Source organism: Erpetoichthys calabaricus, chromosome 5 (assembly GCF_900747795.2).
Source record: "Erpetoichthys calabaricus chromosome 5, fErpCal1.3, whole genome shotgun sequence".
In the NCBI taxonomy this organism is placed as follows: domain Eukaryota; kingdom Metazoa; phylum Chordata; class Cladistia; order Polypteriformes; family Polypteridae; genus Erpetoichthys; species Erpetoichthys calabaricus.
The window spans coordinates 44,548,341-44,620,429 of record NC_041398.2 but is presented as its reverse complement, the minus strand read 5'-3'; the positions used below and the strand labels follow the sequence as shown (position 1 = coordinate 44,620,429).

The following is a 72,089-nucleotide window of genomic DNA, read 5'->3' as shown; positions in this document are numbered from 1 at the left end:
ATCACATGGAATATATTTGAAATCAGCAGTTGGGGATGTTGGACGAAAACACATGTACAAAACAACCAAGTGAGGTATTTATGAATCTGTGAAACAGCGGCATGATGAATTGTGCTACCGTGCCATCCGTAGATGGTAAAGTCTCCTTTAAAATCATCTATTTATGATTATTCTTCATTTTAATGTTGTAATTAAACTTTATAACCGTATATGGACATCGTCCTTGTTTTTGTCCTACATTTAAATTTCTAACAGTAAATTCCTTGTCTTGCTTTTGATCTAGTGACTTTTTAGGCTTGGTAAATATTTTTATTGCAGCTGGTGAAACATGGGCTTGTCGCCCATAGCAGTTATTTGTTTGTACACTGTTTTTTAGGTCATTAAAGGTCCTTTGTAATAATTTATTTCCTCTTTTGGATAACATATTACATATCCTTCATGAGTAGGTAGCCTTCATTGGGTTCTTCACGAATATAATGCAAATTAACTTGCAAGTTGCTCCACCTTTTAATGATCCTGGGATATTTACCAGCAAAGACAGAGATCATTGTATGTACACTGAGGTGATACCTCTGTATTTTTTTTATGATCTTTAACAAACTTGGTATGCAAAGGTTCCATATATTGTTCATGGCATGTGAAAAGAGCCATTTGGCACAGTTACAAAGAAGAACAAATGCTTATTTATCTGATCTGTCAGAAAAGTGGAAGTTTCATGTTTTACCAGCAGTCATAAATAGACAGATTTCACCGAGGTGTTGTGGTATTGATATACTTGTTAGCCAGTGTAAAATCTTATAGAGGCTATACAGGAGCTTCCGTGTTCCATGTCACTGATTTAGCTCCAGAATGATTATGTTCTGCATATTTGTTGAACAATGGTGGATAGAGACTGATGGCACCAGCAGTAGATGAGTGGTTGTGGATCTTTACCATAGTTTAAAGTGTGACTTTCATTGTATTAAATGTTTAATACTAGAATCCCTGAAGCCTACGAAAAAATTTGTAATACCAGGCCACCTTAAATTATTTTTGCACCTTTCCATCAGCGTCTTTCTTTTGCAAATGTATCAAGCAGCAAACAGCCTGCTATCCCATTCCCCCCCCAACCGACGCAGCTGAAGTTCTCCCAGCTCAAGTCTGTTTATCTGGTTGTGAGGTGCCTGGAGTTGTATAGTGTAAATAATATATCAAAATGTTTATTGAAAAACATTGGTGAATTTGCAAATTTGTCTGTCTTAACACAGAGAAAATTCTGTGAAACATCAATTATAGAGTAGTTTACTATTTCAAATTTGCCTTGTGAGAGGTATTTTCTGTTTTTATTTCCTTTATTACTATCTGATAACCAGTGATGACAACAAAACAGAATGTCAGTCCAAGTTAGTGAAAGACAAAAGAGGCATGCTTCCATGCAAGCTGCCTTTACACTAGCTCACTTCTCCTGCTGCTTGAGGTAAGTTAACTATAAAAGTGAAAAAGATCAAGAAATGAATGTAAGTGAAAAGGAATCATGTTAGTGTTAACTCTGTATTCATAAAGTGACAAATACAGTGGTGTGAAAAACTATTTGCCCCCTTCCTGATTTCTTATTCTTTTGCATGTTTGTCACACAAAATGTTTCTGATCATCAAACACATTTAACCATTAGTCAAATATAACACAAGTAAACACAAAATGCAGTTTTTAAATGATGGTGTTTATTATTTAGGGAGAAAAAAAATCCAAACCTACATGGCCCTGTGTGAAAAAGTAATTGCCCCCTGAACCTAATAACTGGTTGGGCCACCCTTAGCAGCAATAACTGCAATCAAGCGTTTGCGATAACTTGCAATGAGTCTTTTACAGCGCTCTGGAGGAATTTTGGCCCACTCATCTTTGCAAAATTGTTGTAATTCAGCTTTATTTGAGGGTTTTCTAGCATGAACCGCCTTTTTAAGGTCATGCCATAGTTTTTCACACCACTGTATGCATATAGTATTTTTGTTACACTAAAAATAACTTCATAACTGCATTATCTGAACTGTTCAACATTTCTCCAAAACTATAATTTACTGGCAACACTCCCATCCTGCTGTCCATCATGGTTCAAAGCAAACAGCAATTTTACCTTGAGATTAAGAAATTTGAACCACAATTAGTTTCAGACACTCCAAAACCAACAACTAACAGCAGCAAATCAATCCCATCCAGTTTTACATCACTTGAACTGGTGCAGTCCATGAAAGCTGTTGAGCCTCCACAAGCCTATTTGTGCCATTGTAGTCCTATGTAGTGCTATGTAGTACTGCTACTAACTACTAACTTCTGGAATTCTATGAGGAAGCAAGAAATATGATCAATGTGGATGGAGCCTATGATATTATTTATCTTGACTTTCAGAATGCATTTGACAAGATGCCACATGAGAGGTTAGGTATCAAACTAAAAGAAGTGGGAATTCAGGGTGATGATTGTAGAAGGGCGCAGAATTAACACAGGAAGTAGAGGGTGATGGTGCAAGGAACCAAATCAGAATTGGCTGATGTTAAGAGTGGTGTTCCACAGGGGTCAGTGTTAAAGCTGCTGCTATTTTTAATTAACCGCCAACTCCCTAAATATTCCCCACGCCAGGCGAAATCTGAACAATTTTCGTTTTTTTACTTTTTTACATTTTTTTTACATTTTTTACATTTATTCAAGCAGTATTGACCACTAAATGTTGTGCAAGTTGCCAGTGTATACACGAAATCTATAAATGTAACCTGAATTCTCAGCTAAGCAAAACATCTTGATACCAAACCGTGCCCTTTTCAATGGTAGATACTGTCGAAACTGTAAGCGGCCCTTCCACGACAATAAACTTTCATCAACTGCAACTGACGGTCCTGGCATGTAGGGCAACTGAAATGCTTCAAATAAATGATCAATCAAAGGACGTAGCTTGAACAAGTGGTCGCGGTTTGGATCTTTCTTATCTGGCTCGTTTCTGTTGTCATTCAAATGAAAGAATTTCAGCAGCAAAGAGAATCGGTTACGTGTCATGACAGCTGCAAAAATAGGTGTTGCATACATAGGATCTGTAGACCAGTACATCTCAATATCTGGTTTTCTGATTATTCCCATCAACATCAAAATCCCAATGAATTTTTTCATTTCGTTTTCATCAGTGTCAAACCAAGCACGAACACGGGAATGTGGAGGTAAATTGGGATTTTTCTCAATAAACTGTGCTGCATACAGATTTGTCTGATGAACAAAATGTCTAATCAAATCAGGTGACACAAACAGCTCATAAAACTGCTCAGCAGTGTAATTGTTTACATCAACAATAAAGCCACACGTTCCCTCAAACGAATGCAGAAAAGGTAGTTCACCACGGGCAGCAGCCCAGCTGAGATGCTGGGGATACACCCACTCAGCGCCGTCATCCGATGCGTCTTCATTCACAATATCATGCAGCGCACGTTGCTGCTCATCACTGTCACTAAAATCTTCTTCAGAACTGCTACAATCATGATCAGAACTGTCCAAAATCGCCTGCAAAGCCTCACTTGAAGTCAGTTTACGTTTCGCCATATTCACAGCTGTTACATGCGAATCACGTCACATGACCGGCCAAAACAACCACAGACTTGTCGAAATACAACGTAGTAATAATACCCACGCCAAACCGTCAGTTATACTACTTGCCAGGCATTCATATAACCACAGGCAAACGTGCCGGACAATTCCGGCAGTATGGCGTTAGCATTAAAACAACGGTGCCGGATATATCCGGCAGAGGGCGGTTAAGGGGTTAATTTATATAAATTATTTGGATAGGAATATAAGTAACAAGATGGTTATGTTTGCAGATGTTACCAGGATAGGTGGATTGGCAGATAATTTGGAATCAGTTAAATCATTACAGAAAGACTTGGACAGCACAGGCTTGGGAAGATATGTGGCAGATGATATTTAATGTCAGTAAATGTAAGGTATTACACATAGGAAGTAAAAATGTTAGGTCTGAAAACACAATGGGAGGTCTGAAATTCAAGAGTACACCTTATGAGAAGGATTTAGGAGTCTTAGTGGACTCTACATTATCAACTTCCAGACAGTGTTCAGAAGCCATTAAGAAGGCAAACAATGTTAGGTTATACAGTGATCCCTCGCTATATCGCGCTTCGCCTTTCGCGGCTTCACTCCATCGCGGATTTTATATGTAAGCATATTTAAATATATATCGCGGATTTTTCGCTGCTTCGCGGGTTTCTGCGGACAATGGGTCTTTTAATTTCTGGTACATGCTTCCTCAGTTGGTTTGCCCAGTTGATTTCATACAAGGGACGCTATTGGCAGATGGCTGAGAAGCTACCCAACTTACTTTCTCTCTCTCTCTCTCTCTCTTGCGCTGACGTAGGGGGGTGTGAGCAGGGGGGCTGTGTGCAGCTGCTTCCTGAAATGACATGCTGCACAGTGCTTCGCATACTTAAAAGCTCAAAGGGCACGTATTGATTTTTGACTTTGTTTTTCTGTGGCTCTTTCTCTGTCTCTTCCTGCTCCTGACAGAGGGGGTGTGAGCTGCCGCCTTCAACAGCTTTGTACCGGCGGTGCTTCGCATACTTAAAAGCCCTATTGATTTTTTTTTTTGACTGCTTGCTTTGCACTCCTTTGAAAAGGAAGATATGTTTGCATTCTTTTAATTGTGAGACAGAACTGTCATCTCTGTCTTGTCATGGAGCACAGTTTAAACTTTTGAAAAAGAGACAAATGTTTGTTTGCAGTGTTTGAATAACGTTCCTGTCTCTCTACAACCTCCTGTGTTTCTGCGCAAATCTGTGACCCAAGCATGACATTCTAAAAATAACCATATAAACATATGGTTTCTACTTCGCGGATTTTCCTATTTCGCGGGTGGCTCTGGAACGCAACCCCCGCGATGGAGGAGGGATTACTGTATAGCACGATGTGTGAAGTGCAAGTCCAAGGAGGTTATGCTGAAGCATTATAATGCACTGGTGAGGCCTCATTTGGAGTACTGTGTGCAGTTTTGGTCTCCAGGCTACAAAAGGACATAGCAGCACTAGAAAAGGTCCAGAGAAGAGCAACTAGGCTGATTCCAGGGCTACAGGGGATGAATTGCAATGATGAGCTATGTTACTCAAACTATAATTAACATTCATACATGTTTCACATGTAATGTTATGTAACATTTCTTAACATATAATATTCATTAAAAAGCGAGAAAAGCGCTATATAAATGTAAGGAATTATTATTATTATTAATGCTGTGAAGGACAGCCGGGTCCCATGCCTGGCAGGGACGCCCCTGCTGCATTTGTTCCGGGGGAGCCACCATGGGCAGCTCAATACCTCCCCCGGGACGCTTGGTGGCAGCCTCCCTGGCGGACGGTGATCCCCCAACCTGTTGCATGGCTCTATGGGAGATGGAGTCCTCCACAGCCTGGTTGGGGGCTTGGGTGGCCGCTAGGGGGAGCTGCATGGAGTCAGCAGCCAGGCTGGACGAATCTTCAGCCTCACTCGGAAGTGCAATTAGGACCAGGTCGTCAAGCACCTGGAATGCTTCCGGGTGGGCTATAAAAAGGGCCAGCCACCACCACTCAAAAAGCCAGGGTTGGGAGGAGGAGGACTAAGCTTGAGGAGGAGTGGTGTGAGAGGAGAAAGGATTGTTGCTGTGTTGGACTTGTGCTTTGTGTGACTGTGTATTGCCTGTGGGTCACGGGGAAGACATGCGCCCACGGGTGAAGAAAAATAAAAAGTCCATTGGTTTATTACATGCCTCTGTGTCCTTCTGTGTCGGGTCAGGCGCCTATATAGTGCCTTGTTACAATGTATACTTCATACTTAGTTATGAATTTAACAGCATTAGGAAATTTCATGTAATCAGTGCCTCTGAATGATAAAATCCAGAGGGCTCAGTATTACTGTGAAAAGGATATAAAGAGTCAATGATACCAGTACATCTTTTTATGTTATTGCTTAATTGCTGGACATAGCCACTACATTCATTTGCCAGCAAAGCCAAACATTTTTGAGCTGTCATGCCCATTTCTGCTTTGACGGTCCCATTTAAATGAAGTCAACCACCTGCAGAAATAAGGTCCTAGACGAATTGTTACTTATGTATTTATCATTCTGTATTTGTGTGACATCAGGTTAGTCCGGTCCAAGCTCCTTTATCTTTTTTTATTTCTTCAAGTGATTAATTTATGAAAGGGTGTTTCATTAAAGAAATAACCAAATTTTCTTTGATTTCTGAAGTTCCACTTGAAGCTGCCATCTCCTTAAACTCATGCTCACTCATCTGTAGTTACGATAATGGTGGGTGTGAACTGTGAACCATTTGCTATACGTGAACATGAAACAGTATGTCGATGTTTGTCCAATCACATTAGATTAAAAGACCTAAAACAATACTAATTCACTGCCAATAAATGTGACAGTGTCTGAAAGCAACTAATTAAAGGCAGCCTCAGGTCACCTGCTTGCCAAATGATCAAAGACTTACATACACTCTCATTTGGCCAGTGCCCTTCACTCTGAAAATATAGATATTCAGACAGAAATTGAACAAATACAAGTCAAAACCAGTTTTTAATGGAGGTTCACATGCACTGACACCAGGCACACTGTGCAAATAAGCACATTTACATTTCATGATTATTTCACATTACCTAATTAATTTAAGTAGAGTTTTTAAAATATTTGGAGGGTTGGCTGTGCCCCAGCATCCCACATTACAAACTGCCACTGCTAAAGACCTGTCCTTTTGTCCAGGTATCTTATCTAGACATGCCTTTGAAAGTTTTGTTCTTAAGTGTTTAACTGATAGAATTTTGTTTCATCACTGAAACCTGGTGGGTTGGTTGTTAGAATTTCTGCCTGGATTTAATTCCCAGTCCATGCATGCACTGTCTAGTCTGGTATACACATTACCCTGTGTTTGAAGTCATTCTTGATAGACACTTAGGTTTCTTACCATTTCCCAAACGTTATTCTGGTATATGTTATTCTTACTTTGTATTATTATTATTATTACTTTGTGAGGGAGTGGTGAATGGCACTGGAGTGGCACCTCTTCTACTTTTGTTTCTTTCCTTGTGCTCAATGATGCCTACCTCCTTACAACCAAGGTTTTGGATTAGTGAATCAATGTAAAGCAGGGGTAGTCAATTATGATTTAAAAAGGTCCGGATAGAGAAAATTTCCTCATGTACAGGTCTGCAGCATCATCATGTTTAAGTTGCATTATAATTTAGTTATACATTACAATTAATTTATATATATTGAAGTAGCATTGCCATTGTATCAGCATCTGCACTGTGTGAAGTTAATGACTCAAATCAAATGAAGAAAGCTATAATTTAATGCCATTTCAACAATATTTATTTTCAGTGCAATTCTGGACTCTGGAGGGCTACATACAATAATAAATAAAATAAATAAGAAAAAATAAATAAAAGTAAAAGCAAGGTAAATTTGACATTCAACTGAGAATTATAAATAATTATTTTCATAATAATAATAAGTTTTAACATTTCAACAAAAAAAAGACTTGGCCTCATATAAAAATAAAATATACAAGAGTTTTTAATATGTGCATAACTGAACAGGCTTAACCAGTTTCACAGTAAATCTGAATATCTTTAAATAACTGAATGTATCTTCTCCTCTTTCTTTCCCTCATATCCCACTGCCTACTTTCTCTTGTTCAGTGAGAGATGTGAACTCTTGTTTGGTCTGCCAGGATTTTAAATCTGGGCTGGAATGGTGTCACTGCCATCCTCATGCATGTGTGAAGATTGTCATCACTAAATGTTTTTTTTGTGATGTCCCAAAATCCACGACACTCTGAGGGAACACTCGTTAGCGACTTGTTGGCCAGTAAATGAATGCGTTAAAATCCTTGTTGACCGTTCGTTAGTTAGCTTTAAGATCGCTTATTTTCTGTAGCCTCACTGGCGGATTTAGTGGGTAAATTTCCTCAAATGTAATTTTGTGCTTAGTTTCAAGTGGCATTTCACATTCCCACTTTTAACCACTGCCACTGTCTCAGAGCAGATGAGACACAGCGGTTGAGCTTCCTAAGGGAAGTATGAACATAAACACCTTGGTCCATTCCAGATTAAAAGCCGGTGTCAAGCTTCTGCCATTTAACAAAAGCCATGGCACATTGATTCACAATTTCGCTGCTTTTCTCTCTCTTGTCTTCTCACTCCTTTATATTTTTCTCTCCCTGTCTCTGCCTCCGACACAAGAGTGCCAGATGTTTTCATCATAGTGCAAAAAAGTAAAAACAAAGTGAAAAACCAGTAAACAAGTGCAAGGCCTCAAACCATACAGACCATATACTCATAGCACATTTAAGGGATAGAAACTTTAAAGAAATATTGCCTGCTGGGGAAAAAAGCAGTCCCAGTAGCACTTCTTAGCACACCGAGGTAGAATGAGCTGATTATTGAAGGTGCTCTAGAGTAGCACTTTGAATGGGCTGCTTGTAGCACAATAGTAAGCCCTTTTGTAACTAGCTGAGATGTCTAAATATGTCTATGAACCAAGAAGGCACTGCTCATAACAGATGGTGTGCCGTGGGAGCTTGAGTTCATCTTAAGAAAACAGAACATATGAAGAAAGAGGAAACAACAGTTCATATTTTCTTTTCTTATTATTCATTTTGTTAACACAAGGGAAGTAAAACGTGTTACAGTACCTATGGTCTGTTGGTGGAGATAAGCTTGGTGGTTTTTGTAGCTAAATATAGAAAGTATACTTTTTTTCATTCAAACTGTGTACTGTAGACGTCACTGTCCACAACAACTTCTCTTTTCTTTTGATATTACTTGATGTAGGCAGTATTTTGTTATCTATGGGGATCTTAGGTTTGATGCAACACCTAATTCCTAACAGTCTTTTCAGGCAGAGTAAGTCTAGAATACTGTATTCCAGTTAATTGTTTAGAGGACTTAATATATTAGTGAACAATAAAATGTATAAATAATGTAATGAAAATTGAAATATAATAATCAGTAAATTATATTATAAAAAATATATATTTTGACTGGTTCAGTTGAGGTTGTGTTTCTGTATAACCTAACATACATAGAAAAGCATTCTACAATCCACTTAATGCAGTACAGGGTTGTAGGGGGCCGAGCATGAACGGCATCCAGTAAAGGGTGACATTCAGACTCCATTCACCCATAAACCTACTACCGTGGAGAAAATTTAGAGTTGACAATCATCCTAACGTGCATTAGAGTATACACAATGAGGGGACATAGCATTCAAACTCAGGACAGAGGATCTTGTGACTGGGCAGCATTGCTAACTACTTTGCAACAGAGCCACCCTGTTTCTGCATAAATGCCTTAAAAAATTAAACATTGGTTTAAACATTTTGTTGTGAAGGTACAGCCTTCAAAGATTTTGAACATCTTGCCATTGCTTAATAATGAAGATGAGTCAAAAGCAACAACTGAATGTCAGCTCAGGCAGTACTGGACATTCTTACTAGTCTGTGTTTACAGGGAGACATGCATAGCATGCTGGGATTAAAGGGATTCTGTTTTGATTTCATCACAATTTACCAAAGCGGTTTTTGAAAATCTAGTTGCAAAGACCTGGACAGCTAGAGCTATTTCACAATTTATTATTATTATTATTATTGACATGCACAGTATTTATGTTGATTTACCTTAGTTTTTCTTTCATTTTTTTGTATTGCAGTTCAGTCAGGTCAAGTGACTTGCTCAGGATCACACAGTAAATTGGAGGCAGGAATTGAACCTGCACCCTTGAGGTTTAGCCACAGAATCACAACTGTCTATCAGAGCATGCCATGTACTGACCCCTTATCCTTCTGGGTTTCATTAGAGTTCACACTGAAAAGTCACAAAAACTGAAAGGGAAACACATTTTTGTAGTGTTTTATGAATAGTATCTTGTATTTGATATTTTTTGTTTTAATTGTAATATGAACCCACCAGAAGAAAAAATGTTACAAATGGATGGATAAGAAATAATCTATTGAATTTGCAGTCAAAGTTTGGTGTTTGTAGGGGAAAATAGTGCTTACAGTGTTTGTAGCGGATAGGCCGGATAACTTGCAGTCAGTTTAAGTAAGTGTAAAACATTCATTTAGTTAATAAGTAAATTAGCACATTTTCTTAACAAAATTTTGTCGCAATAGAAATATCACTCGTTTGCTCTAAATATTCAAACGAACTTGCTAGTATGTCCTTAGATAATTCATTTTGAACCAGTTTCTTTTCCTGTCTGCTTAAACAAATCACTGTCTTTATGTGTATTCATTGTGTAATTAGTAATTTGTGAGGTCTATAATTGTATTTACCTGTGAACTTGTCACAGTGATTTCATCTACACTCAGTGAAGGTCCTACAGATTATCCAGGTTTTTATATGTGGTGATAATTGATATATATTGTATTGTGATGTATATATTTTTATTGTGGAATGTGGGAGGAAAGCCCACAAGTTGAACATGAACAACGGTAGAGTGTGGGATCCTATCCCCACATAAGATCAGTCTATGATACTTTTTTTACATCCCCCATATGTCCATAAGAGATACATTATAGTGTGCTTAAAACTAGGTGGAAATGAAAATACTGAAAGAGCAGAACAAAGCTTCAAGTGTAAAGTGAAATTTGTAGAAAGTAAACTGAATTTAGAGAACAGGCCAACGTGACTGCCTAGCCCATCTCTGGACAATTCAAAATCATGTTTATTGCTATGTACACAAAGCTCAATTAAATTTTTACTTCCAGTCAAAGAGCAGCACAGACAACAAATATAGCACAAGACAATATACCCAAGCAAGCAAACATCAGAAATACTCATCTAGTCATCAGTGGAAATGGCTATCGATAACTTAATGCCCTAAGAACAGAAACTGTCGCTGAATATATGAATACAAGTGCTAAAGGTCCAGTCCCATTTACCATATTGGAATAGGGAGAAATGTACAAGGCTAGGGCATTTCATAAAATGGTTTTGTTTCCTAATGCTGTGTTTGTTAAACATGTCCTGAACAGGTAGGGGCTATTTTATTGTAATATTATGTTCTGAATTCACCACCCTCTTTAGTGCTTTGTTGTTCTAAGGTGAACAAGGATGTTGTGTAGCCAGTGAGGATGAACTCCACTGTGCATCTGTAGAAGCTGCTAAGTATGGATGGAACACCCAGGCTTCCTATAAAAAAAAGTCCATTTGTGGCTGTGTGCTTTTAACTCTGCAGATCTATTACTAGCTGACAGAAGCCATGTGCAAATTCAAATGGCATAAATACTAAAAGGGCATCTTGTGAACGCTCTGGGCCATTTACAAATTAGAAATCAAAGCAGAAGTAGATTTATAAAGTGTGTTGGTATTGTACAATAATTATGCTGGTGACAGCTACTGTCAGTCTTAGCAGTGTCATTAGAGTTATTGTGCTGAATCCTGATTGCTTATCCAAAGCCTCTCTGATTGTGTAGGAAAGAGTAATGGAGAGAGTAAACATGGTAGAGCTGAGGATAAAGCAATATAGGTTACCTCAAGTATTAGTACAAAAAACAAAAACACCTGTTGTTCCCGTAAACCTTTTAAGCTTTGGATATTATTATATTTTTTGTGTTTTGTTATTGGTGAAATACTATTCTCAAGTGGTTTAGACTCTGCTCATGAAAAGGAATAAGGTTCTCCTGAAGCATACATGCTTAACCTGGGGCTTTTAGATACATCTTTTGGCCTTGTGTTTCTGCCTCACTGAAAGCTAAATCTAGATTTACACCACAAAAGTCAACATGACTTCTATTTGAAAAGCATGTCAAATTTAGCTGATGCACTTGGTGAATCTCATTGCATCTGAGGGTGTCAAATTGTAGGACTAGAAATCACATTATAGTTTCAGCCTATAATTTTTCTTCTTCCAGTCTGTTGTGCAGTACAACAAATATTAAAAACCAAGCACATGTCTGTCCTGGATCCAATGTTTGACAAGCCCCACCCCTTTACACACACACCATTGTTTTTCAATGTTTGTGACATTGTCTAATTTGTACCCCTACTACTTGCAACCAGCTGATTTTTGCCAAAGGGAGTTGCTGAGAGTTGTAGAGTGCTATGATTGAGTCACTGAGGGATGACACAACACAGCTGTAAGACTCACTGTGATTTTTTCTTAAGATTATGCAATTGAAAGGTGCAGCTGAAAACTATAGCAGCCAGTCACAGCAGTGTCAGTGTTGCACATGTAATCTTGGGTTAATGGTGTGTACTGACAGGATGGTGAGAGTTGGGGTGAATGTTACCAATTTTCAGAGCCACAGATGAGACAGAGTTTGTGGACAATACTGGAAAAGATATCTTGCTGTCCTAATATGTCAGAACTGAAGTAAAGTAATCTAATTTTAAGTGACATTATTTTTGCTATTGATTTGAGGACATGTAAGCTAGTTCACATTAATTTGTGCACAGTGTAACTTTAGTGACTCTGAGCTAGAATATGTGGTTCAGAAACTGGAGAGAAGGCTGGGTTGGATGGCTTTATGGAAGTATATATTTACTTTCTTAATAAAACTGTTAAAGTTGTTCCTCATGCTATTTATAGGTGGTGCTCATTGCATTATCTTTCTTATACTATAGTTACTCCATCTTCCTGATAATTTACTCTTTTTGGTGTTTTTTCCCTTTTCTCTGAATCTTATTATCTTATAGGAGCAAGAACCTTTCATTTGAAATCCGGCTGTGTGGTGGTCTTCATTCTATGTAGTTTGTCTGTTGTGGAAGATGAATTATTATTCTCAAGTGATTTGGACTATGCCCTAATGAAAAGGCACAATTGTTCTAAAGCCTATCAGCTAGACTTGAGCCCTTTAATTGCATCATCTTTGAGATTGATTTTTGTTGTGCTCTTGATAATTTTTGTGACCTCTGAATTGACTTTTTTCTCTTTTTTTGACTCCAGTTTTCCATCCATGTAGCAAAAGACATGTAGGTCCTGATTCACAGTCCCAGTGTAAGTGTTATTGTGGATGTGTGCATGTGTGAGCTCTGCGATGAATTAGCATCTAGCCCAACCTTGCCAGGATAGGCTCTAGACTCTGCAATGACTGATTTAATTGGCTTAAGAGTGTTAAGTTATGTTTGTGATGCACTGATGCTCCCTGCAGATTAGGTTCTTGCATGGTGACCAATATTGCTGAGGGTGGCTTTTAATTCTGTAATTTGTTTTCTATTCATCCATTAATCCAATTCAGTTATGGTGTCACTTTACGACACTAAATAATCTATTTTGCTTGATGCCTGCCTTCTTTTTTATGAACTTGTATACATTTTTCTTTTTGTTAAATACATCTGCTCCTAGTCTTACAATAGATTACATAGTTTAATGTACAGCAGGGAAATTGTGAGTAATCTCTTTCTTTTTTGTTTTAGTCACGTGTGTTGCTAAAATTTAGCTTGTTTCTTTCAGAGGTAAGTTTACATAAAAGAAACAAATGGGGTCACTGCACTGTTCCATGTAGTATACATCCATAAGTCGTCAGAACTTATGTGTCTTATCTAGGACAAGGTGACTTGCCTCAACTGCGCTCTGTAATTCAGTCAGTCAGTTTTTGTTTTATCTTGTGCCATTCATAAAGTGCATCATCACAAGGAACTTTATGTAGAAAACAATACATTTCCAAATCAACAATAAATACAAAGGCTTTCAAGTTCATGTTAAAGTTAAAGCACTTAAAGTGTAAACGAAGTTAGAAAATGTACTACCAAAGATTTCCAGAGATGTCCTTTTATTTCTTTACAGTCCAAGAACAAAATTTTTACTTTTGTTTGATTAATAGGTAGGTGAACAATGTCCATGTTCATCTTTGCTACAAGGTCTTTATCCATTACTGTCTCTAGTAGAGCTGAACAACTAACTTGATATGTATGGAGTTTTGGGAAAAATTAAAAAATCATATCGGAGTACATGTTCTCTCACACAAGAGAAAGATAAAATCATTGTAGTAGGTGACTCAGTTAAAAGGAGAAACAAATATGTGGATGTGCACCTCTGGCAACAAATTGCACACGGCATGCTGCCTGCCTGGCACACAGGTAGTACTCAACTGTGTGCGTGTGTGCGTGTGTGTGTGTGTATACACACAGGACAGGGTCAGATCCAGTTTCCATTGTTCAAATCATAAAAAACTGCATTTTTAGGAGTATTTCAAAGAACTATATTATGTTAAGAGTGTCTTAGAAGGTGGGTTAGTCCAAGGTGCTCCTTGTGGCTTACACTAGTCCAAAAAAATATACAAAAGGAGATCAGTTCTGTGTCTGAGATCTTTGTGTACCGAAGGAGGACATAGGTTTATTGAAAAATTGGAAATCATTTTGTGACTCTTGTCCCATCAACTTTCATTTGGACTTTAATATTAATGGTTATGGAGAAAAATAATAGTATATGTTTTTAATGGAAATCTTACAATTAAAAAATTGATTGAGCTGGAGGTTACATTCAGCATGTTTCAACAGAAACATTTCAGAATTAAAGAAAATGGTAAGAGTTGCTGGATGGAAAGAAAGAAAGAAAGAAAGAAAGAAAGAAAGAAAGAAAGAAAGAAAGAAAGAAAGAAAGAAAGAAAGAAAGAAAGAAAGAAAGAAAGAAAGAAAGAAAGAAAGAAAGAAAGAAAGAAAGAAAGATTGTATCTTATAAAAACAATCCCAGTGAGACATTATGCATAATGGCACCCAGTTTTGTTTTAATTCTGTGCTTTGCTACTACCTCCAGGGCGTCCAGTGTGCATCCTATAACTGAGCTTGCCCTTTTAATTAGTTTGTTGATTTGGTGGGTGTCTCTTGAAATTATGTTACCAGGCCAGCACACCACAGCATAGAAAATCACACTGGCTGACCATCACTGAGCAGTAGGATGTGAAGGATTGGCATAGAGCAGTAGCTATACAAATAAGAGAAGTAAAACATTAAGTAGCAAAGATAGTTTGGTATGACAGTGGGGTCTGTTATATACCTTCTAGGACAGTCATCAGTTCTAGCAGTGTAATAATAATAAAAATAGTAATAAAAATAATTTTTATGTATATAGCACCTTTCCCATGCACAGGTTGAAGCATTAATTTATACATGTGATGAGTTGTTGTATTCCAGCTCCCTGTGTATCTGGAAGACAGAAGCCCATCTTCACTTGGCGTTCTGAGATAATAAAGCTATCTGCATAACTTCATATTCTCAAACCCACTTAAACCAAAGTCATAAAGGTGAAAGAGCACGACAGGAACCATCCTGGGACTATTTTGAGTTTATATTATATAGAATATTAGGTCACTGTTTGCATTTTTGTGTGGTCCACTATATTGTCAGATCTTGTTTGTTTTCTGGTTACTTTACTGGCTCTGCACTGATTCAAAGAATGAGAAACCTTTGGTCCGCAAGGTTGTCCCTGTAATTATTTCTGTCCTCAGTAATCTTTGTTGCTGCTTTGAACTTCTTGTAGGTTTCCTTGTAGTATTTACAGTAGATTCCTTGGTTCTGCGTGACTATGTTCATCATGTTCTCAGTGACAAAAGAAAAATCAGGAATGGTCTCCCTTGGACTCTCTCGTAGATATGGGGATGGATATTGGAAGAGTAAACCACTAGACAATGATTATATTTTTATATTATGTACATTAAAAACCATCAACAACAAATCAAATATAATATATTGAACAATTATTATAAAAGAAATGATGAATAAATCAGACTCTGCAACTTAATGAATAAAAAAATACCACTTCCAGTTAGTAGAAATAGCTCAAAAGTTGATAGAAATCTATGTTTTGTACCTAATACATGTATGCAAAATTTGGTTGGCCTAACTGAAAATGTACTCAAGTTATCATATTTACATACACACACACACAGGCAGACATAATTCCAAAAATGGTATTTTCCTACTGAGGGAGGTCTAAAACGTTGAGATTTATCAAAATCTCGAAATCGAAAAGTAAATTTTGCATATCGAAAAACAAACATGCACACATTTTTAGATAACACGTCTTTCTCTGTTCCCTTTCTTTTTATTCCCCATTAAGGTAGAAGGGTATTTATATATAACATACAGTATATCATGTCAGTGGAACATAGGGTCCTTAATGCACAAGCAAAAACCAGCCATGTTAGCAAGTCGAACTCTATTAGGTCAAGTGACTGATCAAGGGTGTAGGCTCTGTAAAACACATGCACACACACAGTGGTTCTTTATTTTTTATTTATCTAATCTTCAGAAATGGCTATCATATAAATGCCTTGAGCATGGGAAAGGCACTATATAAAAAAAATGTGTTATTATTATTATTATTATTATTATCACAATAAAGTAGGGGTGTGCGATATTGGGGGAAAAAAAAAATCTCAATATTTTCTGGACTTTGACGATAACGATAATTCCAAGATAATGTAATGTATTATTTTAAATTATATTGAATTATATTTTTGTCATCTATAGCTTTACTTATCAGGTCTTTTTGTATTTTTAAACGTCATAATAAATAAGATCAATTTAACCTAAACTGCATTTTATAGTGGAACCCCAAATTACTCACCAATAGCAATATGAAGCCTATGCCCAAAACAAGGTTTCCTCTTCCAGTTATTAATCTGTAGTGCACTGACAACGTTAGCCCCACTGTCTGTTGTCATGCAAACCATGCGGTCTTCTCGCAGTGACCATGATGCCAGTGCATCTTTCAGACTTTGCGCAATGATGTCGCCAGTGTGATCTTGTGGGAAGTAGGATGTTTGCAAACAGAAGCTTTGCAGTTTCCAGTTTTCGTCGATGAAATGCACCGTCAGGGAGAGGTATGGCTCGGATATTCGGCTTGACCATAAATCCGTTATTGTGGCAAAATGTGAAACCTTTTGCAGTTCATGCGTCAGAGTTTGGCGAAACGAATCATACAACTTAGGCAGAGCTGTTTGACTGAAATATTTTCGGCCAGGCAGTGTGTACCTTGGGTCTAAAGTATTCACAAGTTGTTTAAAACCATCTCTCTCAACGACTTGAATTGGCATCATATCTGTTGCGATGTAATTGGTGACAGCGTTTGTTTTGTCATGCCATCTGTTGCTTTTCTTGTCGTAAGGCACTTTTTGGCAGAATGAGTCCGCTAAAGTTTGCTGAGTGTGTTTTTGTGCTTGTACTTTGGTTACTTTAGACTTGTGCTGGACAGTTGTCTCCTTAAGCTCTTCGTATTCTGTGCGGCGTATTCTTCGTATTCTGTGCGGCGGTTAATTCGCAAATGGTGAAAGAAGTTAGTTGTCGAGCTGTCTTTAACGGCAACCGATTTACCGTTTTATCATCTGGCGCTGTTTGTTCACTCATTTTGAGGCAGGGAGCGACGCTAACTTGCAGCTTGTTGGACGTGCACGCCTACGCAACTCGCTTTGCGCACGCGCAGTGGTCTATACTGTTGCATTAGTGGATGAACTCTGTGTTTCTTTTTTTTTGCAAAGCGAGTTACATACTCGATAATTTAATCTCGCACATCGTTAAAACAGCAATTCAGATATAATCGTAAACGATGTATATCGCACACGCCTAAATAAAGTAAACATGGAGTTGACTAACACACATCCAGTAATACTAAGAGTAAGAAAGCAGCTGCTTTGCGTAAAATTGGGCCTCTTTGAGTGTGGAGAATTGTTCTGATTGGTCTTATTCTCAGGTAGCACACTACTTATGCATTTTTAACTATCTTTAAATTAAATATTCCAAGCAATTTCTTTCTGTCTGTGTGTCTATTATCAGTTCCAGCTTTGGGCATGGACAGGGTCCCTATTTGGTCTTGATTTCCACTTGCACTTGTTGCTTAACCCTGTGGATTAAGAGAGTCTGATGATGAATGGTTGCTTCTTCCATTTCACAACACAGAGGACAAGATCTTATTTGGACAGCTTTAGGCACAAGACAAAACTGAAATGTAGATAGCTATACCACTTAATCAAACACTTAAGACCAAGAAGAGCCACCAGTCAACTTAACTTGTGTATCTTGGCAATGTAAGATGTGGGATTAGACCATAGTACCTGGCGAAAGTTGATATAGGCATGAAGAGAAAGTGCACATGCCATATAGAAAATCAATAGGGTGAAATTTAAACCAAGGTGTCTGGAACTGTGGTGGCAGTGTTAATGCCAGGACATCAGCTCAAGTTTAATTACTAAATATCCTCTGCAGATGTTTCTCTGTCCTCCTGGCCATCTGACCTTCATTTATTCTTTATTACTCACTATTGCCTAAACTTTTTTGTGTTTCATATAAACTTTACTTTCTTCATCTGGTAAAGCACTTTGAGGTATACTATTTGTATGACAATGTGCTATATAAATAAATGTTGTAGATGTTGTACCTGTTCTCGAGCTGGTAGAAAATGCATGTATAATAGCTTCTATTTTAATTAATAACTGTCATGACATTTTATATTTTTCTACTTGTAAAAATTTCTGATCATTCATAAACATTAACAAATCTTTTTTCTGTTATTTTTTCCATGTTATCATTATGATGGAGACTGCCATTTTGTTTTAATGCAATTGCCAATAATTTTTGTTTTGTTATCAGAGGAGCTGCGTTTTGTTTATGGTTTTCAGGACCATTACTAGTCCCACATCATTATGTTGCATCATCGTCATATCATGTGATTTTTGTCTATAATCATGTGATTTTTGTCTATAAAAAAGGTGGCATCCAGGACTCAGTATCCATGCTTTTAGACAATTCTTTCAGTGATTCTTAGCTTGACTATTGACCACAGTTTTTGTGAGTTTTAACATTTTCATTGAACAGTCTTTTACTCTTTTCTTTAATTAGGCACACTTTACCTTCACTGTGCACTTAACAATACCTGGGTCAGGACAACAGAATGATCCACTAATTGGAATTAATGTTGCAACTACTGTGTGTGCTTTGTAGTCTAGCTCCTTACTCTCTGCACAATGTTATCTGTCTCCTTCCTTTTCTAAGGCATAAACGAACACATGAGTTTCCTTTAAAATGTTATGGAAAAGTAGTGTTTGAACCTCCAGACCTCATGATTCCCCATAATTCCATAGTGGAAAAAGTAGGAATGGATGTTTAAAAGATGGTTATGGATAACATGCTAGAAATAACAGGAATCACATATAACATAGCTTAACTGAAAAAAAAAATGCTGAGGCACATTATTGTTTTTTGGTCTTGCTACTATGTTTCTTCAGTCACTTACCTTCTTCTTCAAGCATTTCCTGCTTTTGCTTTCAACAACATCAGAAATAACAGCACAAGCATACAGTAAAAGCCAATGTTCTGTTATCTTTAAAGTTACTTTTCTTAAAAATGATATCACACTAGTCCTGCAACCCAGGTTTTTACTTGCTTATTTTCAGCAATGTTACTTACCCAGGTATGCATTTCATTTCACACTACATTTTACAAAAGAGGGTTGCCTGCTGATAAGTGATAGCAGTGAATGCAAAAACTGCAAAAGATGCATAAGATAGCACAATACTGATATGTAAAAAGTGTCAATTGCCTCATATGACCTAATGTGCTATTCTGAGAAAATCAAGTTACCTGTGCATTCTCAATATATAAAAATAAATGTACACAATTATACTATGTAGATCTAAAATGTCTTGATATGGCAAAAATTGTAGAAATATAGTTTACTAGCCAACCCGCGGCATAGCATCCATCCATCCATTTTCCAACCCGCTGAATCCGAACACAGGGTCACGGGGGTCTGCTGGAGCCAATCCCAGCCAACACAGGGCACAAGGCAGGAAACAATCCTGGGCAGGGTGCCAACCCACCGCAGGACACACACAAACACACCCACGGGCCAATTTAGAATCACCAATCCACCTAACCTGCATGTCTTTGGAATGTGGGAGGAAACCGGAGCGCCCGGAGGAAACCCACGCATACACGGGGAGAACATGCAAACTCCATGCAGGGAGGACCCGGGAATCGAACCCAGGTCCCCAGATCTCCCAACTGCGAGGCAGCAGCGCTACCCACTGCGCCACCGTGCCGCCCGCGGCATAGCATACGCCACATAATTATTTATTGATGGGTGAACACTTCCTGAATGACAGAGTTGTCCAAATGGGGTGGGTTTGAGGATACGACTGTGAGTGAATGAAAAGATGGAACTCTGGAGAGAGCAACATACAATTGTCCATGACTGAAAACTGGTTTTGGCAGATACAGGCATATCTTTTTGAAAGTTTGTCCCTACGCCTTATTAATTGTCATTGCAAAGGCCAATTGTCTGCGTGTAAAAGTAAAAGGCAAATTTGAATCTGATGGGGTCAGGCAAATCCGGGGAATAAGGACAGTTTGTGAGGTAGCAGCTGCGATTGTTTTGCACTCTAGTACATTGTGGTGAATGCTGAGAACAGTCAGTCTAGTGCCATTACAGAGACTTCTTGCTGGCATGAGGTTTCTGAGAAGCATGACGACTGAACCAATTTTAAGTTTGACTTTATGCAGAGGCATGCGAGTGGGAGTAATGGCTGCCCGGCGGGTCATGGGAATAACGCCGCCGGATCGCCAGTCGGCATCATTTATGGTCGGAACTACGACGGTATGTGATCTTCTTTGAACCTCCGACTTTCATTCTTGATTAATGAAAACATTCTTGGCAAATGCTTTCACTCTCGCGAGAATTGTTGGCCCTGTAGTGCGTGTGCCATGGTCGGCTGCTTAGTGAATTGTTGGTGGACGGGGCTCAGTCTTGCATGCGTCTTGCTTGCCATGGACTTAGTGAATTATATATATAGATATAATTAAAGGTTGATATTGAATTGGACTATGCAAATATGAGAATGTATATATAGGTATACCATAACATTCTGAGATCTGTTTAATCCAATGCAGGGTTGAGTAGGAACAAAGCGTATGTTGGCACCACTAGAGTTAAAGTAGGACACACCTCAGAACAGGATATAGGCCTTCGCAAGTCCATTCCTTCACACGCACAAACACGCACACACAGAATTTGTAAATTGGCAGTAATAAAATACATATTGTGATATGTGGCCGGCCGTTCATCCCAGCCAATACCCCCAGGCTGCCAGGTGGAGCCCTCCCTGCAGCATGGAGGTGCCCCGAATGCCAGCAGGGAATTCTGGACAATGCAGTTGTTATCCCCAACCCTGCTGGATGCCGTGGGGGCCGCTAGGGGACGCTGCAGGGAGGAACAAGGATTATTTACCCTACGCCCCCGGGTCAAGGACTATAGAAAGGACTGTGAGAGACCAGAGCGTGGAGCTGAGCTGGGTGGAAGGGTGGCAACGCATCTGGGAGTGGAGGATTGTTTATTGATTATTGTTTAATGATAGTATTGGTTTATTATATGAGTATTGTGGAGTGTAGGTGCTTTGTGCACTTTAATATTGTCCGAATAAATAATTATTGGACTTTTACCTGGTGTCTGAAGAGTGGTCAGAGGATTCAAGGGGTCGAGAGGACCTCAAACTGTCACATCTATACATATAATACACTACTGTGGCTGTTCTTTTGTCTGTCCAGGATTTTAAATCACCTGTAGCTCGCAAACTGTTTGACCTATTGACCTGAAATTTGGTACACATATACTATGTGACATCTGCTATCTGCTTTCAGGATGATGATTGACCTCCAAGGTTATTTCTCTTTTTATTTTTATTTTATTTTATTGTAGAATCAACTCTCAGCAGCAGCCAGCAGGGCGGCCATACGGCGCATGTGTACAGGCGCTGTTCTCATTCACTTCCACCTTCGCCGCCACTTCCCCTACTCTTCATATCTTGAATCATTCTTTAGGCAGATTGAAGACTTAAGTGCCAGCTTAAGTGAAAAATTAAGGAAAACGCACTAAGTAATTGCAACACAAGAACTGACTTAATCAGTTATAATGTGAAAAGATGCCGATGACAAAAGAGAAGAAGCGGGCCAATAGGGTGGAGTAAAGAAGAGCTGCTCAGGAAGCAGCAAGCGCATCAACCTCTGAGCAAACAAATGCTAAACGTACAGAGAAAGAGTAGGAAAACTAGGAATGCTCAAGTCAAGTGTTTTCACTGTACGTTATCGTGCAGTGCACCGTTACTGGTGTGTGTGTGTATATATATATATATATATATATATATATATATATATATATATATATACAGTAGAGTCTTGCTTATCCGACATAAACGGGCAGGCAGAACATCGGATAAGCGAAAATGTTGGATAATGGGAGGTGTTAAGAAAAAGCCTATTAAACGTCAGACTATGTTATACTGTAATTTTACACATTACGAGCCTAATACAGTGGAACCTCAGGAACATCTCTGAACACGTACAAATCAGGTTAAGACCAAAAGTTCGCCAAACTTTTGCCTCTGTGCACAACCACACACTCGGTATAGGAACAAGCCAATTTCCCTTTCGGTTTGTGCGTGCCGATGATTTCCGCACGTGTTCAGTCTCTCCCTGTGCATTCCCTGAGCAGTGTTAGAGAGAGAGCGCGAGAGAGAGACACAGACAGACACATGCACGCGCAAGAGAGAGAGACACACGCACGCGAGAGAGACACATGCACACGCGCAAGAGAGAGAGACACACACACACACACGCGAGAGAGACACACGTGAGAGAGACGCACGCACACACACACACACGCGCGCACGAGAGAGACGCACACACACACACACACACACGCGCGCACACACACGCGTGAGAGACATGCATGCCAGAGAGGGCCAGCCACATAATCTACTGTAATCATGTTTTACAACAAAACAACAGAAAAATTTAACTGAAAAAATGAACTTAGCAACAAAAAATACACTACGCTCACGCTCGCAACTTGCAGTTCTTGTTGACGATTTTTTTTTTTTTTTTTTGCGGTGGGACTTCGGATAATACAGAATGTTGGATAAGCAAAGGTTGGATAAGCAAGATTCTACTATATATATATATATATATATATATATATATATATATATATATATATATATATGTATGTTGTTACTCATAAATAAATGAACATTGTCATTTGTTTGGAAGTTAATAATTTATGCTAATTCACGTTTCTTTTGAACCAATCCAATCTATTAAATGGGTTGACTACATTATCCGTTTTCCAGCCCAAGTCGATACTTTTAGAATACATAGTGTTACAACAGGTTGGAAGTGTAACATGATAAGTGTTTAAGATGATACTTTAATTCAGGATTTTACTTTTGTCATGCCTTATTTATCTATTTACACTGTATACACATTTTCAAATCCTCATCATTCATTTCATGGTTGCAGTGAGCCAGTAGCTACAGTCATATGAAAAAGTTTGGGAATCCCTCTCAGTCTGCATAATAATTTACTCTGCTTTCAACAAAAAAGACAACAGTGGTATGTCTTTCATTTCCTAGGAACATCTGAGTACTGGGGTGTTTTCTGAACAAACATTTTTAGTGAAGCAGTATTTAGTTGTATGAAATTAAATCAAATGTGAAAAACTGGCTGTGCAAAAATTTGGGTCCCCCTTGTAATTTTGCTCATTTGAATGCATGTAACTGCTCAATACTGATTACTTGCAACACCAAATTGGTTGGATTAGCTCGTTAAGCCTTGATCTTCATAGACAGGTGTGTCCAATCATGAGATATAAAGGTATTTAAGGTGGTCAATTGCAAGTTGTGCTTCCCTTTGACTCTCCTCTGAAGAGTGACAGCATGGGATCCTCAAAGCAACTCTCAAAAGATCTGAAAACAAAGATTGTTCAGTATCATGGTGTAGGGGAAGGCTACAAAAAGCTATCTCAGAGGTTTACACTGTCAGTTTCAACTGTAAGGAATGTAATCAGGAAATGGAAGGCCACAGGCACAGTTGCTGTTAAACCCAGATCTGGCAGGCCAAGAAAAATACAGAAGCGGCATATGAACAGGATTGTGAGAATGGTTACAGACAACCCACAGATCACCTCCAAAGACCTGCAAGAACATCTTGCTGCAGATGGTGTATCTGTACATCGTTCTACAATTCAGCGCAATTTGCACAAAGAACATCTGTATGGCAGGGTGATGAGAAACAAGCCCTTTCTGCACTCACGCCACAAACAGAGTTGCTTGTTGTATGCAAATGCTCTTTTAGACCAGCCAGATTCATTTTGGAGCAAAGTGCTTTGGACTGATGAGACAAAAATTGAGTTATTTGGTCATAACAAAAAGCGCTTTGCATGGCTGAAGAAGAACAACACATTCCAAGAAAAACACCTGGTACCTACTGTCAAATTTGGTGGAGGTTCCATCATGCTGTGGAGCTGTGTGGCTAGTTCAGGGACTGGGGCTCTTGTTAAAGTCGAGGGTCGGATGAATTCAACCCAATATCAACAAATTCTTCAGGATAATGTTCAAGCATCAGTCACAAAGTTGAAGTTACGCAGGGGTTGGATATTCCAACAAGACAATGACCCAAAACACAGTTCGAAATCTACAAAGGCATTCATGCAGAGGGAGAAGTACAATGTTCTACAATGGCCGTCACAGTCCCCTGACTTGAATATCATCAAAAAATCTATGGGATGATTTGAAGCGGGCTGTCCTTGCCTGAACTGGAGAGATTTTGTATGGAAGACACTCATCAAAGGCTATAGGAAGCGTCTTGAGGCTGTTGTATTTGCAAAAGGAGGCTCAACTAAACATTGATGTAATAACTCTGTTGAGGTGCCTAAATTTATGCACCTGTCTAATTTTGTTATGATGCATATTGCATATTTTCTGTTAATCCAATAAACTTAATGTCACTGCTGAAATACTACTGTTTCCATAAGTCATGTCATATATTAAAAGGAAATTGCAACTTTGAAAGCTCAGCCAATGATAAACAAAAATCCAAAGAATTAAGAGGGGTTAATTCTCTTACAAACTTAATTCTCATACAAACTTTTTCATATGACTGTATCTTAGGAAAACTGGGTATAAGCCAGGAACCAACCCTAGATGGGGTGCCAGTCTACTGCCGGTACACTCACACTTACAATCAGTATTACTCATGATAAGCAGGTTTAGAGTTGCCTTCAGCAGTAATGTAACCTAATAATAATACCCTAATTTACCTCTCTTTAGGATATGAGATGAAGGTCAGACTGACATGAGAGAATGTGCAAACTCCACAGAGGTGTGCTAAGGCTATGATTTAAACCTAGGACTCTGAAGCTTTGATGCAGCAGTGCTAACTTTTTCAATAGACTAATAGGTAAATAGATAGACAGAACTTTATTTTTCCCAGGGGGAAATTTGGCCTTTTATAGAAGCTGTTTAAGTAAATAAATACATAAATAGGTAGATAAATAAGTAAGTCAATAAATAAATATATACACACACACTTTGGTCTGAACACACAGCCGAATGACTATTAAGCAAGAAAATTAAAAAGAAAGAAAACTTCCGACTTGGCTGTCACAATCCCTGTGAGGCATTATTGCTGTTGGTATAAAGGAGCCCCAGTAGTGTTTCTTGACATACTTTTGCTGAATAATTTGTTGGCTGAAAGTGCTGATGTGGCAGAGAAGATGTTCAGCATTGTTCATAATGACACTCAAGTTTTGTTTTAGCTCTCTGCTTTGCTACTACCTCAAGGTGTCCAGAGTAAGTCCTATAACTGAGTTTGCCCTTTTAATTATCTTGTTGATTCGGTGGACCTCTCTTGACGTGATGTTACCAGCCCAGCAGACAACAGCATAGAAAATTGCATTGGCCACCACAGAGTTATAGAAGGAGTGAATGATGCCACTTCCTACATTAAAGGAACACAGTATCCTTAGGAAAATTAGCCTCCTCTGCCCTTTCTTATATAGTTCCTCTATGTTCCAAGGCCAGTCAACTTGTCATTTATGTGGATCCCCAAGTACTTGTTGGAGTAAACCACCTCTGCATCTACTCCCTGAATTATGACCAGACATAGAGGCTCTTTGGTACAGTGAAAGTCAGTAATCCATTCCCTGGTTTTTCTTATTGTTGAAGTGCAGACAATTCTCTATGCACCAAGAAACAATGTTCTCCACCTGACACCTTTACTCTGTCTCACCCCCTTTATCAATACATCCCATAAGTGCGGAATCATCTGAGAATTTCTGCAAGTGACATGAACTGGTGTTCTATTTGTAGTTGGAGGTGGACAGAGTGAAGATAAAAGGAGACAGAACTATTCCTTGTGGTGCTCCAGTGTTGCTCACATCCATATCAGAAACACAGTCCTTGAGTCTCACAAACTGCAATCTGCATGACAGATAGTCCATTATCTAGGACACCACTGGCAAATCCACCTGCATATCTCTGAGATGGCTGGATAGTATTGAAGGCAAAAACGTAATCCTCACAGTGCTGCAAGCTTTGTCCAGGTAAGAATAAGCCTTGTGGAGCAGATAGATAATTGTATCCTCCACTCCAATCTTTCTCCGACATGCAAATTGCATGGTCTGTGGTCATAAGGTGAAATGAATATACAGTAAATGGTAATATTTGTATGAAAGTGATAAGTAAATTCATACCATGTTAAAGCAATTTTCCAATGCTGCTTTTGTCAATACAAATATACCTCTTTGTGTAACGTGATCTCTCTTAAGAGAGAATGAAATAAAGAATTCTTTCTTACTTGTGGTTACCCGTTCGATTTTTTTTTTTTGCCTTTGTTTGATTATTTTCCACACCCTTTTTATGGCTTTTTCACCTTTTTGCTTCAAGGTACTGGAACTTTTAAGTGTGGCTTTTAAATGCTGCCTTCTGGTTACATTTATTTAAGCTTTGTTATTTGCCATGACATTTCAGTGACTCCAAGGTAGTAGACTACAGTCGAGTTAGATGCAGGATATGCTGTATGCAGATACTTTCACCAGGCATCTCCGTCTACCTTGACTCCTCCTTCCCTTGTCTTGATTTTGTTTACTGCATTTGTAGATTTGAGGGTTTGTATGGTCTTTCCTGTTTTCTCTACCTTAGATTTTCTGATTGTATTTTTTATTTTTTTTTAGTTTGATTTGAATTGCTCTTCTGCACTACTTGCTTTTGCTAAATTCTAATGTGTTGTTCTTCAATTTACCTCATATATTTGATTTTTTTTTCCTCTGTTTTTTTTTTTTTTTTTTGCATCTCATCTGTTACATTCCATGTTTGGGTGTGATTTTATCCAAGTATTCTACATCCCAATGACATTCATGTTTAGTTAATGGGTGATAACTGCAGCTCCTGTGTAAGTGTGACTGTGGGTATATGCGGCAGTTGGACTTGTGATGGACTGGTTCACCATGCAAGGCTTTTTGTCTTGATAGGCTTCTGCAACTCATTATATTTGTATTTAGCAGGTTTAATAATGAGAGGTCACATTATCTCTTATGTTACATTGAGCAACACTGTAGCACAATTTGTTGTACACCCAGGTGCAGTTCCACAAACTTGGGTTTGAATCCTAGCCACTGCTTTCACTGAGTAAGCACTCTCTGGGTTTCAAAGCTTTTTCCCACTTCTGAAAGAAATGGAAATAAGGTTGATTGATGACTACCAATTAACCATGCATGAGAGACTGATTTCTGTCTTGCTCCTTGTGCACAGTTGCTTGTTTGATTTTACTGCTTATGCTGCCAGGATAGGCTACAGCCTCTTGTGACACTTTAAATGGAAAATGGATGGATAGACAAATCTCTAGTGTGTTTTCCTATCTCTTGTGGGATTTACACAAAGAGATAGACATGTGTTTGTTGTCACCACTTTTTATTTTACAGTTTTTTTTGTGCAAATTCCATCAAGGCATTTTGAAACATTGGTTTTAACCTTGCAGAGTTATTTAAAACTATAGACAAATAAAATACTGAAAAGAATATTTTTTGTTTTCCTGAATTGCTTTTTGTGTCTTTAAGAGATTCACATGTTTATTAATATGGTGCTGATAGATAGATAGATAGATAGATAGATAGATAGATAGATAGATAGATAGATAGATAGATAGATAGATAGATAGATAGATAGATAGATAGATAGATAGATAGATAGATAGATAGATAGATAGATAGATAGATTATCACCAACAGTGGGCAGTCGAATGACCCAGAACACCCACAGTTTAGGAAAGGATACATCCCAAGAAATTTGGATATGTTTATTCAGCTGTAAGGCAACAGACAAAGGAAAACCAACAAATCTTTGTCCTGGTTAATAAAGATGGTTCTCTTCTTTAACGCAAGTACATTTTAAATAAATGCTAATTTTATAAAGTAGGAGTAATCATAAAGAAATCTGAAATTTTCTGCTCTCTGTTTCACTGGGCTAGAGGTCCACCATTCATTAGTGACGCCTGTTACAGTTCTTGGTGGAGGTCTTCCACAAAACAGTGCAGAAAGTGAATTACCAATGGCCTGTTCTTTTCATATGTTTTGAGGCATCCAGGGTTCTTCATCATTATCACTGGAGCTTTCCTTTAGCCTCCATCTTGGACATCACATAAATATTGTATTGTATTTAAAATAACAAATATTTTGCATATACTGTTTTATTTTGACCTTTAATATGTGCAGAGCATTCTAATCCCTCTAATTCTACAACCAATTTAGCAAGGTGTCTTTTTTTGAGCAATTCATGGAACTAACAAAATATAAAGCAAGTGCATTTTTTTTCTCTTCCCACTCGGCTAGCATGTTCAGATTGTTAGATGGTTTCAAAGGAAGCCAACAGATGATTCAAAGTAAATACAGGAAGTCTGCAAAGCCAGAACATCTTTTTGTTCTGTGTGCATCCTGGTTGCCATGGTTTACAGAGCTTGCTTTTTTAGTATTGATTCCTCACCAGGATGTATAGATGTGTTTCAGTGGGTTGCCCCATCACATGCTGTCTTTCCTGTGTCATCTGGGTATCAGAAGACAGTTGAAAACATTAACCAGTGTAGATTGGTGACTGCAGAAATATAGGCCTGCCTCTGCAGCAGAGGGATGTGAGGTATATTTACCTGACACAGATCATCATGCCAATATTATGAAATTATTTTTGTTTCTTCACATATTTCTTTGAAAAAAATGTTTTTAATTAAACTGGGATCCATAATGTAAAACTTGCACCTGAGATATAATAGTGGCCATCTATCTTTTAAGATACATATTTAATTCCATAATTATACTATCACATTGTTTCCAGTGGGAGCTTCCGCTAATTTATTTTTCCCCAGTGACCGGATTCTATTCCAGTAATAAGAGAACACTGTTGTACCTTGGTAGTTTTTAATTTAATCTCGCCATATTACAGTTAGTCTAGTTTATCTGATTAGCAAATAGCTACATTATCTCAGTATCTCATCTAGATGGTTGTAAAAGTTTAACAGGGTCATTGATTTAACAATATGACTTTACAGTTTGTTCCAGGTTTTCTCCTTTTATTTGAAAAAGTACAGTGGAACCTCGGTTTGCGAACATAAATCGTTCCGGAAACGTGCTCATAGTCCAAAACACTCGTATATCAAAGTGAATTTCCCCATAAGAAATAGTGGAAACTCAGATGATTTGTTCCACAACCCAAAACTATTTGTATAAAAATGATTAATACAAAATATAAAGTAAAAATACATAAAACAAATTAACCTGCACTTTACCTTTGAAAAGAATCATGGCTGGTGTGAGTGAGTTTCTAAACTCTTGTGGGATTGCACCCAACGGGACGACACGCGGAAGAGCGTCCCAAAGCAATCGCAGGCTCCCAGCGCTGTAGCAGTTCGCCGTAAAAGCGAATCCGAAAAGATCGCGGACATGCTATAAGCACCTACCGTTGATGGGTGATACAAGGAACAAGGAACATTATAGATGTACAGGGCCCTGCCAGACTGCTGTGTCTGTGTATAAATAACCGCACTGTTGCTGTTTCAAGCTGAATAAAGCTGGTGTTGCTAAAGTACTGAGACTCAGCTTCGTGTTTTAGTGTGCAAGACGGGGACTCGCACGTCACAGCTCACATGCGTGCGCACACACACACACACACACACGAGCGCGTGCGTGCGTGCACACATATACACACACACACACACGTGAGCAAGCGAGCGAGCACACACACACGCACGCACACACAGTGACAATGCTAATGCTGCAGTAAACAGTATACGCTCGTACGGATGTTAACTATATGAGTGAGGCACACCGACTCAGACGGAGAATAGGAGACGATTGCCCACAATCCCGCAGCGAGAGAGAGGGAGAAGAACCATCATCTCAGTTGTGATCACATGACGCTCAGCAGACAAAGCGTATGCATACTACTTGTACTGCAAGACCTCGTTCGTTTATCAAGTCAAAATTTATTAAAAATTTTTGCTCGTCTTGCAAAACACTCGTAAACCAAGTTACTCGCAAACCGAGGTTCCACTGTACTTGGTATCCTTGAGTACGTGATGTCATTTTTGACTGAAAGAATTTCTCTCAGTTAAATTTAACAGTGATTTTGAGAATTTTGAACATCTAGTTCAAAAGTCCTCATATAACCTTCTTTGTTTATTTCACTTAACCTATCAAAACAGGGCGTGCAGTTTAGACCAGGGTTGCTTGTCAGTCAGTGCACAGTTTCTAAAGCCGCTATGCACTTCTTGTAGCATGGCTACTAGAACTGCACACAACAGTCCATATGCTATCTCACTTGTGCATCATGAAGTTTCAGCATATTATCCCTTGGTTTATAGCAAAAAAACTTGTATTGCTTTTATTATATAGCCTAATATTTTATTAGCTTTTTAATTGTTTTTTCACATTAATACTGTATGTCAATCTAAACACCTCTAGCTTTTAAGAATTCTTGTATGTCATAGCTTCACTTGTTGTATTTATAAGTGATGTTCCGTTTACCTGTGTGTAGCAGGTAAAACTTGTTGACAGTAATTTTTGCTTGCATATGTTTTAGTAAAAAAATAACTTTCCCAGCACATACAGGCGCCACTGCTATTTGCAACCCTTCCTGGTACATTTACCTTTTATGTATATTCTGTTTTTCCCATTCATTAACAAACTTGAAACCCAGTTTTGTTAGTGTAATATTTCTGCCAATGAATTATAGATTCAGGATTAATCTTATAGTATATACAGTTTTCCATTATTTACATATATGGCTCATTAGCGTATAAGTGCTGTAAAGAAAATACAAGAAACAAGATAAAATGTTGTGGAGTCCACCTCGTATAATGCCAGTAAAGTACACTACATGAATAAAGTGAGTAATACTATAAGACTGAGTCAGATCATGACTGACTAGCAGAGTGAAGAGTTGGATTTTTATAGGTGGAGAACAGGAAGGGGTGGGATCTCAGGCAATAATGAAGTCTGCAGGTGAGCGTGGAGGAACAGCAAAGTGGGTGGCGTCTTAAGTGGTCTTTCCTTCTGGTGGTCTGTGGAAAAGGGAGAAAATGCATTAGTACCGTTCATCAACCCCTGGCTCTGCATCTTACTCCCAGTAAAGCCCTTAAACTGCGTTCCATGCACACTTGTGTGATAGTGCTTGCATTATTTTAGGTTAGATTAGGGTTAGGGATGTCCCCATTGGGGAAATAAAAATTACAGTATGTTTAAAATAGAGATAAATCTTCAGTCCCCCTCCTGCTTGTTCTGCTTCATCTGATGGAACCCGTTCAATAATAAAATAGTGTCTGAAATAAGTGGTGTAAGCCTTTGCAGTGCCTATAATGTCAAATTACCTGAACTGACTATGTCTCACTATGAGATGTAATCATTCATACAACTTATATAAAAGTAATTGAACATTTCTAATTACATGGAGTCAGGCTAAGCCTCTGATAAGGTGCTACCAGGTGAATAGAGGAATATTTAATATATCCCACTTTATATTCCTCAGAGTATCTTTCATTCTCTGATATTCAATATTAGGTAGCCATTAGATCCTTTACGTTTATCCTGTGACATCTCTGAAGTTCACAGCTTGTCCAAAAGGTAGTTGAGACAAGCATGGGTTTGTAACAACAACAGCATCGCTTTTATTTAATTTAAAAACCCAATCTAAAATTAATAGTAACAAGCCAGAGGCCAAATCTTAATGTTAATAATTAATAACATTGCCAACATTAATAATTCTAAAAATAATTGTAAAAAAACAGCACAGTAAGAGAGAGCTTCTGTAAAGGCTCGTGCCTTATTCTGATAATATTTTCAATTTGTATATTACCACATTTCCAGTTAAATTTCTTCTGTCCCCTATGATTGCTGGAATACTCATGACCAAATAATTTTGAAAATACCCAACTTACTGCTGGTCAGCTTGGCAGTTTTCCTGTGTGAATAACTGGCATCTGAAGAGAGTGCAGTTTTTGGCAGTCTCTTATCTAATCTGATTTGTCTAAGTGTGTTGGACCCTTACTATTACATTTAATGCTAACTCCAGTCTAGCAACCCATTGAAACCTAGGGAAAAATATTACAGTAGATAAATGAACTTCTCATTTTCTTATTTAGTGGTGCAGAATGTATCTAGATACTTGCAAGTAAGTTAAATGGAGTCTATATGATTTATTACAATACTGTACTAGATTCAATGGGACACAATGGAAAGCTGAAACTTGAAAGTGCCACTTATGAAAAGGACCTAGTAGTTACAGTAGACTTGTCGCTATTTACATCTAGACAGTGTACAGGAGCCATTACAAAAGCTAACTAAATGCTAAGCTATATAGTAAGTGTATAGATTAAAAGTCAAATAAGGTTTTATTTTAACTTTATAATGCACTGGTGAGGCCTCACCTTTAGTACTGTGTGCAGTTTTGGTCTCTGGGCATCAAAAAAGACATAGCAGAGCTAGAAAAAGTCCAGAGAAGAGCAGCTAGACTGCAGGAAAAGTTAGGGCGAAAGATTGAAAGAGCTGGTCCTTTTCACTTTAAGTAAAAGAGATAAAAAATGACTTGATTGAAATTTTTAAAATTAAGGAAGGAATTACTACAGTAAAACCAGGCCGTTGCTTTAAAATGAGTTTAACAAGAACATGGGGCACAGTTGGACACAATTTAATGGTAAATTCTGCACAAACATTAGAAAGTTTTTCTTCACCCAAAAAACCACAAACACATGGAATAAATTACCAAGTAGTGTGGTAAACAGTAGGACTTCAGGGTCCTTCAGATCTCAACTTTGTTGTTTTGGAGAAATTAGGTGGGTACTATCAGCAGGCTTTGTTGTGCTGAATGGCAAGTTCTTCTGAAAATATTACTAATTTTCTAATGTACAAATAACAAAGAATAAGAACATTTAAAAAATGTACTTTAAAGAAATTTGGTTTAATCTCTAGTGTAGGGGTAATAATTATTTTTTTCACTCTTCACTAGTAAAAGAAATTGTATCTCTTGAAGTAAAGTTTCTCTGTTTTTTTAATAAATTAACAGCCTTAATTGTAACATTTTAGATAATGTAACCTATACACATCCATATTACTAACCGAAGGTTGTAAACCGGATGAGCGCAGGGCTCACCGGATGTACGGCATCCCTGGATGTACGGAATCCCCGAATCCCCAAAGGTCCATGCTGTGACAACGCTCAAGCCAAAGGTCCATGCTGTGACAACGCGCACGCCTACAGCGTGGTTGCGAAAGGAGTCACGGCTCAAAAACAAAAGGATTCACGGCTCAAACCGCGGGGCGCAGGGCTCACCAACTAACAACGACAATATTCAGCGCATATTTCAATCGCATGGCTCACCGGATGTACGGCATCCCTGGATGTACGGAATCCCCAAATCCCCAAAGGTCCATGCTGTGACAACACGCACGGCTCAAACCAAGAGTCACGGCTCAAAAACGAAAGGATTCACGGGCTCAAACCAAATGTCCATGCTGTGACAACGTGCGCGCCTACAACGCGCTTGCGAAACGAGTCACGGCTCAAAAACAAAAGGATTCACGTCTCAAACCGCGGGGCGCAGGGCTCACCGGATGTACGGAATCCCCAAAGGTCCATGCTGTGACAACGCACGCGGCTCAAACCAAAGGTCCATGCTGTGAGCACGCCTACAACGCGCTTGCGAAAGGAGTTACGGCTCAAAGCAAAGGTCCACACGCGCGCCTACAACACGCCTGCGAAAGGAGTCACGGCTCAAAAACGAAACGAGTCACGGCTCAAACCAACTAACAACAGAAACGACAATATTCAGCGCATATTTCAATCGCATTCCAATATTACAGTATTACAGTACGGAAACCCCACACGTCCACACTACACAGCATATGTACGTTGGCACCTACAACGCAAGCACCTATACAGTAATAATAAGCCACAAAAAACACCGAGACAAGAGCAGATGGATAAACACAATAAACGAACGCTCCGCATTAAACATAGCTAACGGAGTCACGGCTCAAAAAAGAAACAGCTGAACTAACGGAAATACACACACGATCCCGCATGGATAGACACAATGAACGCAGGCGCCTATAACACGCTTCTAAAACACCAGAAGCAAAAGGCTCACAGCTCCAGAATGAAAGAGCTCAACTAACGCAAATACAAAAACGAACACGCATGGATGGATCTTAATTTCCCATTAGAATATCTAAACACTCTTAACCCAGCCGGATTACCACAACACAATCTTAACCTTAAAGTGGGGACAATAATCATGCTATTAAGAAACCTTAATGCTAAACAGGGTTTATGCAACGGTAAACGGTTAGTCGTGAACACCATGACAGACAATGTTATTCAAGCAACAATACTTACGGGATCGCATGCTACCAACACTGTTTTGCTTCCCAGAATTGACCTTACCAGTTCTGACCTTGAATTACCTTTTAAGCTTAAACGCCGACAGTTTCCCATTAAGGCCGCATTTGCCATGACAATCAACAAATCCCAAGGACAAACCATGGACAAGGTGGGCATTTTCCTCTCTGAACCTGTATTTGGACCTGGACAACTGTATGTGGCCTTTTCAAGAGTTCGCCGCTCATGTGACGTTAAAGTTAAGATTGTAAATACTCAATTCCAAGGATAACTCATTCAAGGATAAGACACCGTCTTTACTACAAATGTTGTATATAAAGAAATATTTCATTAACTATCTGTAATCTAACATTTCATTACTTCTTTACTTCCTATGTACTTCATTTGCACCTTTATACTGAAATAAATTTCATACATATATGTGCGACAACTCAAAAACATTAATAACAATTACACTTCTATTGTAATTACAATACATTTATTAATGTACGTGCATATATATGTATTTCATTAAATCCATAACTTCCCAAAACAATCCCACCCTCCATCGTATGTCATCCCTCCAACGATTGTATGAAACACAGACTGATTGCCGTGCCTTTATATACATACATATATATGTATTTAATTAAATCCATAGCCTCCCACAACACTCCCACCCTCCATCATCTGTCATCCCTCCAACGATTATATGACACACAGAGTGATTGCCATGCATTTATTTGCGATTCGTTAGAGAATCGGGGGTTTACTGGTATCTCACATAATATAACGCTAAAATATGCATTGTAGTCATATTTACCTAGGTACATTTATCTAATACTAGGTAGGTCCCCCATTTACCTTCTAAACAACCTTGATTTGGCAAGGTGTTGGAAACATTATTTATGGGCTTTAGTCTGATAGCATCACATACATTTTTTGGGCACAAATTTGTGCTGTGAACCTCATGTTCTGCCTCATCTAAAGGCATCTCTTTTGTATTAAGATCTAGGAACTATACTAGTTTCTGTAGTAAAATAAAGTCACAGTCATGTTTGTGTAGAAAGGTTGGGAGCGCCGCACCCACCGCACGGCAAACCACAGAATTGAGCTACGAGTGTAGCTGTGCAACTGGTGACACCTCAGCATCACACTGTGAGGTTTTTTTTACAGCGGCTGTTTGTGGAACCAGTTTAAAATAGTGTCTGCTTTACTTCCTGCTGGAAGCATCCATTTGATAAACAGTAGACTGTGGCCATAAAAAGATACACATGGTGAGCATAAATGCTTAGGTACACGTTGGCATTTATTGTATATGATATAGTTGTTATTAAGACGCCTAATATGTGCCAAGAAAACTTTCCCCACACCATCATACTACCACTGCCAGATTGTACCATTAAGACAAGGCAGAATGGATTCAGGCTATATACACTGAATATTTACACTAGCATCTGTATGATGCTTTCCCGGTCTTTAGGTGTTGAATTTTGTTGCTCACTACAGCCTCATCTTCCTTTGTAAATGTCACATTACACACAATTTTGTTGTAAGGTAAGTCAGTTTTGCTGATCGCAGTCACTGATATAGTCGATGAACCATGTCAGATGTAACAACTGAAAATCTTAGACCATGAAAGCATTTACCAATCATGTTAGAATTATCCAGCACAGTCCTGCTTACCCCTTTTTCTAACAGCCAATAGCTTGCTGCCTTAGAGGCCAGCACTGTGCGAAGGGTCAATAGCTGTGGTGTGTTGAGCCTCAGACTCCGCCCTTTTTTCTTTTTTCCATTTTGGATTAGCACATAAAATATTAGACATCAGACAGACAAGCTTGTTTTTTTATTTGTGAGGTTCAAAACTTGCATGTTCCTAATCCTTCATCATTATATTCTGTGCATTGTACCTCAGGATGACCATTTCTTGGTTGCCATATCTCCTGTTTACACAGCCGGTTCCACCAACTAACAACAAAATCAAACCTGTTTCATTTTTTAGACAGACTAGTTGGTCTAATTTGTTAGGTATGTTTTCACTGGAGTGCACCGCCAGTTGCCTCAAATGTGCTAAAATTATGTAAATGAAGGTTACGATTGAAAATTGGTGGATAAGTTGTCTAATGTAACATGCGCTTTATGTGGCAGGAGTGGAATCTGAATTTTAACAAAGAATACAGTACGTAGTTATAATCTTACACCCAGAGTTGCCCAGTACTGGGCTGAGTAATCATTTAAAAATCTCGCTATGTCATACAGGTGAAGTATGCCACACTCCAACAAAAACAATACCTCGTTTGCAAGTGACAGTGTCAACTTCACACTTTTAGTAATCAAATTGTTACAATATGCAATAATTCTTCCTTTACATTTATATAGTACTTTTCTCACTACTCAAAGCACTCTCCACACAGGGAGAACCCAGGACGTGAATCCATGATCTCCATATGAAATCATACATGTGGCATTTCATAAACTGTCAGAAAAAATATTTGAAAAAATCATAGTAATTATTCTGTATACGGAATTCCAAAGTGTTATGCGTCAATCAAAAAGACCCAACCAGTATAATTTCAACCAATGTGATGAACCCTCCCACTGACTGAGCTATACTATAGGCTGAAAACCACAAACAGTGTTACACCTCTCTTCTAATTTTTCATGTGCTCTTGCATCATGCTTCATGTGCTCATAAAACAACAACAAATATCTATAAGTGATACATCAGTACTTACTATTGATTCTCCTGATCAAAACAAGTCCAAGCATATTATTGTACAATGCATCATCATGCAATAAGAGGAGTTGTGAGGCAACCTTTGGCAAATACCACCTCGCATTTCCGGGTCATTAGCTCTGACTCAATAGGTCACACATTCGCAAACTTTATACCATTGGATGGCAGCAACTGTGATGTCTCTAACGATAGATGCCCTAGATGTGTCTAGATATCCATATATGAATATAATGAGATACCTCTAAAAGCATATGTAATGAAAAAATGCACAATTTGAAGCAGGAGCAAACAATGTAAGTAGTTTAATTTAAATGTGTAGTTGGGCTAGGGGGGTATTTGGGTGTAAGAGTTTTTATATGATTCACTGTTTTATGTGCAATAAACTTGTACTGAACCTGGATCCATGTTTGGAGAGGTTTTGGATAGGTGAGGGGACCAAAATGCCAAATTTGGTACCAAATGCTGTAACTGTTACTTTGAGTTGATGAAACTATAGACTGGTATAGTTGACGTGTCTGGGAACACCTCAGAGGTGAATAAACTGCCTGGCATTACTTGTACATGAGATGCACTGTATTAGTATACAAAAATTTGAAAATATTACCGTGAGCGTCTATTTTTTTTTTCCTAATTTAGCAGCACTTTCTATGTAAAGCAATGTTTAAATTTGACATAGATTCTATCACATTTGAGAAGTTATCTGTCAGATTTTAATGAAAAATTGATTGTCCTACCTTTATATTTTAAATAATAATGCTTTATTTTGGGGTGCCATAGGTGAAGACTGCTGACAAATGCTCTTAGGGTATAAGGGTTTTTTTAATAATGTAAAGTAGTCCTTACAGCTTATAGCAAACATCAATATTTACATTGCGGTTACTTACAACATGAGAATCTCAAACTTTAAAATCCTTGACAAATGGAAAGCTACATGTTTAATTTATACTTTTAGCCAATAACAAGTAAAATATTACATGTTTTCACACAAGACTCAGAAAGTGTTACTTGAATTGCAGAATTTCTTCCAGATAAACAGGTAAGAAACAGAGGGAATCTGAAAGAAATTAACACTTTATTATTGAACCACAGGAATAATAAAGATTCCAAACATTAAGCACGTATTAAATGCATGTGTCTTTACAATTTTTTTCCTTTTGTTTTTTTTGGCATATTGGCTGTTGATTAAAATATTTGAACCAAATATTGCTAATTTTCTCATTTTCAGCATTTATTTCCTAATAAAAAATTTTGTTTGAAAAAGGTAACAGTAATTTTGTTCTAGATGAGTCGTAAAGCTGACATTACTGACTCAATCATGTTACAGTCATGTATTTAAAGAAATGTTCTTGCTATATCTTGTGTTCTTCGTGCCGGTCCCAAGCCCGGAAAAATGGGGAGAGTTACATCAGGAAGGCCATCCAGTATAAAATTTTGCCAAATCAATCTGCGGACAACAATTTTGGGTGATCTGCTGTGGCAACCCCTAACAGGAGCATCCGAAAAAAGAAGAAGAAGACTTTTCAAAGTTTTGATGGCTGCATTTACTCTACACAGTAGGCTACAAGAGTCATCCCAAAGACAGAACACAGCAATCATCTGTCTACTACTCAGGGCATACTTCCTTGTGGATAGGATGCATACTGTATCTGTATGATAATCAGTGTCTATTACCTCCCCAGCATGTTTAACACTCTAGAACCCTTGCAGCTTTGAAATAAGCTATGGTCAGTTGAAGTGGATGTCCCTTTAGTTTCTTGTAGTACTGACTACTTGACAGACAGACCACAATGTATTAGGATACAGAGCTGTGTGGTAAACAGGTGGCTAACAACACAAGGCACTCCCAAAGATGTCCTTGCACCCTTCCTGTACAGCCTAAATATGTTAGACTTCTAGTGAAATGCTGAAATATGACCAAATTTTAAGTTTCTCTTCAATGATGGGGTGTGTTAGTGGTGGACAGGAAAAGGAAACTTGATATTAGCACAACTAAGGAGATGGTGGTTGACTTCAGGCAGAGTTAGGTTTTTCTTCATCCTAAAAGTAGAAGCTGAGGTAGTCCAGGTATACAAACATCTAGAGGTGCATCTAGACTGAAATCTGGATTGGACTGCAAATACTGAATCAAAACAAAATGGACCAAGGCCAACTGTATTTCTTTAGGCCCAAGTCCTTTGGCATGTGTGGAACATTTCTGCATATGTGATGCGAGTTTAATAATTTAATCAGGAAGGCTGTGTATCTTGTGGGCTTCAGTGTGCACTCGGTGAAGTCAGAAGTCTGTTGGCTAAGTTTGTAGCTACCGTGAATAAAATCGTGCACTTTCTTCATTTTATCTATTTAACAAGTAGTAGTCTGCCAACAGTCACTCTGTGTTTAGGAGGAAAAGAGTGCCTTGTGAAATCATTAAGCTATCAAAAATTCAAAGAGCATGCAATTTTGTTTCACCAAAAAAAACTAGTTGTACCTCCCTGCTGTTCCTTGCATTGTAGCAGAAAGCAAAATGTTGTTTTTCAAGTCTGCTGTTGTTTTCAATTAATGACAAGTCTAATAGCCCAAAATGTATTGATGTATATTTGTTAATTTTTTAAGTGGGAACAAGAAAAAATAGATAAACAGAAAAAGCAACAGACACCCCATACTTCTTGTACAGCTCTCTGTATATTACTAATGCAACATAGTTAAGATAATTTGACACAAGGTAGGAATGTTTCCAGTGTTCGACTCCAAAATTTACTCCTCAGTTGAATCACTGATGTTGAGAGCCAATCGTATGGTGCTGGTTGCTCTAACATCTTTAAACAGTTTACTCATTCATTAAATTTGAACCCTGGCATCCAAATTAAAGTTTACCAGTATATGAAAGTAATAGTTGACACCCATTTAAATTAATTATAATGTGAAATTTTGGGTCCTAAAAACAGTGTTCCCTTGTTACAGCTGTTAGGGCTGTAACATGTTGCAGATGACATCAAATCAGTGGCCTTTACTTCCCACATTAGGCTTTTAGGGAGGCTGATCCTGGACTGTATGACTCCTCTTGTTAAATACCACTTGGACCCACAGCTGTTTGCATATTGCACAAAGAATGAAGTGAAAGTTGCCATTGTTTTTCTGTTCCACAAGGCTTATTTCCATCTGGAAAAAACTGTCAGCACTGTGAGGATTATGATTTTTGATTTCTCCAGTGCCTTCAGTACCATCCAGTCATCCTTCATAAGGGTAAACACAGAGCTATACAGATGGGTGAGCCTGTGGTGTCCTGAACAGTGGACAATCTATTGGACAGTTTACAGTTTGAGGATTACTTGTGTTCTTTGAGGATTACTTGTGTTCTGTTCTGTGTATTGTATTATATTTACCCCCTTTTTTGATCCTCACTGCACGCCCAACCATCCTGGAAAGGAGGCTCTCTTTGAACTGTCTTTCCCAAAGTTTCTTCCATTTTTTTTTTTCCTTTTCTTCTTAGAGTCCATGCTTTTGGGCTGTCAAAAGCAGGGCCTATTAATGCCCATTGCCGCACTTCTTGTGTGATTTTGGGCTACACAAAAATAAATTGTATTGATGTGGATGTAAGTACCACAAGGACAGTCCTGTCTTTGTCTCTTACTCTTGTAAACCTTGGACAATAATATAACACCAATTCATGTCACTTGCAGAAATTCTCAGGTGATTCTGCATTATTGAAGTGTATTGATAAGGGGGATAAGACAGGATATATGAGTCAGATGGAGAACTTTGTGCTAAGAGAATTATCTGCAATGTAAGTTCAATAAAACTAAGGAACTGATTATTGGCTTTATCTACAACAAAGAACCTCTATGCCTGGTCACTATTCAGGTAGTGGATGTGGAAGTGATTCACTGGTGCAAGTACTTGGGAATCCACATGAATGATAGCCTGGACTGGACTTATAACACAGAGGACGTATATAAGAAAAGGCAGAATGGACACTTTTTTCTTAGAGGAGGCAGAGTTCCTTTAACGTGGGTTGTGACATACTCTATATATTTTCTGTAACTTTGAGAGAGCTAATGCAGTTTTCTATCCTGTGGTGTGCTGAGCCAGTAACATTACTTCAAAAATGGCCCACCAAATCAGCAAGCTGATTAAGGAGGATGGCTCGGTTACTGGGGACACTGTATCTGCTGGAGGCAGCAGTTAAGTAGATAGAGAATGAAGATAAAACTGGTGACAGTTATGAAAAATGCTTCACATCCTCTCTCTGAGTACTATCAGCCATTAAATTATTCAGCAGAAATGTGTCAAGAAACACCTCCTTTTTACCAAAGGCAATACACCATTGTAATATCTTGTGGTGATTATGACTATGACTGCTCTTTTAAGGTGCACTCTCATAAAACGTTCAAAGCACCTATTGCAAAAGCCTGTATCTGTTTGTTTGTATGTCCACGTGTAACAACTTGGCCCCCTGTGGACCAGTTTTGATCAAATGTAGCACAGTTATTCTTCAAAGAAATTTGGTTAGATAGTTCCATTTTCGTTCTAATATCTTGAACAGATTGCACTGTACAAAGATTTAAAACTTCAGAAATTCTCACTGAAAAGCATTAGCAAACTTACATATTTTAAACAGAGAAACATTCTGTGCCACTTCAACTAGAAATTAGTTTACTGTATCAATTTTAGTTTGAAAGTGGTACCTTGAATGTGTTTATTTTGCATATTTTCCACTTTTACTTGCCTGACAGCTGCTTGGATGCCTAGTACAAGTGAGTCAAATGCCAGGCACAGTGCCCTTCTCCTTCTCTGCTGCTGTAGGTAAGTTAACTAACAGAGTACAAAAAGTCATATCTCCCGAAATAAATGGAAGGGGAAAGAAATTATGTAAGCATATATAAGACTAAATTAATTGAACAGTATTATCTGCAGATTAGTATTGTAAAGAACCGATATTATCAACTTGCAGCTAAATGGTATTTGAACTGATTTATAACACAGTAAAGGTGCATCTGCACTAACTGGTATAAACATGAGACAGGTTTAAAAATGGACAGTGGCATCTATTTATATCATACAAAGTAGCTGTGAATTTAGATTTTTTGATTACATCTTGCCTGAAGAAGGGGCCTGAGTTGCCTCGAAAGCTTGCATATTGTAATCTTTCTAGTTAGCCAATAAAAGGTGTCATTTTGCTTGGCTTTTCTCTACATTCATAATGGCTAACACGGTACAACACCCTAGTACTACAGATTTTTAACTATAAATTTGTTTTAATTATCTACGTGTTCATAGTAGCTGAACAAGATTTGGCTCCTGTAGTATCTGATGATAGTTTAGACCATACAGCCTTAACATGTGTTTGATAGCTTTAATTTGTACTTCCCCTAGAGTTTATTTGTTCTTGTTGTACACATGTATCATATAAACTGTGTAATGCCTTATTTAGAGGTATGCAGTAGCAGGAGTTGCCTAGCCTGGCCCATTATGTTATACCAAAGGACATCATTTTAGTGCTGTGAGAGCAAGACAGTCTGTGGTTAGTTGCGAGCAGGATTAGATAGGAGTTGGATGAAAACTTTAGAAAACAGACAAAAAAGGCACATTTATTAGTAAAAAAAAATAAAAAATAAGCCTTATTCAGTCCTCTAATTTTAGCATGAATTACTTAAGGTGTAAAGTCAGTTTACTGTTCTGTACTGTCTTCTGCCCCTGACACATCCTCAGGGGATACTGGAAGCCTTAATCTACTGATCAGAAACTTCAGCAAAATGAAAGTCAGTCTATCTATCTGTGTATTAGATAAGTAGTTAGATGTGAAAGGCATTATCTGTCGATCTGGAGGTATTCATTTGCTCAATTGTGTCCTTTATTTCATGTTCAAGCGCAAAATTGTGTAAACCTATTGCAAAACTGGAAGCCTGCTGTACTTTTTCTGCGGTCTCCGAGGATTGTGCTGTACTTGCAATTTAAAGTCAAGCAATAACTGGCAAGTAATCTAAAAAAAGCTGCAATTGCACTTTCTTTTGTGCAACCTTTTTTCAGAGTACTGTGTACTAAATGATGTTTTTGATTATAATAATAATTACTGAGTAATATTATTTGATAAGATCCAACAGATTAACTTAAGTATTATTCAAAATAATCAACAATGTTTAATATTTTAACCTAGATTTTGACCCAACTCATCTCAATAATGCTCTGATTATCATCCTAAATTCCACATACTGTATACCTGAATTTCAAAGTTTCAAAGTTCATACGCAGTTTCATGAACACAATTCATGAGTGGAGAGTAGTAGTATACTGCTCTGAAGTAAAATATGTTTGTCTGTTCGTTGGTTTTAGTTGAAAAAAAATGTAGAAAACCCACCCACAAGTGGTACAGAGGTTAGCACTAATGTCTCAGAGTTTCAGCAGATTTTGTTTCAATGTTACCCTTGTCTCACTCTGTGTGGAGTTTGCCTATTCTTCCTGTTTCATTGTGGGTTTTTCATCTGGGTACTCTTTTTCCTCCCACATCTCAAACACTTCTATGTTTGGTTAACGTGTTGCACATATTTAGTTTATATAAGTGTGTGCATGAGTGCACCCATTGATGCTCTGGTATTACCATCCAGGGATAGTGTGTGACTCACCATGATTTTAAATGTGTTTTAGGTGGACTGAAAAATGCATGAGTAGATCAAAATCTAATTAAGCACTGCTAAATGCCTTTTTTATATGCCATTTTTGTCTCTAGCAAAGGTGTCCTTCAGTATAAAAGTAATCATAAATCTTTCAGTTGTATTCTGACATCAGAATGTTTGAAATTGGACAAGAATTTATTTCTAATAAAAAGTTTAAAAGAAGGGTGTCATATTCAGATACTACAGGGCTGCAGTAGGTGCAGGTTTTTTTTTTCTCAATTGGTTTATTACTGCCGCTAATGGAATATATATCTTTTGTCTTCATTTTAATTGGCTTGCTTTTTAAAATTTAGAACCACCATTTTTACTCCAGTTTCTTTCTTAATTGGAAGCAAATTCTTGCTGTTAATGGAACACATTTTTTATTTTAATGGATTGCTAGTGCTCTCATTTTGCCACACCAGAAATTTATAAAGTGCTGATTTTCCTTTTTCTGAAAGTACCATCAAAATGTTTTTTTGGACCAGAATAGATCAGTAATTCTCAGATCTTCTCCATTTTTTTTTTTTAATATTTTAAGTCAGATATGATTAAAAAGGCGCAAATAGGATGAAGTTAGGTTACCTGGTGGCTTGCTTTTAAACTCGTTTGTCTGCTGGTTGAGGAACAGAGATTCAATTATTCAGGGATTGAGTATGAAAAGATAAATCAGTTAAATTTAAGACAAAAGATGTATGTACCATAAGCAGCAAGTAATTGATTACTAATTGACAAAATGGCTGGAGAATGGCTGGAAATACCTGCAGTCATAGTGGCCTTTCTGAGTTGACAACTTCCAGCTTAAAATAAGGAACTAGTAGTCATCTCTTCTATATAGCCCACCTGATTGGATCCTTTTCTATGTTTTTATGTTTTAACTAGCTAGAAAGGACTTGCAGTTATTTACACAATCAATACTGACAGAACTGCATATATATTAACCTGAGATTTGTGAGCTTGATTATGGATGCCTGTCAGGGGGGCAAGAAATTGTCTTTTGATAATTTTTTTATGTCCTTTCTGTTTTTTCTTTCAGAAGTGGAAAAAGAGTTGGTTTGTCTTGTACGCTGCCAGCCAGCATGGAATCGCACGAATTGAGTTCTTTGACTGCAGCAACCCCAGTGAGAAGCCTACAACCAAGAAGCTTGACAAGAAAATCATTCGGTTGGCAGAGTGCATTAGCATTGTGCCCCTGCACACTGAAACATGCCCCAAAGAGAAACATGCTGGCATTCAGTGTGGAGACTGATGAGAAGATCTACATCTTTGCAAGTGAGCAGGAATCCAGCAAAGAGTGGATCAACAAGGTTGTGTGAATGCACCTTCACGGTAAAGTCCATGCCTCCATTTACACTGTACAACTGTCAGCTGTTAACTTCAGCTAGATGTGTCTCAATATATATATCAGTAAAATAGAGAGGGGACATTCACTTAAGGTTCTAGCAACATGAATTCAAATCCAACATCTTATCATCATGAATAAAAGGAAAACAGAGAATAGATGACACAGTATTTTGCAGCATTTTGCAGTTTCTGAGTAGCTTAGAAATGTTTTTTGCTTTTTTTTCACAAATCATTCATTTTTTTGTTTGATTAATTTAAAGGGGGTTAATAATTGCAATATCATGCACAGCTAGTGGTGGGTGGTATGGCCAAAAATGTATCTTTCTATTCTAAAAAAAATATCTTGTGAGGAGACGTGATCTTTTGAAGAGAGAAAAGGACATTTTCACGTCCCGCGAGACAGACAAGTCACATTATACTTACAACCTTTGGAAGCAAGTCCCGTGATACCACATGCAGAGCAGGTTAGAGATAATGGAAGTAGGAATATTCGAAATTCTCAAAAAAAAATGGGAGTAAAGCTCGCATTAGTGCAAACAAATGGAAAATATTACTCAATGAAATAACGTAATAGCGAAAAGAGATCGCATAGTGTTTGAGGATGTCTGGGGACAAGAAGGTGCTGTATAAGCTTTTAAACAATCGCAGCACCACACGAAATGCAGATCACGCGGCATGGCAAGAGCAGCAAGTCAGCAGCTGATTAAGCAAAGAGGAGGCAAAAAAAACAACTGTTATTTGTTTCCCATTGTATCACCATTTAAGAGGGGTTTTGGAGGAGCGACCGCGTCTGCTTGGAGTGTGTTCAGCCCCCCTCTTCACAACGTTGCACTGACGGGTGGGTTTGGGGGGGGTTAGGGTAGGGGAGCGAAGTGCAGAACACGTGGCAAGGCAGCCGCAACAAGCCAGCTGCTTATTGAGCAAAGAGGAGGTAAAAAAAAAAAATTTGTTTCCCATTGTATCACTGTTTAAGAGGGGTTTCAGAGGAGCCTCCTTGGGTGCGTTCAGCCTCCCTCTTCACAACAGCACGTAGCGCTGGCAGGGTAGGGTAGGCGAGCGAAGAGCAGATCACACGGCACGGCAGAGGCAGCAAGCCAGCAGCTGATCAAGCAAAGAGGAGGTAAAAAAAAAAATGATTTGTTTCCCATTGTACCACTGTTGAAGAGGGGTTTCGGAGCAGCAGCAGCCGTATCTTCTTGGGATGTGTTCAGCCCCCCCTCTTCACAATGGCACGTAGCTCTGGCATTGGGGAGGGGTTGGTGAGCGAAGCGAGCAGGGGCGGAGCCCCCTAGTATCATAATATAATAAAAAATGATCGCAGTATATACTTTTCAGACTGAATCCAATTTAGGTGCCTCTGTTGGCCCAATTCCATAGGTTACAGTAGGTAGTTCTACGGTGATGCTTTTTTTTTTTATAAAGACCATTATAATCAAATAAAGTAATAATAATAATACATTTTATTTATGTATGTAGCACCTTTCTAATGTTTAAAGCAGGTCGAAGAATTTCAAAATAAACAACAGGGGAAAAGCAAAAAAAAAGATCAGATACACAACATTGGATACAATAATATGAGTATAACATGCTAAATGAAGATAAAGACAGAAAACACAAAGTTTTGAATTAACACAAGACTCTGAATTAGAATAACTGACAATTAACCAGAATAAAATATAAAAATACAAATACTACAAGAAATCCTGAACAAATAACATATTTGAGATACAGATGCAAATTATCCCAAGAATTTTAGGATTGGTGCTCTAGGGGTGTATCATCCCCACTGATTATTCTAGAGGAGTGGTGTGGCGATTGAGGGTGGCATCCTACCCCGGGGATCCGAGGTACACCAGGGGTGCGAGAGAAGGGATAACGGGAGGATAACCAACCCCAAGCTGTCAGGTTGGAGAGGACCACAGGTGCTGGAGTCTTGGCTGACGTAGCAAACAGTGAGAGAGCTGGGTAGACGAAAATGGAGTTGGGCTGGGCTTGTCGGACAGACCATGAAAGACCCGATGGCCTGTTGGTTTTACTTTTGTTTTAATTCTGGATTTTTAACTCACGGATTGTAATGGTTTTAAAGGGTTATGTATTGAAGAGTTTTGAACACTGTACTTTGTTTTGAACACCTTTTGTTTTTGATTTGCTTTAATAAAACTACTTTGGCACCTTTTTGCATTTACCCCTTGCTAAATTGAATTAATTTGTTAATTCGCTAAATTAACCAAATACAGTATGAGTGAAAGTGCATTAGATGTGCCCTGCAGTCTAAGGTTGGTTTCTGCCCTTGTTCCAAATGCGATTGGGTGAAAACCTAGAATACCTGAGTGGTAAACGCATTCAGACGCACACAGAGACTTCAACCTCCACAGAATCAGTGCTCAGTCCATATCTGTTGGCAGTGGGAGCTAATATCAGGTAGTAACTGTGCCATTATGCTACCATTCAATCAAAACATTCTAAGATCATCACTACAGGTAGGCCAAGTTTGGGATTATTTTTTCTGTGGCCAGTGCTATTAGACTAACAAACAAACATATTTTTAATAGCAAACTGCCACAGTCAGTCAGACTGAAGAAGATTAGGTAAGTGCACACATACTTCAAGTGTTATCTTCATTGTGCTTTTATTTTCAAAGAAGAAGCTTATTTTGTGACTGGCACATTTTGCTTCCCTTTCTGCTTGCAGAAACCAGTTGGAGATATGATGAATGAAACGAAACGTGTAGGAGGCAAAACACCCAAACTGTCTGATGTAGAGCAAGTGTTTGAGATGGCAGACAACAGCATCTATGAATCCAGGCAGGAAGGTAAGCAAATGTGTTAAACCCTACAGACTCCTCCATGAGGGTGGGAGCCATGTAAGTATTTGAGGAATAGCCCAGCAGCTGTTGTAAATCAGTTAATTTTGAAAATATATTCATACATTTAGCCTGAAACAAAAAGTGAATCAGAGGTGTGTTATGTTGCAAATAAGTCTACTGGAATATCATTTGCTGACTATGGTTCTTGTTGAAGTAGATTAGTATAAAATGCTGTATGTATGCATGATAAATAAAACACACAATACTACATTATAATGGTTTATACTTCATGTTAAATCAGGCTCAACGCTGCTTGTCTGTACAGTTTGGAAAGTTATGTAAACAGAAAATGCTTTAAATGTTAGTCTATCATATATCCTCCATATGGCATTTGCCACTTGATTGACATACAGGGCGGCCAGTCTGAGATCTCTTTTCTTTTAACACACTGGTCATCCTGTACGCATGATCAAACGCGCGAGGTACTTCAAAACTCCGGCTATCTAAGTGATCTAGTTACCCTTCCAATTTATATCGACTAAAGAAGGGGATATGAAAAAAAATAAACTGGTGTGGGGGGGCTGGTTGTGGAATTGGAAGAGGAATTTTTTTTCTCACAATGTTGGAAAGGCACTTTCAGCCTGTTCATAAAAACTACGAAATTGACTTCCTTCCGAAAAGCGATCTGAGAAAGAGAAAGGAGAGAGAACTAAAATCGCAGTTAAATCGGACAGCCGTCATTTTTCACTCGGCTGAATTCAAAAGCAAAGGCAGACACACCAAAGCATCGTTCCGGGTGAGTCACTCGATCATTAAGCATAAGAAGTCCTTCCAAGATGGAGAGATGATAAAAGAGGCCTTCACTGAGGCAGATGGCTAGGGAGAAATTCCTGCTGAGATTTCTAGACCCCTGGCTGGAAAAAAAGGAGTTTCTCCTTGTCATTAAACATACAGAATACAAGCAACTTAATAATGATCAATGGCCGCTAGACTTGGCATTTTTTTTCTAATCTGACCAACATGTTGAATGAGCTTAATTTACAGCTGCAAGGACAAAGACAAAACCATGGTCAATATGATTAGCTCAGTTAATGCTTTCAAACGAAAAATGCAACATCTGTCCTCAAAGCTGCAGATCCTTGATTTGGGGAACATCCAAAACCTCGCGTCAGAGCTGGAGACGCAATGGAAGGAGTGTGCGCAACTTGACAGCATATGCTACACAGGGAAGATTGAAAATTGTAAGTCAGACTTTGACAGACGGTTTCAAGACTCAGCTTTACTTGAGCCAATCGCTACATTTAAGTGCTATCCATTTAGGGAAGATGTTGAGGGTGATTCACCCGCATCAAAAATTGCAACACTGTTTCACCTAAAACTCCTCTACAGTGGAGGATGATATTTTGACAGTACAGGATGAAGCCTGGGGCTCTTGGACAGCTTTGGAACTCACTCACATTGGAAAAGTACCCAAACATGAGGAAATGTGCTACCTCCTTGACTGCATTATTTGGCTCTACTTATTTATGCGAGTCAGCCTTTTCCCACATGAAGATTATAAAATCCAAATACTTTAGTGACCATAAATGTATTGAATTGTTATTGTTCCATAAGGGTTATTCAGTTATGCAAGGTACGACAACGTATATTTTATGTATAAAGTATATTCAGTATTTATAGATAGATAGATACTTTATTAATCCCAATGGGAAATTCACAAGTGATCAATAAAAAAGAGTAGAACAAAAGTAGAAAAATAAATAAGTAAAAATAAATAAGTAGAAAAAAAAAAAAGTCGTACACGGAGCTGCTGAAAAGGCTGCCACTCTCGGCGGCGCCTATCTGAAATATATACTGAATATACTTTATAAATAAAATATATGTTAGGCAGGTGTGAAAAATGCTGTAAACAAAAAATGCTTTCAGAAATATAAATAATGATTGTTTATTGTTATCAATTTACAAAATGCAAAGTGAACGAACAAAAGAAAAATCTAAATCAAATCAATATTTGGTGTTACTACCTTTTGCCTTCAAACCAGCATCAATTCTTATAGGTATACTTGCACAAAGTCAGGGATTTTGTAGGATTATAGTCAGGTGTATGATCACCCAATTATACCAAACAGATGCTAATGATCATCAATGTCACACGTAGGTTGAAACTCAGTCATTAAATGAAACAGAAACAGCTGTGTAGGAGGCTTAAAACTGGGTGAGGAACAACCAAACTCTGCTACCAAGGTGTGGTTGTGGAAGACAGTTTCATGTCATGGCAAGATTGAGCACAGCATCAAGACACAAGGTAGTTATACTGCATCAGCCAGGTCTCTCCCAGACAAAGATTTCAAAGCAGACAGGGGTTTCAAGATGTACTGTTCAAGCTCTTTTGAAGAAGCACAAAGTAACAAAGGATCGTAGATGAAAGACACATCAAGCTTATTACCCTTTGAAACTGGAAGATGTCCAGCAGTGCCATCAGCTCAGAACTGGCAGAAACCAGTAGGACCCAGGTACACCCATCTACTGTCCGGAGAATTCTGGCCAGAAGTGGTCTTCATGGAAGAGTTGGGGCCAAAAAGCCATACCTCCGACGTGGAAATAAGGCCAAGCGACTCAAGTATGCACGAAAACATAGGGAACTGGGGTGCAGAAAAATGGCAGCAGGTGTAAAGAAGAACAAGAAGTCCTGGAAGTGATGGTATGCCCCCCACAGAGCCCTGATCTCAACATCATCGAGTGTGTCTGGGATTACATGAAGAGACAGAAGGATGTGAGGAAGCCTACATATATATGATAATGATAATATATATAATTTTTAATGTAGGTAGATCATTTAAACTTGGTCATTTTAAAAGTAGCTCGCAAGATGAAAAAGTGTGGGCACCCCTGATTTAGATCAGTTAAATGTACAGTATGTAACCTTATTATGGGTCAGTTTGTGCATCATATAATTTTTAAGAGAATTACGCAGTGCTTTCCAAAAAAATAATGAGTATATCTTATTGATAACTGAATTCAACTCTTTATCTGAAATTTCGAAATATGGATGTCGGTGTTATTTCCTTCCCTTGCAACCCACTAAATCTCTCTGCTATGTACAGATGCAGATATCTTGTGTTATGGTTCAACCAGGGCTCCATTCTTGTTTTCTTTTCTTAAATGTATTTGTTTTGTTATTATTTGTTCATTGTTTCTGGTTATTTTTCTATGTTAATGGTTTTGTTAATCTGTTATTTACTGCTTTCATAAAGTGTGTTTTGATATTCAAGCCATCCATCCATCCATCCATTTTCCCAACCCACTGAATCCGAACACAGGGTCACGGGGGGTCTGCTGGAGCCAATCCCAGCCAACACAGGGCACAAGGCAGGAACCAATATGTTAATTCTCTTACGTTTCTTCCTTGTTCTTTCTATGTTTAGGAAAGGCTGTAAGTACAGTTGATCTATTAAAGGCCAGAGATGCCTTAGCTCCTGCTTTTGTTGTTTAGCTCCCATTTCTTGGGTTTTCCCATTTCTTGTATTTTGTAGGTTCTCAGTTTTATACCCTGAGATTTGTGACTTGGGGCGGCACGGTGGCGCAGTGGGTAGCGCTGCTGCCTCGCAGTTGGGACACCTGGGTTCGATTCCCGGGTCCTCCCTGCGTGGAGTTTGCATGTTCTCCCTGTGTCTGCGTGGGTTTCCTCCGGGCGCTCCGGTTTCCTCCCACATTCCAAAGACATGCAGGTTAGGTGGATTGGCGATTCTAAATTGGCCCTAGTGTGTGCTTGTTGTGTGGGTGTGTTTGTGTGTGTGTCCTGCGGTGGGTTGGCACCCTGCCCAGAATTGGTTCCTGCCTTGTGCCCTGTATTGGCTGGGATTGGCTCCAGCAGACCCCCGTGACCCTGTGTTCGGATTCAGCGGGTTGGAAAATGGATGGATGGATGGATTTTGTTCATATTTCGGTTGCCTCTTTCTACATACTTCTTTAGGTTTTGAATATCATTTTGAATAAACTTTATTTTTACTACCAACTTTTCTGGGCCAGGGGTTTTACATTTCCCCAATGTATCGGCTTGGCCTTTTGTAAAGTGCAGGTCACAAGTCTGTTTATAAGTTCTAGGGCCAGGCCTATTTGGTATGTAAAGGCCTTCCTGGAATCTTGCTTAATTGAATTGAGTTGAATTTAATTTTATTTGCCATATACACTTAGATGTAGTATGAATTTAAGTTGATGTAACTACAGAAGAATAAATATCCCTGAAACTCTGTAGCTAGATAACAACTCAACAGGACCCATGCCTGTTCAAGTGGTGTACTGTAGTGAGAGTTTAGCTGTAAACCAGGGTTTGTCATTATTGTTACACACCCTGGTTCAAGTTGATACACAGTTCTCTTCACAAAAGCTAACATATGAAGCATGATTGTACTCATCAAGGCTACTAGTAGCAGTCCTGAAAACATACCAGTCAGTATTGTCCAGGCATGCAAGTAGCTCCTCTAATTCCAAAGTTTGAGAACTTTTTTGAGCTGTCGCTGTATATCACAACAGCTTTGAGTTCAAAGCAATAGGATATAGCATAGGTGATAATGGGCAGTGTTGTTAGTTCCAGGTTGTAGAGTAAAATATTCAGAATTTCAAACCCTTTTTAAACAGAGACCTCTGGGCTACATATAAAATCAAATGTTAACCAAACCGTACTGTAAAAAGATGCTTATATTAAAAATGCAACATTTTGTCTGTACTTTTGTGTAATCACAGGCATACAGTAAAGGAAAGCAGAAATAAGACTTCTCTAATGAAAATTGGCAAAATGTACTTTTGTACAACTTTAGATGAAAGAAGATATCAAGGAAATACTAGCATTGCGTCATGGTTTTCAAAAGAGTTGTTCTGTTTTCAGAAGTGTTCTTAAAACATCACCACAATATTACAAGTTAGCTGTATACATTTACAAATTAGCAGAGAATCCTTGTCATTTTTTATTTTTTTATTTTTAAGATTCTTTGACTTTTTATGATTTTCCCCATGGGCAGCCCCAATGTGAGCAATGCTACAGGGAGTTGAGGTGCTGTTTGCCACAAGTTTCCTATTTTGTTTTGAATGGGATTGGTTAGCAAAAGTCCCTAATGCCACATTTTACCTCTGTTGTTGTTTCCTTTGCTCAGTTAAAATCAGCCTGCCAGAGAATTATAAAATATTTTATGTCTGGAATGCTATGCTAGAGCAGTCAACATGAGTGCCTCTCATTTTTTACATGTGCTTGTTTTACACACATTTTGACAATGTCTGTATTCCTTCAGTAAAGTACATGAATAAGAGAGCAGGTGTTCATTTATAATTCTTCATATGTCATGATCCCATAGTTTTTAAAATGTATTTCATTGTTTTTATATTTATTTACTCAAAAGCCATTTTAATCTTTTATTTCATTTCCAATCCTGCTTAATCCAGTACACAATCAACTGGGCCAAAGTCTGTCCTGGGAGCAGGGCATTCAAGGCAGGAACCAACCCAGGATCTCACGTCTGTCATTCGTAAGGCCTATTAACACACACACTCACACAGGTCTAATTTAACATTCTCAATAAACCATATACAGTACACCTTTGGGAGAGGTGAGAAAACCTAATGTAGTCCATTTTGTTTTTCTTCATTAGTACCTACAGTAGATTGTACAAGTGTACAACATTACTTGAGAGTGCTGTGGTTTTTCAGTAGTCAGCTTGGTTGGATGGATTTGAATCACATGAAATTATGATAGATTATGCATACTTCAACTTCATGTCTACATTCTCCTAGCAATTCTGAGTTGCTGCTCTATTTCAAATGAATTTGCTTTTATTTCTGAAAGCTTTCATTTGGGACAGTGTTCTTTATTGGTAATGGAAACTGCCTTATAATAAAAAAACATATTTTGAAAGGGGTATTTTATTTATATTGGACACTAAAGGACCACTGTTATCCGTCCATCCATTATCCAACCCGCTATATCCTAACACAGGGTCACGGGGGTCTACTGGAGCCAATCCCTGCCAACACGGGGTGCAAGGCAGGAACAAATCCCCAGGCAGGGCGCCAGCCCACCGCAGGGCAACCACTTAAAATACAGTACAGTAAATCACAACATGCCCTTTTTAACATCATGATACATTTTGTACTGTTGTTGTTTCACACTGCTCATTGTTTATCATAAAAGCATTGGGCACAAGGTGAGAACCAACCCAGAATCAGGCAAAAATAATATAATTTCTCTTTATGTGTATCTGTATGGATATCAGTATCTATTTTTGTTGATGTTTCAACATTGTTTCATACTTTAGCTGCATGTAATAGTGTTTTGTAAATATGCTCTATTTGTAATTACCTTATACTGCACTGCAATGTTAAGTGTAATCGGGCTTTAATAATTAGAATTATGATGAATAGAATTTCACACCCAGTTACTGCTGGGATAGGCTCCAGCTGCTCGGCGACACTGCCATGGATAAGCGAGTTAGGAAAATGGATAGTTGAAAAAATTGATTTCCCTTATATTAAGTCCTCATATATGCCATCACATTTTTCATGTATGTGTTTTATTTTTTTCTTTAGTGCAGACAGTTTTTCCCATTTTATGAAAGAATGCCACAACATAGTTACATTGATTCACCTCTGTACTTTTATAATTAATTCCTCATTACATAGCCAAAGTTTTTCAAATCGGTGTATAATTCTTGCATTGATATTTCACATCTTATAACTTCTTTGTTTTTTTTCCCCCACAGTGAGGGATTTTAAGGTGACAGTGCAGAAAACAGAAGCCACAGAGCGGTGTTCCCTCTCTGGATCATATATAATGAGAGCTGACAAAGAAGGCTTAATTCTGAAAGATCCAGAAACTACAAAAACTTTGTTTGTTTGGCCCTACAAGTTATTGAGGAGATATGGTCGGGACAAGGTGAGGGCAAAATGTCAAGCAAATTTGCATTTAGAATGAATGTCATTGTGGCAATGAAAAGTCTCATTAAATTTCAGTATGAAAATTCATAGAGTGCTTTACAGCTTTTCCCGTACACTGCTTTAAAGAGACATATGAGTAAAAAAGAAAACTATCCTCCATAATCTCAATGTGATTTTGCCACCTTTTATACCAAAATTAGCACAAATACAGATGGACAAAGTACAGTACCCTGCCTGTCTAGAAGAGATCTGTACAAGATCGGGATACCATACTGTTCGTACAGAAGCAGGCCGAGTGACTTCAACTCAGAGTCACAAAAGCAAGCAAGGCTGGAACTGAACCAGCACTCTTGGACTTTAATGTCACATTAGCCACCTCACCAGCATGTCGTATTAAGTAAAACTTAAATACAGCTAACTTTAAAAGAGGTAAATAAAGTGAAGAAGCCACAGTGGAGAAATATCTAAACTCCCACCATGCCAAACACAAAGATCTTGTGGAAGCTTTCTCTCCTATTCTAAGCTCACTTGTTAAACACTAACTGTAGGCATTAAATGACCCTGAATTAAAATAATAAATGCAATGGAAATTATGATTCACCAGGTTTCGGGTAAAGTCCCTCTCTCAGGTCTGTTAAAAATAATTTGAGCATTTTAAAGTGTGAAAAACATATGTACTGTATGCTGGAAATGCTTACGATAAAGTGAAAGATCACCTGAGTCATGTGGAGTAGTACATTTATGCCATTTGCCATTTAATTAAGATATATGAGGAAAACTAACAAGGATATTTAGAATAACTATGATGATTCATGTCACCTCAGCAGCAAATTATGTAGAGGTAGGTTGACAAAATTAATTGCCAAAGTCCAAAATAAGAATGATTGCCGTTGTCATTTTAAATCTAGATGTTCAAAAATGCAAGAACATAAACCTCCAAATATTGTCAACAAAAGGCATGGCCCACTGAAAGATGAGCAAATACGCTGTTGATTATGTAGTGTACCATTGTTACACCTTATTTCTTAGGTGCTCATTCAAAATAAATTGTCCAAATAGAAAAGTGCATACCTGCAAAATGATCCTCTTTCAATCCCTAGTGAACTCCGGTGCAATAAGAGCATTTGAAGTATGTGTCATGGTGTCATGTATTTCTGTAAATAATAATAAATAAATAAAATAACAAATAGATTACACAGACGGTGCATTTCAGTGATTTCAGATTACCATAATTGTTTTATGTTATTGGCATGATCATAACCTGAAAATCAAATCGGTTATTCTTATGTGGTGCTGTGGTGCTTGCAAATCATTATGATCTAAAAAATTAACTTTCTGCATTACTAAAAGTTGTACCTCAGTTCGAGAATGCAGCAAGTAAGAAACAAATTAAATAAAATCATTAGTATTCAGACACTTGCAAAACAGTATCTCCACCCGTGTATTTCATAAATATCACAAAAATATAAAATTATTTATAGTATTAGGATATGTGAAAATAATAAGGCTGTGAACCGACTCACTTTGAGGAGTACATTTAGCAAAATGTTAATTTGCCTAACATAGGAAGCTAGTTGTCTTTCTAACTACCACTGTTAGCTTTACTTTATCAATGAGTTATCAAAATAATGTGTTGAATTGAATAAAATTATTTCTTGGTAAAGGTGACAAGAAGAAAGGAGAAACCTTAATTGTTAATGTACATTCTAGGCATTTTAGGGTGATCATTTTGCATTTTATACCACCAGACATTTTACTTTATACTTGGCTTTTCCAGATTAGCTAAACTAGAAAAGTGAACTGTACAGAATTCAGTAGATGTTACTGTGGTTTAGTTTTTAATCCGAAAGTTACTATAATGACTTTTTAAGCAATTATGTTTTTGAAGTTATTTTCAGACATTGAAGCTGCTAGCCACAATTCTAAAAATAACACCTAGTTTTATTTTGCTGCTTTGTCAACTAAAATAACAGCAAACTGCTTTTTTTGGACCTTATGGGTGACACATTTTAATGAATATCATGCATAAAATAAAAAAGTAAAGGTATTATTATTTTACAAAAAGTTAATTTTTCTCCTGAAATATTGTTTGCTTCTTATTAAAGCTACACAAATCAGCCTCCAATTGAGACAGCTTCTAAATTAAAAATAGAATAAAGATGCAAGACCATATAGGCATGGTGATGACTGCCACATGAATGCTGCAACAACGCCTTGTGCAATGATAGATAGATACTTTATTAATCCCAATGGGAAATTCACAAATGAGACATGTAGAAGGGTTGGACTGTATAACAGAAAGAGCACACGAAAAGGAATTTAGCTTTGAAGTACATAAATCACAATTACAAATGCAGCTGCAAATGTCACTTACATTAGGTTAATTTCTGATTAGCAGTTTATGTTAGCTATAAAAGAGATCTGATAATTAACACATTGGTATTAGAGTTTTTAAAGCAACAAAGGCAACTAAGCGAGTTCCATGCATCCATGTTTCTAACCAAGGGTGGGGAAGCTAGAGCCTATCCCAGCAAGCCCTGGGTGTAAGCTGGAACAACACCTGGACATGGTACCAGTTCATCACAGGGTAATAAATCTCCAAAGCAGCTAATCATTCAGTATCATAATTGCATGAGCATCTCCAAAACTGCTAATTTATTTCATGTGCCAAGGGCAACTGCCTCAAAAAATAACATTGTATACCAAACATGGATGGGCATACTGCATCAACGAAGGGAAACAATGGTCATAAGTTGAAACTCACTGACTGGGATAGATGGACACTTCAGAGATAAGTGCTAAATGGCACAAAGGTACAGCCTCATAGATTACTACTGAATTCAATCAGCTCCTCTGTGAATCAGTATCAACAAAAAAAAAATGTACATTCTGAACTTCACATACCTGCCATAAAGAAACTGCTTGCATCTAAGGACAGTGCACAATCCTGTGTAAGAAACACCAAAGCTCAAACATGCAATGGAAAAAGTAGTATGGTCTGATGAGTCGTCATTCACACTTTACTATAGGTAGTCATGTTTACACTTGAAGTCAAAAAATGACATCAATACACAATGAATGTGTAAAATAAAGCAGCAATCCACTTTACAAGATGCAGGAGAGTTGAATTAAAGGTATATTCATGTCAAGAATACATTTTTAAGAATTGAGAATGCACTTTACATTTTAAACATGGAATGGCAAGACTGTAAATTCCAGAAGTATGGAGCTGCTAAAATGTAGTTTAAGCTAAAGAAAAATTACTGGGTTTTGTCAGTATTTTCTCGGTGGGTTTGGGCTCCCAGTGATTCATTGTCTGATAAAAGTCTGAAATCCCACATGTCAGTTAAAATTTTTGATATTTCATCTTTTACATTCTTTCTACAAGAATCTCCAGGTTTCTGTTTAGGTTCTAAATATAAACTATGGGTTGCTTTAAAGTCTCATTCCATTGCCTTCCAGTGGGTTTGTAAAATGATTTCTCATATCTGTTCTTTTTATAACTAGTAATATAAAAACTATTTATTTGTAAGTTAGGTAACTATCATTTTGAGCTTAAGCTTTTCTCTTCTAAACCTACAAGGGCTCAGATCCTTCAGCACCTGCTTCAAGAATTGTTAAAAATGTCAGTAACACTCAGACTGCTGTCTTATAGTATCATCCTAAAAAATAACATTCGCCTAGATTCTTGTATATTAAATTCTCGTTTATTTAATTCTTTCTAAAATATTTTTTCAAAAATGAAAATAGATCTGTTATTAAAGCCTATACCTAATTTATTTGTTTTTAATAAATATAAAAATATTTAATACTGATATTGCTCATTTTTTGTATTTAAATTTTAATACCATTGTTATTGTTTCCAGAGTTTGCCATGCACTAACTTCTAACACCCTGCTACATTTATCCCAGGTGATGTTCTCCATTGAAGCAGGACGCCGTTGTGACTCAGGGCCAGGAAACTTCAACTTTGAGACGAAGCAAGGCAGTGAGATATTTCAAATTGTGGATGAAGCAATCCAACAGCAGAAAGCACAATATGATGACAATGGGCAGTGTTCCTCTTTGGATTCTGATTCATCTGCAATCCAGCAGATTCGCAATGCTATTGCAGAGTCCATGGCAGGAGCAGGTACAACAGGGCGAGCACCTCAGATCATAGAACCTGAGACAGACTCAGTCAGAAACCCAGGATCAGGAAGTAGGCCTAATTCAGCAGACGGTATCTTCATAAAGAAAGACAGCTCTCAGTCAGAGGACAAGGAGAAAATGTTAAAAAATCGAATTTTGCCTGAACCTCCAGGCATGTCATCAAAACCTGCGATCAAGAACAAATTGCCCAGATCCATAAACCTTCCAGTTGAACCGTCAACAAATGACAATTCCAGTTTATACTCTGAACCTGTTGATTCTGTGAAACCGTGTCTGCATCTTGAAGATTCCTTCTATTCGATTCCTGTGGACAGCATCAATACTTGGACTAAAGTTATCCCCACCACAGAGGAGGAACCTCGAAAACCATCTAAAGGTGAACCTCTCTACTCAGATATTTATGATAATGTAAATGCAGATCTTGAAAGCAAGATAGCTGCGCTGAGAATTGAAGTGGTACCCAGAAATGTAACTGTTAATCCAGAAGAGCATATTTATGATGAACCAGAAGGTAGAGCCAAGCTTCCAGCCCCACCTGAATCCACACTTTACGACGAGGCAAGAATAGCAGGTAATGCATGGATCAAGCAAGGTTTGGAAGAGCAGACAAGCAATGAGATTACATACAATTCCAGCACCAATGACTACCCAGTACCATCAAGTGGGAAGCAGCAACCTCGTCCAAAGGGACCAAAACCATTACCAGCACCAAAACCTCAGAAAATTGCAATACCTAAGAAGGAGTTACCAAAACCATTGGTACAAACCAACTTGAACAATTCCAATAACAGTCACATTTATGGCCAGGTGATTAAAGTCAAGCCACCCAAAAAGGAGTCTGAGAACTCCATGGACGGGTCTTTGAGTACAGATCCTATATATGAAGATCTTGGAAGTATTTAGACTGGGCTGGGAGAGAACAATTCTGAGCAGTTATAATTAAAGCTGATTAAATGCTGGATGAATTTATGCATCACATTGCTTTAACGGCTACAGATGAACTTTTGACATGTCATTTCTTGGATGGATAGCTGAATGGACACAGATTTGTGCCACATTTGTACAGTAGTGAAAGAAAGATAGAAAGAAATAGTTATGAGATGGTTAAGTTTTATAGTTGTAAATGAAGCTGTTTGACACAGCAGTATTGTTCCAGTTGTTCTGTAGTCTAGCCAGTCTCAGTGTGCTCTGTCTTGAATGTGTGTGTGTGTGTGTGTGGGGGGGGGGGGGGGGGGGGGGGGTTAGTAAGGAAAGAGGCTTTAAAATCACTCACTGGCTATAAATGGACAATAAAAATAAAAACTGCGGTGGGTTGGCACCCTGCCCGGGATTGGTTCCTGCCTTGTGCCCTGTGTTGGCTGGGATTGTCTCCAGCAGACCCCCGTTACCCTGTGTTCGGATTCATCGGGTTGGAAAATGGATGGATGGATAAAAATAAAACAAAAACCAGTGAGTGTTCAACAGATGATACACAGGCTGGACAACAACATTGGTTTGGAAATGGAGGATATCAGAGGACAGAGTTTCAGTTTACCACTTTTGGAAATAGTTCATTGGCATTGTTTTTTTTTTTTTTTTTTGTTTGTTTGTTTTTTTTATCTCGGCAATCCTGCAGACTTTTAAAATATTTCCCCACACACTGAATAGAATGGTAAAATCTGCAGTCAACACTTCTGAAGTGAAGTCATTCAGCAACATAATGCTCCACAATGCAGTGGTAAATTAATTAATTGTGTACTTGTATGTGTAAAGTTTAACATGAACATGATCAAAGCCAAGATGGTTCTGACGGCCACTACGATTTTCATCTATGTGTACTTTAATTTTCATTCTGTAGGCTGCAAAGTCTACCAAGTATAAATAAAATGTTAGCTTTTTTTTGTGTTTTATTCTCAGATATTGGCAAATCCTATAGCAATTAGCCATTAAGATTTGGTGACAGTTTTTAAGAGAAGGTATTTCAGCAATACACCACAAAACAACAGGGACATCATGTACCATATAAAGCGACTTCTTGCATATCTAACGTGATCAAAAGAATGAACAAAGCATTTAGTTGGACAACTTTTGTAGCAAGTGTAAAGAGTTAATAGTGTAGTTCTGACAAAGTCAGCCACTGCAGAAAGGTGGTGCCATGATTTTATCTGTGGAAAATGCTGGCGTACATAGAAAAACTCAGGCCCAAAATAGCTACATGAAAATTTGAAATGATCTGTCCATCCATTATCCTACCCATTATATCCTAACTACAGGGTCACGGGGGTCTGCTGGAGCCAATCCCAGCCAACACAGGGCGCAAGGCAGGAAACAAACCCCAGGCTGGGTGCCAGCCCACCGCAGGGTGCATACACACACACACACCAAGCACACACTAGGGACAATTTAGAATCGCCAATGCGCCTAACCCGCATGTCTTTGGAGGAAACCAGAGAACCCGGAGGAAACCCACACAGACACGGGGAGAACATGCATACTCCACGCAGGGATGACCCAGGAAGCGAACCCAGGTCTCCTAACTGCGAGGCAGCAGGACTACCCACTGCGCCACCATGCTGCCCAAATTTGAAATGATGAAATGAAACAAGACAAATGAAACATGACAAAATGTCAAAAATGAATTAGTTGCATGTTTTGTAGTAATTACTGATGAACGATACGATGCATGCAAATTAAATTTTTAGCAAAACTTGATGTTTCATTTCACAACAAAAATCACAAAACAAATAGTGTTTAGCCTTCAGAGAAATTTGTGCCATTGACAAAATATGAAAGATGTTTAGTTCCTGCCTGGAAATATATAAATGCATTAATTCTGCACATGTCTGCCTGTCATTTACTATTTAGATCTCTAGTAAGGAAAAAAAATCATCAGCCACATTTCCTGTCAAGTGTAAACATTTTGTTGAGCCACCAGATGTGTTCTGGTAGTACAATCCTCGCTTTCTTTTTAATTATGATGGCAGTCCAGGTGATTACAATCTTAAAAATTCATCAGAGACAGAAAAGAAATTTGAAGCTCCACATTGCTTGAAGGGTGCATATCTTCATCCTCTTCTTCGGGAAACAGTAAAGGGGGATTTCTGGCCAGTGGTGTGGTAGAAGAGCAACTTCCCATGTAGTGAGATTTTCCTCTGTAGAAAATGTGGTGAGTCTTTGTGTGGGAAATATGCAGCCTGTCACATTTTCTTAAATGCACTGCACTCCTCTGCGGTGATGTGAATGACAGGCATAAGTTGAATTAGTTTTACTGGTATGAGCCAGATTATACACATTAAAGAGCTGCAGAAAATAACACAGGTAAACACAGAAGTGTAAATGCTGCTTTATGGAATATTTTTCCTTGTTTTCCATTCCAAGCAAACCTTTAAAACCTCCAAAAAATATTATTTTTAGCCAGCTTCATGTTTTGCAACTGTAACATTGACCTGCAAAACAAATTTTAGTGTCAATTTCACAGAACAATCGAACCCCTTTTCAAAACATAGTGCATCTTTGTGCATCATTTATCAAAACTCAGAAATTATGTCAAGTCTAGTCTTATAAAACTATAATGCTTGTATCAAGTATTATCTCATAAAAATATTACCAAGTGCCTAGTTTAAACTCACTTACTGTATTAATTAAACACTTTTTTTTATAAATGCTGAATTGACCCTTGCACAGCTGCTAATTTCGATACAATAACAGTTTTTGCCAATATTTTTTGTTTGGTAGTTTTTAAAAGTTGTTTAAATCTCATTGATTTAATTGTTTCCTGATACTGCCTAATTTAATTTTTTTCTGTGATTTTTTTTCATTATTCTTTGTTTCCCATTGTCTGTCATAATTACAGTGCCAGAGCAGTTTACAAATGTGTATCCAGAAAGCAAAACGTATTTGTATAGTACAGCTTTCAAAGTTATAAAAATGGACAACACAAAGCAAAAATAATCTGGAATGTTATTTTCAGTTTTATAACAGCACCTCAGGGGTGATTTTTTTTTTTCTCATCTACTTTAAAATCCTTCCATCCACCTATTATCAACCCCACTTACTTCACTCTGTCTCAGCATCTTCGGAATAAAATGCAGGCACCCTGGCGCCAGCTTACTGCAGGTCATGTTCATTCATTCATACACCACTATTCACACTTACACAGGACCACTGCTAGCTTGGAAAGAAAATGAGTGTACCCAGAGAATACCAAATGTAAACGCAGGGTTGATGTGTGGAACTGAAGCAGTGAAGTAGCAGCACTTACCACTCTGCCACCACCTCCATTCTTCTTGCATTCATAAATTCTTCTTAAATTCATGCAACGCTGCTTGACAAATCTCTCCTTTGTCATAATTGGACATGTCCTTTTTAACATATTTACAATTTTTAGATCACACCCTCAATGATGTAATGGTGATTCCAAAGACGAACAGCTAGAAGTCTGAAATTCTCCATCTTCTAAATAACCTCCACTTTTGAAAAAAAATAATAAAATGCTGCAGAGAGATTTTGCCATTTCACCCCTCACTGGTACAGATTCTGAGGTTCGATTTAGTGTGGTCAAAATAGGCTTCAGGACAATGCTATAAAATGTGACTAAACACCATAGAAATATTAAAGTGTAAATCACAAAACAACATCTGTGTGCCTGCATCAGTACAGCATAAAAGCAGTTGGCTTATGTTGTCAGAATGACAAGTCTGATTAGTAGTCTTAAGGTAGGTTCACGCTACATAAATTTAGCCCTGTCATAATGTAATAGATCTGTGACAGAATCCCCAGATCAAAGCCAAGTTGGTTCTGATGCCCGCTGCAATGTTTGTGAAGTATGAACAGTTCATTGTCATGTCCTAACTCCAGTCTTTGAGTTATCACAGTTTCAAGAATGTTTAAACTTTTTGGCACAAATTCTTACAACGTAAGCATTACAAGAAGGGGAGAGTAGAGATGAATGTTAGAGGAAACCAAAAGGATAAGGCAGAAACAAATGCAAAATGACTTTAAAGTATGCCTCCTCACAACCTGTACAGACCCAGCAAATGGAGCAGAATGTAACGGAACTCCGATAAAAGCACAAATGTCTGTTCAATGTTATCCGAAAATTATCACAACAGACTGTTCTGGCTCCATTTTAGCAAAGTCATGTGAAACGAACCATTTTACCCCTCATGTGTGATTTATTGAGATAGCAAAGTTTCAGGATTAGACACATTTGCTCATGGAAAGACTGTGTAGTTTCTAAGACTGTACTTGTTTGTATGGTATGCTTGTCTGACTAAAAAAAAATGCTGTGTAATGTGAATGGGATTTTAAAAGTTGCGCTGAAATTGCCCTTTGTTGAGAGAATAACATAAATGTTCATGTTGGTCACCATACGATCCAGTGAGTCATGTAGAACCTTAGAATGAGCAAGATCATGGTGACTTCAAGGCCCAAAGACCCACAAAACAGGATTCTAAAACTCCTTTTTTAGGCTTCTTGAAATGGGTAAGAGTGAGACAATTGATCTGTCATTCACAATGCTCGAATAATGAATCTGATCTGTATGCATTTCAGCATGTTCCTCTAGGCATAAATAATGTCAAACTGTGCCAGTCTAAAGAGCATGGCTTTGTTTTTCAAAAATGAATGAAACTAGGGGGCTCTACCCCCTGCTCGCTTTGCTCACCAACCTACGTGCCAGTCATTTCCTGGATCTGCCGCTTGCGACAAATTGTGCTGTGCTTTTGGATAAACACGAATATCAACTCTGTCTTTGATATCTCTCATCTTTCAAAACTATTATCACTGACAATTCATCATATGTTGGTTTATTATAGTACATGCGAGTGTGATCTTTCGGATTCATATAGAAATCCAAAAAAATTTCTTTGTGTTTTTCTGATAAATTTCGTGTAAATTGTGATACTTTTGGACATATGGATTTGTATCTATTATTGGCTGTAGAATTTTTAATACGTCTGATCATTTAACTCAATTCTGTGTTGCATCACTTCTCTGTGATCATAAATATAAACCTGACCGAATTGTGGTTTCCTTGAAAATTAAACTTGTAGCAGCTTTAATTGTTGTGGGACCACAAATTCTCACCGTGTATGGTCTCGAATCTTGTAAATCTACTTTTTGAGCTTTGAATGATGTGAACGCAAGCAGATTATTGTGGATTCGTATATTTTGCCTGTAGAGTTTGTATACAGTATTTCACTTTCACCAAATAACAAATCATTTATTTCTCGCGGGTACGCCTCTTCATTGGGAAGAAACACTACTTTTCCCTAATGGCAACACGAATTAGACGATCTACAAGTCTCCGACTTAAAGTTTAAAGCCGAACAATATCTGCATACTTCTGTCATATCACCTATGTCCATATATTCAATCTCTCTTCACTTTTCCTTTATGTCACCGAGTAATAATTTCAGTTTTTTAGCGCTAATGCAATCTTTACTATGTTTTTTGAGACTTTCGAATTTTAGAACTTTCATTATCTATAATCTGCTGTGCATGTGTATTGCACCATTTTTGAACCTCTTTAGGATGTTCTACTTTGTCTTCTACTCTTTGTCTTTTATTTCCGGCCCCGGGCGTGGTTAAATCTCTTGGCACAAAGACTCGTCTTGCGGGACTTGAAATTATCTCTCTGAAAAAGTCTCGTTTCATCCCAGGATTTTTTTGTATAATAGACTATTATTTTTTAACAGTTCAAAATGTTGATTATGTTGCATTGTAACTTGCCATCTGCAGCCACTCTAATAAATCTGCCCTAAATGATTTAAACCAGTAATGGGGACCCCAAGTCTGTGAAGAGCAGTATTGTCTTATGCCTTGGTGTTGATAAATATTCTTGTAAGTAAAATACAAATGGGATTGAATGCTAGCAGCAGGTAGGCTTTGTTGTGATAGAGATTACTATCTTCTCTGTTGGTACTTGTTCATAAATAGGAGAAGAAACAAGTGACACCCTTTAGAAGGAATATCATCCCCTCTAGGTCTGTATCAGATTTCTGATTACAGTTACAAGCAGCAATGGATGCAAGACAGGAACCAGCTCTGGAAAGGACACCAGCATGGAATAATTATCCATAAATTTTAACAGACCACCCTCACACAATGAAGCAGTGTCTGTGTGCTCAAGTTGCTTGGGGTTTTCAAAATTTCCTCAGTAAGGAATATTACACTCTGCACGGTCTGTTCTGAGGAGAACTGACAAAAAAGGATGCATTTTTTTTACAAGCCCAGCCAGGATAGCTAAAAGCTCAAAGGCTATTTTGACTATTCAAAGACTCATTAACTTCACATTTACTACACAAGCCAGTACAGGTAGATGGACAGGCAGACAGTTCTTTATTTGTACTAAGAAGGAAATGTAAATAAATGAGTAACAAGAGTTAGAGACAAGTCCATTGTGTATGTGCACGATTGTGCACAAGTTTGTGTGAGGTGTACTTTACAAGATCTCATCTGAATAGTTTTTACTTTATTTACTTCCCCATGCACTTAATAATTAAATGAGGAATAAATGCACTTGGAAAGCATATTGTGATATACATCATGTTTTCCCAAACACTTTATTCTCTGTTCTCTTTCTTTTTTAAGTGGAAGTAACAGTAGTACCCTGAGGCCTTGAAGTACCAGTACAGTTAACTCCACATACATACACTTCACAAACAACTGGCAATAAATTATAGAGTAACAAAAAGTGCAACTTTTTGCTTACTGTTTAACAGCAAACTGAAAACAATTTGCATTTTGCTGCTTGATTAAACTTCTCATTGTTTTGACACTGCTATATCAGTCCAGTCTGAAGTATGAAAGAAAGGAAATGTGGGCTTTTTTTCACAGCTGTCCCTGTGCTGCAAGCCTGCAACTTCCTCTTTTATTTGTGCCAACATTCACATAATGAATGTGCCTGATGTTCTGTTATAAAGGAGACCGACCGATGATAAGTGGTAAGCTTTAACTGCCTTCTGCTTTGTCCTTCACTCCCATAAATATAACAAATATCTATGTAATGAATCCTCCTATTTGTAAATGCAAGGTGCTGGAGCCAGTCTTTAGATAAATCAGCCATAAACACCAGAACCAGCCCTGGACAGGATGACCGTCCATCGCATGTCAATGTTATGCACAGTCGTCCAACCACAGTCATTGCAGCCCAATTCAAGTGTCATGTCTTTGGTTTGATGCGCAAACCAGAGAAGCCAGAAAAGGGCACAGGGAGATAATGGAAACTTTTAACAGATAGTGGCTGGGCGAGAAATCAAACCCAGGTCTTAAAAGCTGTGAAGAAGCTGTAGTGATGTAGCAGCACTACCTACTGCATGACCAAACTTTTTGTTATTTATTAACGTTATTATTATTTGTTATCTTATTTAAAATGATACTTTAGTTGGATTAACAGGCAAACAAATGGCTGACATCACCCAGCTAGTGTGTACAAGCAGTGTGTCAGCTGTTTAAATGGACTGGGATGACATCAGGTTAATAAAGTGATTGGCACCGACTATCAATCAGATGGACAGCATACAGATTTTTGGATTAAAATTTTCTGTTATTTTATTTGTTATTAAGTTTTTTTCTCCCCATGTTTAAATGCAAATAATAGAGCTGCATATAGTCTAAAGTTTGCTTGTTCTGCTTGCATCCACATGGATTTTGTCCAGATATTCCAGTTTTACTCCTTCATCCCCAGAGACATGCAGGTTCAGTTAGGCACTGTGTGAGATTCTGAGAGACTCTGTGTCCATTTGTGGTCTTCTGATGAACTGGCGCAATGTCCAATTTGGTTTCTGCCTTGTGTGCAGGAACTGGCTTCGAGTGAGCCTAAACTGGATTAAGCAGGTTTGAGGATGTCATTAAATATAAAAATTTGCATGAATTAATTGAGAGAGAGAGAGAGGTTGGGAGCATGCGCTGATAGCATTTTGCCACACCCACCACATGACAAACCACTCGGATTGGGACCCGAGTGCAGCAGGTGACACCTTAGCACTGCACTGGAACAGTGTGAGGATTTCAACAGTGGCTGGAGCGCCAGTCCTGCCACCAACCCCCAGGTTTTCCCTGTAAGTTGGGAGGACCTAAATGCAGGGTAACGTCACACCCAGGACAAAGCAATTGCAGGTTAGGGGCCCAACGGAGTAGAGTCACTTCTGACGTTTACAGGATTCGAACTGGCAACCTTCCGATTGCAGATCCCTTGTCTCAGAGCCATCACTTTTGGTACCACAATTGGTAGTTTCATGAGAATTTTTCACTTAAGGCTGCCCCAGGGCTTAAAGTATATCCAAATTTATGGGGCGGAGTGGTGGCTCTGAGGCTAAGAATCTGTGCTGGTATCCCGAAGGTTGGCGGTTCAAATCCCCGTCACTGCCAAAAGAGATCTTACTGTGCTGGACCCTTGAGCAAGACCCTTAACCTGTAATTGCTCCAGGGGCACTGTACAATGACTGACCCTGCACTCTGACCCCAAGGGGTATGCGAAAACTAACAAATTCCTAATATGAGAAATCGTATAAGGCGAAATAAAGAACAAACAAACAAAAAAAAAATTGTTATAGGTTTACTTTAATATTGTTAAGTTCTCCCCATTCCTAGACAGGTTTCTTATGCATTCCTGTTAAGTTACATTATTATGTATTATGTAACTATTCTTTGTTAGCGCTTTGACAAACAGAGCCTCTGACTTTTCCCATAATTTAGGGCCTCCCCATGTCTAAACCGACCTCTGCCACTGAGTGACTGGCAGCCAATGATTTCTGATTTGCTACAATAATATTGGCTTCTTCCTAATGCTAGCAGGAAAAGAAAATGAATAAATACACGAAACAAAGAATGTGTTGTTGTGCATAGCTATGGGCAATTGACAGGTGAAAAATGGTTTATTGTTACATGTACAGAGTTCAGTGATGTGGCATTATTGTCAACAGTAAATAAGACTAAAATCTAAACAAAATATGTAATTAAATAAGCTGTCTGCTTAGGCTTCAATAAGTGAGGGCTTGGCTGGAATGAAAAGCAGTTACCATCTACAAAATTAGAAGAATCCTGCTTCTTTATGGCACCAGTTTGGACTTTTAATGTTTATATTAATTGAGCTTGCTACTGTAATAGACCAAGCCCTGAAATCCATGCATTTTCGAAACCCAAACTGTCACTGGGAGTCGGAGTCTATCATAAGCAGTATCCAGTGCAAGGCAGGAACCATCTCTGGGTGGGATGCCAATCTGTCCATAGCACGCTCCTCCATGCGCGTCACGGCAGCTCGCAGCACGGTTGCCTGATGTGTGGGTTTTCATCCAGATTGGGCTAATTAGAAAACACGTAGGCGGGTAAAGAAATCGTTGTGGTTTTTCTTTTTCTTTTACCAATGATAAATATATGTCACAGCCGGTTAAATTTAAAACAAATGCAATGTCAAATAAAAGAAATGTCATAGTCGACTGCTTTAGCAATTGAGTTTGGAGTTGGGAGAACAGAGTGGAGGCTGCGGCGGAGAGAGAACGCTGGGTGGGCGTGGCTTTCTGCCTGCCCTGCGCTTGTGCAGGAGTGTGTTTGGCGCGCGCGGTCAAATTAGGCAAAAAGGCGAGCGCAGAGGGGGTGGGGCGAGATGCTGCAGAAAATATAATGCGTGTTCGACCACTCGTGCAAGAAAGAAAACGTGAAACACATAAGTTGTCATACTGGTAGGTACGAGAGCTGACCAAAACGGAAAGAAGGAAACGAAAGAACATGTGACAAAACGAGGAGTTAGAAGTAAGAAAAACTTGCCAACAACAGCCTGTATTTTATATTATTCATTAAAAAAACGAATACAGGAAGAACATCTTCTAGGCGCGTATTGTTTACAGCTATGCTTAATGAATAACATTTTAATGTGTATGCGCAGTGAGCAAGTTGTTGACAGGGGGTTTTGGCCATTCCACCATGCAATTTAATAAAGTTGCCAGTGTTAAATGAACTCTGAATGTGTTTATATATTCATCGAATATGATATTTTTATGTACGTCTTTATTTTCATCTATTGCTTTAATTTCATTTGTTATTTGGGTTACTTCTTATAATTTTTGCATGACCTGGCAACCCTTGGCTGCCAGACTACCTAAATGTAGCCCGCATGCGTTCGGAGTAGTAAGGTTACACCCGGTGAAGTCCACCCACACACACAAGGGAGAGCGTGCAAACTCAATGCAGTTCCTTGGTGGGGATTTGAACCCATCGGCGCTTACTACTGAACCACATGCAGTTATTTTTATTGCAGTTGCTCAAGGCTTATTACCGTTCAGGTGAACCGCCAGATTCCATGACGTGTGCGCGAGCACAAAAGCGGATTGCTTCATTAGGATTTCCTGTCTTCAAACGGGAACTGCTAAAGGCAATTTCCCCTTTCACAAAAAATTAAACAGAGAAAGCTGACGAAGCACTCTCGGTAGCGGCGATCTCTCACGGTCCAACTGAGACCCGGTTAAAAAAAATGATATCATAAAAAAGAGACAAGTGATTTAGAAATACGGCTTTGCAAAAATCGCAGGTGGTGTTGTGGTGGAGACTACATTTCCCATGATGCATCATGTTCAACATCAGCTTCGATTTCCGAACATGTGTGTGCTTCTGTTATTCTACCGTTATTATAGAAAGCGCTGTATTTTATGTAGCAGACACACGAGGAAAAACACCTAAAAGTTTAATTGTTTGATGTGTCTAAACTAGACAAACAGGTGTCAGTTTGGTTGCTTGCCCTACGATTGACGAGCGTCCTTTATGGGGTAGTTTCCTGCCCTGCGCTTGACATTGTTATAATGGACTTCCTCGCCCCTAAATCGGAATGACAAATGATTATAGCACTAATGAAACAGAAATACAGCCTTAAGCTTTCTTTACCGTCTGTTTCGGCTATAGCTCTCGAGATCGCAAGTTTGTACCCCATGCACAAAAACAGTAGACCCACATAAGTTATCTGTGCATATCGCACGAAAACAGGTCGAAAGCGTTAAAGGTATGCACCGGTTCGTATCTTTAAAAATTGACCAGTAATAAAAAAAATAAAGATTTTGCCCGCCCAATGCAGGTATACTAATCAGATTTATTTTCAAACTTACCACACTACCCAGCATTAAACAACTAACAACAATGTTTAAGGGGCAATTAAACAGCTAATTCGCATTGGGTCACTTTTATATTCACATTTTTGGAAGACAACCAACTTCTGTACTATATTATAGCAGAAACGATGTTAAACTGGAAAGTTTAAATCGGTTTGGGAAACATTTCAAAATGCTCGAAACAAGAAAGACTGCTGTGTTACGTTGCATCTGATAACAAAGGTTCACCGGACAGGACGAACTAAGTAAGAACACTTGTCAAATGTTACTTGTAAGAGTTAAATCGAATTAATGTTAATAAAACAGATTCCAGCCTGGGCTAACTCAGGTACACTAGTTACATTCACCCGCAAAGCACCACAACAACAGCACGTGGCTGGCTACGCTATTTAACTGGAACTCTAATGAGTTTAATCCTTGTCCTGCTTTAATTTTCACATGAGTATGATCACTTGGTTAAATCCCAAGTGATATTGCCCTGTCCCTCACGAACACACCAGTCAAATGCATTGGTAAATCCCACACCTGCAACAGAGTGGGACGAACTACAAAGTATCGCTAGCACTGCAAATTATTTTAAATGGTATTTTTGTTTTCACTGGTTTCCAATTTGTGAAGCTAAGAATTCTAGGTATAGAAATGTAACAACAAAGAAAGTTCACCCTACTGAGTTCAGTTCAGTGGGTCAGCCAAAGACTTTTTTTACTACGCCACAATAAGCTTGGAGATA

The 72,089-nt window shown here is 38.2% G+C and overlaps 1 protein-coding gene across 2 annotated transcripts; it reads left to right on the top strand.

Annotated features, from left to right (window-relative positions):
- Positions 1-45,126: 45,126 nt before the first annotated feature.
- Positions 45,127-60,478, top strand: dok1b (docking protein 1b). 2 transcript variants are annotated; one of them, XM_051928481.1, is made up of 4 exons: positions 45,127-45,328; positions 48,092-48,212; positions 54,956-55,128; positions 59,043-60,478. In XM_051928481.1, exons 1-4 carry the CDS (start codon positions 45,263-45,265, stop codon positions 60,183-60,185), a joined length of 1,503 nt encoding a protein of 500 aa, XP_051784441.1. In that variant the 5' UTR covers positions 45,127-45,262; the 3' UTR covers positions 60,186-60,478. The 2 variants fall into 2 exon arrangements, with proteins under 2 accessions (XP_051784441.1, XP_028657320.2); XM_028801487.2 differs by having other exon boundaries at positions 45,127-45,385.
- The last annotated feature ends 11,611 nt before the right edge of the window (positions 60,479-72,089 follow it).

Bases quoted from the DNA above. Each gene is read 5' to 3' on its own strand.
- dok1b (XM_028801487.2), top strand. From the start codon at position 45,263: ATGCCCCAAAGAGAAACATGCTGGCATTCAGTGTGGAGACTGATGAGA. The intron at 45,386-48,091 runs GTAAAGTCCATG...TTCTGCTTGCAG, and splicing joins TGTGTGAATGCACCTTCACG to AAACCAGTTGGAGATATGAT. The intron at 48,213-54,955 runs GTAAGCAAATGT...TTTCCCCCACAG, and splicing joins CTATGAATCCAGGCAGGAAG to TGAGGGATTTTAAGGTGACA.